The 72,089-nt window shown below is 35.9% G+C and overlaps 1 protein-coding gene across 1 annotated transcript; it reads left to right on the forward strand.

Annotated features, from left to right (window-relative positions):
- The first annotated feature begins 1,220 nt into the window (after positions 1 to 1,220).
- On the forward strand, positions 1,221 to 50,011 carry TMEM114 (transmembrane protein 114). Its single transcript, XM_051988086.1, has 4 exons — positions 1,221 to 1,529; positions 2,228 to 2,308; positions 42,815 to 42,952; positions 49,100 to 50,011. The coding sequence occupies exons 1-4, from the start codon at positions 1,280 to 1,282 to the stop codon at positions 49,330 to 49,332; spliced, it is 702 nt and encodes a 233-aa protein (XP_051844046.1). The 5' UTR covers positions 1,221 to 1,279; the 3' UTR covers positions 49,333 to 50,011.
- Positions 50,012 to 72,089: the final 22,078 nt, after the last annotated feature.

Below are 72,089 nucleotides of genomic sequence, written 5' to 3' on the forward strand. Positions count from 1 at the left end.
GCAATCTATGATTTTATTGTTAATATGGAACTCTAGGTGAGGAAATTCTGCTTACAAATTGACATTTGGCCTGCACGTCTTACCAAAATACAAGACAGGGTTCTTAGAAATTTTAAGTGTTTTACCAAGGCTCAAATATGTGTCAAAGTATGTCAGTGGCAAAAATTGAATACAGGTCTTTTTGATGATGGAGGCCACTCCATGTTCACTATTGCTTGCTGCTTCTCTGAGTTCTATTTAAGATTGTCTTTATCTCAGTTTTTGTGCAAGACCTCTTCTCTGTCCTTCAGTTTCATTGTCAATGGACTTAATGACCTTTAAAGTCTTTCTGTTCTAAAATTCTTTGATTTTCTGAAATTGTTTGATTCTTAAATAAGAAAGATAGTCTTCTAAACTCTGAACTTTAACTGTTGATTTAGACATAGACCCTATTAGGATTTTCAGAAGCTGAGGAAAATGGGGATGAGAAGGAAATTCTTTGTCATTCAGATTAATTGGGGATGGAAAAAAAAACACCCTCTATGATACTGATTAGGCTTCTAACTTGGGGCATTTTGGTCTTTTAATGCCACATTTGAAGGTTCTCTTTTTCAGGAGGTGATACTGAAGTTGAGGATTTTGTAGGGGGAATACTGATCTGGATCAGACGAACAGTTCTTCCTATCACTTTGATTCTATGCAGTAGAGAGGTGTTTCTGCATGTGGAAGGAAGGGATGATCGAGATCTAGTCCTTTCATTCCAAAGGACTAGAATCCTCTTGATTTTTTTTTTTTTTTTAAACTAGGAAAGCCCAGAAGATTTTAGGACCTGCGATTTGTGCTTTGCCCGGACTTTTCTCCCGCTCCAAGCCCTCTCAGGTTCTCTTCAGGCAGATTGTGGGACGATTCCCACCTCTGCAAGTGGTCCTACATTGGGCCACATGGTCTGAGAATGAAACGAAGGAAAAGGAGGAGGAGTCAGGCAGCCTGGAGAGAAGACCTGTAGGGTGAATGAAATAAAAGATAGGACCTAAATTCAGGACCAAGGAGAGAAGTAAGGAAAGGGAGAGGGCTCTAGAGGAGAAGGGCTGGGAAGGAGGTGTGGAGAGTAGGGTGGAGCTAAGAGCAGAGGGTGGAGAGAAGGAGCTAGAGTGAGAGGGTGGAGGAAGGAGGAGTGCAGGGGTTAGTTCGCACTGGACTAAGGCTCTCCTTGGGTGAGCGTGACTTCTCCCGCTCCTACTGCTGCTGCTCGGGCTTTCGAATACTGTCTGGCAGGAGGTGGACTTGGGTCCGGTGCAGGATGCGGGTGCGCTTAGGTGTCCTAGCCGGGATTGCGGCGCTATCGGGGGCGCTTAGCTTTGTCCTCTTGGCGGCTGCCATCGGCACAGACTTTTGGTACATCATCGACACTGCCCGGCTGGAGCAGCGAGGCCCGGGGGGCCCGGGTGCTGGCGGAGCCCAATATCCAGGTGGTGGCAATGCTGGCGGCCTCAATCAAAGCCAACCCGAACCTCTCAGCTCGCACTCTGGTCTTTGGAGGACCTGCCGGGGTAAGGGAGGTGTGTGTGTGTGTGTGTGTGTGTGTGTGTGTGTGTGTGTGTGTAACAAGTTTGGGGAAATATTGTCCTTGTGATCCCTGCTCTCCACCCACTTTCCCTCTGCTCCGGAGACAGCTTTCCACCCTCTCTCCCCCTTCCCCCCATCTCTCCTGCAGGGTCCTGGCATCCCCTTCCCTATTTATCTTTGCACTGCCATCTCCGGGCCCCTTTTCATTTCTTTCCCGGAGGTGGGTAGATTCCTACCTCCATCTATATCTTCTTGTCTCTATTCTACCCAGTCCTCCAGCCAGATGCTCAGGTTTTTCCTAGAGCTCTGATTTAAAAACTTCCCAGAGCTGTTAGTTCAAAGATTTCACAGCAAAAATCCAAACTCAGAACTCCTAAAGGAATTTGCCGATGAGAGTAAATTTGCGGGAGGGAAAGCTCTGGGGGGCTGTTGATAGGGAAAAGTGAGAGTTTAGGGAAGAGAGTCCCAGGCAGGAAATTCCAGAGTCTCTGTCTTCTGATTTAAGGGAACTTTCTGCTGAAGAGCACGTGTGTGTATGTCTGTATAAATGCATGCAATTGGGAGATTCCTGTTGCTCCTCTCCCTCTTTAATTAGTTGGTTGAAACTCCCAGTTTGCACATGCACTGAACAGTTTGACTTCTCTTGTTGTTTACATTCTTTCTACCTTCCCTCCACCAATAGTCCAAAGCAAGTGCATACCCTTGATGAACCCCTTCTGGCAGGAGAACGTGACAGTCTCGGACTCAGACCGCCAGCTTCTCAGTGAGTGTATTACTCTAGGGATTGTGGTTTGGATGGGAAGTTCTACAAGCATCTTGGAGGTGGTTTGGTGGGTGAAACAATTTTTCGAGTTAGAGATACAAGTACTTTAGGGCCTTCTCTAGTCCCCACTAACTTATACTTGCTCCCACTGATGGAAGCAAGTAGGTTTCTGTGTGTAGTGGGAGAAAGATCCTAACCTTGCCATGGGGTCCTTTAAAATATGAGTCAAAATTTCCACAAATCACACCTTTGATCTATTTAAAGTATTATAAATACACACTGTCCCTCACACCTTCTTCTTTCTAGCTGAAATGGGTATAAAATACTAGAGACGAATGGGGGATTAAGTGGCAGAGGAGCCTAGGTAATCTCCAAACTCAAAATCTGTGTGCCAGTCTTGGAGAAAAAGTTTGTACCATCAAAGAAAAATGATTTGTCTACTAAAAATGCTGTAGGATCCACACTAGAAATTCAGACTTTTAGAGTTGAAAAGATTTTATACTAAACCCCTTATAAGGTAGTGAACTTGCTTATGGTTATACTACAAGTTACAGGGAAATGATAGGATTCAGTTCTATTCATTAATAATAATAATAGTTAACATTTGTGTGGTGGTATTTGCCAAGTACTTTACCATTATTATTTCATTGAATCCCCATAACAATCCTGGAGATAGGTGCTATTATTATCTCCATTTTACAGATGAGGAAACTGAGACAAACATGTTAAGTCACTTGCCCAGGGTCACATGGAAGTAAGCATCTGAGGCTAGATTTGAACTCAGGTCTTTTTGACTTTAGGCCTGGTATTCTATCTTCTGCCCTATCTAGACTTCAGGGGTCCTCAAACTTTTTAAATAGGGGACCAGTTCACTGTCCCTCAGACTATGGGAGGGCCGGACTATAGTAAAAACAAAAACTTTGTTTTGTGGGTCTTTAAATAAAGAAACTTCATAGCCCTGGGGGAGGGGGATAATAGTCCTCAGCTGCCACATTTGGCTGAGGGCCGTAGTTTGAGGACCCCTGATTCTAGTTGTCTTACACTTGCCCTACCAGTCTACAGTATTTTCAACTACTACCTTGTTGCTTTTCTTTTTAATTTATGTTGATATTATGCCTACAGGGTAGGACCATGGAGAAGTCTCCCTACCATTATATAATTAAGAACATATTATTTCACAAAAGAGGAAACTGGGGCACTGAAAGGGTTTGCTTCATGCAACCCACTGCACGCTTTTAGTCACAGAATAACTGAAGTCAAGGGCTGTCACACAGGGGAGTGAACTGTCAAGCATCCTGGGATAAAATGAATACAATAAGTGTGATGTTCTACAAGGATAAGAAAGATACTCATCTGCTTGGGGCTAGATAGAGAAGAAATGATTGTACATAATAGAAAGGAAGGGGCTGTTAGCTCCCCTGAGAATGATGATAGCACATGAGTTCAGTCCTAGAACTTGAGGACCCTTATTATTACTTTTTTTTTCTTGAACTTATACACCTTGCTCAAGGAACATTTCCATATATATAGTGGAACACAAAAAAGGATGGTCTATGATACCACAAATCTGTTTCATATTGTTTTTAATAAGAAGCATATTAGAAATTCCACATGTTACTTTTAATTCTGTCTTCTTTATCTGTGCTTCCTTATGAATTTCCTTCTATTTTCTTATGTGTATTTAAAATTTTGGGACATCAATATCACTAATCTGTTCTACCCCCCTTTAAAAAGCTGAGAATAATTTAAAAGAAATTCTTATGAAAAAAGCATTGTCAAGCAAAACAAATTTGAACAGTGATCATGTCCAAAAAATGTATGTCTCTTTCAAACCATGAGTCTGTCATCTCTATGAGGATGTAGGTAAAATGTTTCATTCTAAGTCCTCTGGAAATGATTGGTCATTGCATTGATACTATTCTTAAATCTTTCAAAGGCTTCTCCCTCCCCTACTATATTGCTGTCCTTGTTTTAATTATTTTCTTCTTTTTTACTCATTTCATTCTGTATTTGTTCATACTACTTAGGGTTCTCTGAATTTTTCTCTTTCATCATTTTCCACTGGACAATCATATTCCATTATATCCATATACCAGAGTTTGTTCAGCCATTTCTCAATTGATGGATATCCCCTTAATTCTTGTTCTTTGATTCCCTCTTTTTTAGTTTCCTTTCAAGGACTAAGAAACTTGTTTTGCTTGTGACCATTCTCTCCCTGATAATATCCTCTTTCTTTACATCTTCCCATCTCTCTTATTTTCCTACTCAGTTTGATGTATTTCTATATCAAATTTTTGTGTGTGTATGATCAGTTCTCCTTTTTTCATTTCATATAAGAGTAAAGTTCATGTAATGTCTCCTCTCTTCTTACTTTCTTCATGTTTGTATAACTTTTCTCATTTTTGTTATGAGAAATAGCAAGTTTTGCCCCTTTCTTCCTTCCTTCCACCCAGTGCTTTCCTTTTGCTTATTGATCTTCTCTTAAACCATCAGTAGAGGAAGAATTCACTCTACGAGTTCTTCTTTTTTTTTTTTTTTATTTAGCTTCCTCAAAAGTCCTTGGTAAAAAAGGTTATGAAATGATACTTTATTAGTAGTATAATATAACAATATTAATTAACTTTATTACTAATTAATAATGATAATATTAGAATGTTAGCACTGTATCATTATATAGCCCCTTCCACTTCAAATTTATTTGGCTTCCTAAATTTATTTGAATTCTTCTGTTTGTATTTTAAAATTCGTACTCAGCTTCATATATACCAGTCTCTATTAAAAGTTCTATATTCCATAAAAATCCATTTCCTGTCTTCCCCTACCCCCAAATAAACTCAGCTTTGTAGAATCTTATTATTGGTTGCAAATCTATATAGTTTGTATTTTGTAAGATTGTATTCCAAGATTTCTTCTTGTGTGTGTGTGTGTGTGTGTGTGGTTTTTTTCCCCCCTTCCCTACGCAACTGGAATTAAGTGACTTGCTCAGGATCACACTAATAAGTATTAAGTATCTGATACTGGATTTGAATTCAGGTCCTTCTGACTCCAGAGTGGGTGCGCTATCCATTGCACTACCTAGCTGCCCTTTCTCTTGTTTTGAATAGAAGTTTTCAGATCTTGTGTGATCCTCATTGTGGTTTCATGGAACCTGAACAGTTGTTTCTATATATTTGACTTTTTTTTTCTTTACTGTGAAAGCTCTATATTTTGACTACAGCTTTTATTTTAGTAGTGAGCATTAAATCACACCTGTTTTCAACTTGCCCTCTGAATTCTAATAGATTTAGACAGTTTTCATTTATGATTTCTTGAAGTATAGTGTCTAGATTTTTCTAATCTTTTGCTTTCAGGAAATCTTGACTAAAAGTCCATATGGCAACATTGGAAGTTTTGTACAAATAATTGTTGATTGCTTACTTTATTTCTGGCATTATGCCAGATACTTTCTGTGATGACATAGTTCCTGCCTTTGAAAAGCAACATTATTATCTTTACAAACTTCATGCTATCTCTGTAGCCTCCTAGAATTTAAGTGAATACTATGTAAGAGGTACTGGAGAGACAATGATAATGAATAAAACAATTTCTATTCACAAGAAACTTCAGTTTGAATGAGATGAGACTAATGTTGATTTCACTAGTATAAGGAACTCCTGATAAAGAAACTCCATCTGCTAATGCAAATCAACATTTTTCTTGGGGACACTGAGAAATTATATTATTTGTCCAGGTTTACACAATCAGGATTATGTTAGAGGCAGTCTGAACTTGTTTTTCTGACTCTGAGGCCAGTTCCTTATCTTTTGTGCCATGCTGTCTCTGCTTTGTACAGAGTAGGCACATTAAATATTTGTAAAATTGAATTAAGGAAAATAATATATTCATCTAGTTGGTTGTTGTCCTTTGTTCTTGAGAAGGACTAAACTGACACCACTATGTTGATTCAAGTATCTGATCAAATCAATACCAACCTAAAGGCATACCCCAGGGTAGGTATAATAGTCCATATGAACATTTGGAGTAGAGATGTCTCTAAACTTGTATATCTCACATTTTTGAGCTATTGCAATTCTGTTTTGATCATAGAGCACAGCCCCTTTTGATGCAGGTACATCATGCTGGATGGTCCTGTGCCATTGTCTCCCATGTCTCACACCAATACCAAGTTTTTCAGCGAGAACATGAGAGTTTCCATGTATTGCTTCTTCTGTCCTCCATGTGAATGCTTGCCTTGTGTGAGTTCTCTGTAAAATAGTCTTTTAGGCAAATGTACATTGACATTTGAACAATTTGGCCAGATCACCAGAGTTGCATTTTCTGCAGTAGAGCTTGAAAAATCTTGGCAATTCAGCTAGAGAAAGGACTTTAGTGTCTGGTGCCTTATCTTACCATGTAACCTTAAGAATCTAAAGAAATTCAAATGAAAATGGTTTAATTTTCTGGCATGGTGCTGATAGACTGTTCAGCTTTCACAGACATATAACAATAAGGTCAACATACTGACTCTGTAGACCTTCAGTTTGGTAGACAGTCTAATATCTCTTCTTTCCCACATTTTTTCTCAAAGCCTCCTAAACACGGTACATTAATCTCATTATCTGTGTGTAAATACCCAGAAAGTATACTACCAAGGTAAGTGAACTTATTCACAGTATTCAAAATTTCTCATTTGCTGTAATTGATGATTCCACATATGTATGTGCTTGTTTTCTTAGTATCATGAGGCCAAAATTAGCATACACAGCAGAGAATCATTCATACTTTATTGCATCTCAGTCTCAGAGATTTCACTGAATGCACATTCATCAGAAAATAAAAAATTATGCATTGGTTCTCCCTTTACTTTATTCTTGGCTTATAATTTTTTCAAGTTAAAATAATTTATAATTAAGCTGACCTTGATGCTGTTTTTGTCCTTGATGAAGGCATCTAACAACATTGCTGAAAACTGAGGTAGGATGAAATGCCTGACAATAAATGCTTGTTGGTTGATTGATAGGGGTTATCCTCTGCAGTTCAGTGAGATCTGGTATAGAGAACAATTTTTACATAGTTAGGTGATGAGAGGGAACTACTCTGCTTGGGCTTTGCCCTTGTCAATACAGGCTTGTCAGTTCATTATTACTTTCTTGACATCTTGGTTAAAGAATAATAAGGTTGAGGGTCAGCATTTTTTCAGAAAGGAGAATATATCAAAATTTCACATACTGTTCTATATTTTTGAAAAATGAGACTCAGTCAAGAGGTTTCTTTAAGATTAGCTAAAAATTTTATGACTTATCTGAGGGTAGGAGCAGATTGTTTCTTCAAATCTATTCTATTTCTCATCTCAGAGAACGCTTTCCTACAATTTCATTTCTCAAAAGGAAAGTTATAAAATTTGACTTAAAACTCTTTCACTATTTCAGAGTGGTCTCTTTTGAATACTAGGAATATTTTTAGGTCCCTGACTTTTCCATGAAGCTAAACAAATCAGAAAGAAGAAGAATAGACATTACTAGAAATTATCATCACTTTTCAGCCTTCTAATGTCATTGTGAGGAGAGAGAAGCTCTATGAACAATCCTTCCTCTTTTCACTTTAAAGAATACATCAGTAAGTAATCTATTGATGTGCAATGTACAAGTAAGCTACTGAAATGTAATGGCAAATAATGAGTTGCTATACCTTATCTTGTCTATCTTAATAACCTAATTTTATTAAAACAGCCTGTTTATTAAAACAGTAATCAATAGGAATGGGGAAGGTATTCACTATACCATCTTCATTTAAGTTATGACTGGAGAGAGAGGTGAAGTTTTTTGTCTTGATTTAAGAAGAAGTTTCTGTGTGGAAAAATGGCTATCTAGAGTTAACATTTGTCTTTTGATCATCTTTCAAATTAGCCTTGAGCACTTATAGTAGGTGGAGTGGAAGATGGAATTACTGCTGACTGGGAAAGATGAAAGAATTCACTGAATGCTCATCCAATTGTCTTGGGATATAAGAGTGAAATTTTGATATGATATGTTGAGAGGTAGAAACTCCAAGCAAACGTGATAACATATGAAATCCTTCATTAACTTTTAATCACTATAGAAAATATCTCAAAACTTTTAAGCTGCCAATGTTTCTAAGACTTTTGGAACAGCCTATTAAAATGCCAATTAGCTATTATTATGATTATTTTTATTATTGCCAAGAAAGATTTTTAATCTCTTTCTGTAGAGTCAATAGTCAACCAATAAATACTTTGACAAACATTTATTAAATACCTACTATGCTCCAGATGCTTTACTAGGATCTGATGATGCTAAAATAAAAATGAAAGAGTTTCTGCCCTCAAAGAGTTTACATTCTTTGGCAGAAAAATCACACACACACATACACATAAAATATATGCATAAAATAAGTGCATTGGTAGGCAGTTAGGGGGCTCAGGACACAGAGTACTGGATTGGGGTTCAGGATGGCCTGAGTTTGAATCCTATCCTCAGACACTTACTAGCTATGTGACTGTGGGCAAAGAATTTAGCTTATAAACTCAGTTTCCTCATCTTCATAATGGAGATAATAATAATCAAAGAAGCTTCCCCTTAGGATTGTTGTCAAGCTCCTTGTAAACTTTAAGATGCTATATAAACATTACCTGTGATTGAATATATGCAAAATATATGTAAAGTAAATATAAAACATGTACTTGAGTGGAACCTTTGCTTTAAAAAGAGCACCATTTGGGAAGACATGTATATACACTCTCAGGCAGAACTTACTCAGTGTTTTAGATCCAATTGATAGATTGTCTACTATCTGCATTCATAGCAGCATTATAGGAGACTTAGAGAAAAGCTGAGAGGCCACATGATATGGTAGAAAGCATGTTGTCTTCTGAATCAGAGGAATTGATTCATATTCCAACTTAGCTACTTGTTACCTTTTGGTAGGACTTTTTTTTGGTAAGTGACTTGATCTCTTTGGGACCTCATTTTTTTTTTTAACTGTAAAATAATATGGAGGTGATTATATTAAACGGTCTCTTCTAAGGCCTCTTCTAGCTTTAATTTTATAATGCTATTACTTTTGTTTTTTTTTATGTCCCCAAATTACTAATGATTAGTGACTTTATTTGCCTCTAAGTAATTGGCTGGCCCTGGTCAATTAATGAACTAGACAATGTCTCTTCCAGGCACGTTACCCCTTTATGCCATTTTTTGAATCCCATATGCTTTTCCTTCCAAATATGTTTGCAGAGGAAGAATTAAGAAGCTTCTTGATTAAAAGAAAGAGGCTAATCTAAAAACTGGCTTGAAGCTTAACATAAAAAACTAAGATATTGATAACTGTTTCCATCACTTCCCAGCAAATTGAAGAAGAAATAGAAACAATGTCAGATTTTATATTCTTGGGCTCAAAAATTATAGTAGGTGGCAACTGAATCCATGAAATTAAAACATACTTGCTTCTTGAAAGGAAAAATGGCAAACCTGGACAGCATACTAAAAAGCTGAAGCATCACCTTGCTGACAAAGTTCTGTATAGTGAAAGCTATGGTTTTTTGAACAGCAATGTTTAGCTATGAGAATTAGACAATAAGGAAATCTAAGTATTACAGAATCAACAATTTTGAATTATAGTACTGGAGAAAACTTCTGAGAGTCTCTTGAGCGGCAAAGAGATCATCCGCCAGTACCTAAAGAAATTAATTCAGACTATTCACTGGAAGGTCAAATAATAAAGCTAATGCTTAAATACTTTGGCCATATTATGAATAAGTGGGACTCATTGGAAAAGATCCTGAGGTTGGTTAAGATTGAAGGCAAAAGGAAAATAATATAGTAGATGGTAGAACTTGGACAGATTTCGAGAGATAATGGAGAAAATAGAAGGGCCTCGTTTACTATGGTCCATGTAGTCATGAAGAGTCAGATATGACTAAACAACATGTTTGCAAACCAACACTTCTGTGTAATCTTGAGAATTAGATTTATATTCAGAACAATGGTTTTTAACATTTTAAATCCATGGTGAAACCTATGAACTCCTTTACAATGATTCTTTAATGTGTTTAAAATGAAATTTAAAAATATGAAATATATATTATAAAGGAAACTATATTGAAATTGTTATAACATATTTTATATCTCTTTATAATACACACATATATGTGTGTGTGTCTGTCTCTCTCTATATATATGTATACATATTTAAATCAGGTTCCTGGGACCCAAATTAAGACCATTTGAATTCTGGATGATTATCATAGCAATATGGGACAGTTAGGTAATACAGTGGATAGAGCACCAAACTTGAAGTTAGGAAGATTCATCTTTCTGAGCTCAAATATGGCCTCAGACCCTGGCCATGTGATCCTATGCAAGTCATTTAACCCTATTTGCCTCAGTTTCCTCATCCATACAATTAGCTGGAAAAGGAAATGGCAAACTACTCATTTTCTTTGCCATAAAAACTCCAAATAGCATCACAAAGCATCATACATGACTGAAATGACTGAACAATAACAAAATCATAGTGAAATATATAGTGATATTTCTTTCTAGATAAGAAAAAAAATTGTGGTATGGATGAAGATCTGCATTTAAATCCTGCTTTTGATGAACTCTAGACCATTTAACTTCTTAGTGCCCCAAACAACTCTTTAAGACTTTAAGTTGCAGAACAGTTGCAAATCTGCTTTACAATGAAGCTTTCTCTACAACAAAGAAATCACCAATCCGGAACATTTAAAAAACTATTTTACATTTAATAATACTTAATACTTTAAACATTTGTTTTCATATTTGATCCTATTAATAATCCTATGAAGTAGGCAGGGTAGTTCTTATTGTTTTTGTTTTATTGATGAAACAACATCTAATGGAGATCAGACTTAAGTTTTGTTCTGGCTCCAGAGAGAGATGACACTGACTGAGTGAAATTGTTTAAGTCTTTATGTCACAATTCACTGATGAAGAGTTGCCAGTTTTTAAATAGGCAAATTTACAAACTTCCCCTAGAAAAACTTACACTTTTTCAGGTGGGGATAGGGAAGGACAATAAAGGATAAAATTTGTTTATTTGGGTTATTTGTAATAGATGGTAGATTTGACTGATAGGTAGTAGATTTTACTCTAACAGAAGGAAGTGTGATAGAGTTGAAAAAAATCATGCTATTAGGAATAAAGAAAACTAAATTCTAGACCTAGCTCCGCCACTAACTAGCTGTATGATCTTTATCAAGTCACTTTCTAAGTCTGTTTCCTCACCTGTAAAATAAATGACTTCAGATAGATAATTTAATAGAAATATGAGATTAAACTTTTGAGTTGGAAAGCACCTTAGAGATCATCCAATCCCCCTACTTTATTTGAGAGATGAGGAAATTGAGGCTTAAAAAAATGAAATGATTTTACATAATCTCATAGAGGTAGAAAATAACAGAGCCAGAATTCTGAGGTCCCTTTCAGCTCTGATATTTTGTTGTTGCCAAGCAATTTGTCCAAGCTCTCACAACAAGTTAGGATCAGAGATGGCTGAGCTATAACTCCAATCTATTTAATTAAATATAGGTAGATGATGTAGCAGTAAGAGATGAGATTGACTTTAGATATGCCCAAAGAAAAAGTCTTACTGCCTTATAGATCTACTGTTCACTGTCCTAGCAATGGCAGAGACTATGATTAAGTAGTTTGCTTTGATTCAGAAAATAAAAATATGTTCACTAAATTGCCTCAAAATGGCATCTTAAATAGTAGTGTGGTAGTTGCCATGAATGGAAATGGGATTTTGATATATAATTGTATAAGTCTCAAAGTTCAGAAGAGAGTCTAAATATCACATATGCATAAGAAGTAGGTTACTTTGTGGAGAGGGAATATGTCCTCTTTGTATTTATTTTTTTTCCCTCTAGAAGTAATACAAAGGATAGCATCTAAAAAACAATAATTGTTTTAAATAATTAATAATAATACCTGACATTTGCATAGTGCTTTATATTTATAAAAACATTTTGGGATCAAATATTTGATTCTCAATGATTGATTGATAACCATTCCAATCAATAACAATAAGAGTTAGCATTAATACATTGCTCTAAGATTTGAAAAACACTTAAAATATTATTTTATCCTAACAACAACAGTGGCAGGCAGCTGATATTATTATCCATATTTTACAGATGGAAAAATGGAGGGTATGAGACTAAATAAATTGTCTAGTCACAAAGCTAGTAAGTTTCTGAGGCTGGATTTGAATTCCTCTGCTTTACTTGCTTTGCTGTTACTTAACACACTCCTCTACCCCAACCAAGAATTCCTCTTTCTTCTCTCACTCTTTTCCTCCTTCTTTATCCCAATCTCATTAATCTATACTAACTTTTATACCCCATCCATCCTATCTCTGTCTCCCTCATATTTCATATAAATTTAGAAGAATTTTATACATACATACATACACACATATCTACACACACATACACACACTTTTCCCTCTTTAATCCTTTCCTGATGTGAGTAGGATTCCAGAACTACTAGTCCTCCTCCCCCATCTAATTCCTCTGTGTCAGTTCTTGCTCTCACGCCTAATTTGTACAACATAATTATCCTTTTCACATTTTTCTATATGGCTATGCTCTTTTAGAATCACATTGTACTCAACTCTTATCCGATCTTTCTTTTGTACTACCCAATTACTAATAACAGTCACAATTATATGGTTTATACTTCCATGTATAAAACATGAAGTTTCTCCTTTTTTAGTCCCTTGAAATTAGTCTTTGATGTTTACCTTTCTCTTGGTAATTTTTCTATTAAGTTCATGTTTTTTTGGCAACAAAATTCTGAAAATCTGGCAATTCATGAAATGTCTATTTTTTTCCATTTAGGATTATGCTTAATTTTACTAGGTATGCTATTTCTGGCTGTAACCCTAATTCTTTTGATTGTCATTATATAGTGTTCAAAGACTTGTATTCTTTTAATGTAGCTGTTGCTAGGTCTTATGTGCTCCTTTGTATTTGAATTTTTTTCTTGTTGCTCATAATATTTTTTCTTTGATCGGGGGATCTGGGATTTGGCAATGATTTTCCCTTACATTTTCCTCACTGGATCTCTTTCAGGTTGAACTTGATAGATTTTTCCTGTTTCTACTTTCCCCTCTTGTTCTAACACTTCAGGGTATTTTTTTCTTTAGTTGTTTTTTTTTTTTTTTTTTGTATTATTGTATTTAAATTTTCAAGGATTCATTTTCTTTCTTAAAACTGGATTTCTCAACCAACTAGAAAAGGAGATCCAGAATCTTAAAGAAGAAAATCATTCTTTGAAAATTAGAACTGAGCAAAGGGTAGCCAATGAAACTATAAGAGACTAAGAAATAACAGAAAAAAATAGAAGAGAATGTGGAACATTAAGAAAAACAATACAACTAGAGAATAGATCAAGAAGATAAAACATAAGAATATTGGACTATTTGAAAGTTGTGATAAAAAAGAACATTGATATAATTACAAGAAATAATCAAAGAAAATTGACCTGAAGTGATAGAACAAGAGGGCAAAGTAAAATAGGAAAATTCCATCAATCATCATCTCAAAGAGATATTATGAGGAAAACATATAGGAACATTATTGTTAAATTTTGAAACCTCCTGATCAAAGATAAAATTTTACAAGAAGCAAACAAAAAATAAAACAATTCAAATATGTTGGACTTACAATTAGAGGTCTACAGGATTTATCAGCAGCTACAATAAAAGATTGCAAGTTCTGGAATATTATATCTTGACAATCAGAAGAACTAAATTTGTGGCCAAAAAATTATATCCAGCAAAATTAAGTATAATGTTGAATGAAAAAAATGAACATTCAGTGAACTCTCAGATTTTCAGGATTTTGTCTCAATCAAAACTAAACTCAATAGAAAATTTAGCATATAAGATCGAACATCAAAAACTAATTTCAAGGGACTTAAAAAAGACAAACTGTTTATGTTTTATTCTCAGAAATGCAAACCATATGTTTAAAACTGACATTAGTAATTGGGTAGTCCAAAAGAAAGATTCGAGTAGAGATGAGTATGATGTTGCTCTATAAAGCAAAACTATTTATGAAAAGGCAAAATAGTAATGATGCTTTTTGAATGAGGAAGAGGAAGAGGTAGAGGAAGAACTGACACAGAAGAATTAGATGGCGAAAGAAAGTTGGCAATTCTGAAAACTTACATCAGGAATGGGTTAAATAGGAAACAATACATCCATCTATATATATATACATATATGTCACATATACATATATATATATATATATATATATGTCACAAGAAAGGAGGGAGTGAATAGGATGAGGTGGGATTTAGAAGGGTGTACGGATTTTTGTCAGGAGGTAGATTAATGGGAAAGGGATGAAGAGAGAAGAGAAGGGTGTGGAGAGCAGATAAGAAAGGGAACCATGGTTGGGGAGATTAGGTAATAGAACGGTAAATTAAGGATTAGAAGTAGAAGAGTTAGCAGAAATAGGAAATAAGAGGTATACAGAAACATAATAATAATGATCAGAAGTATAATTTATTAGAAAAAAAGTTGGAGTAGTAATCAATGATCTCAAAGTCAAACTTAAAGGTTCAATCAAGAGAGAACTATATGACATTATGTCAGCCATGTTAATATGTATATAAATGTGTAAATATGTATATGTATGTGTTTATATATATTTGTATGTATGTATGTGTATATGTATATTCATATATGTATGTATATGTGTATTTGTACACACACATATAACATATATATATCTATATATCTATATATATATCCTCTGCTTGGAGGAGATGGAAGGGGGTAGGAAATGAAAAGATAAAATAAAAAGTATATAGCAGAGAATGAAAGAAAACTTATAAGGAGGCAAGGCAAAGATGGGCAGTCATCAAAATAATGTCTTCTATTTTAATATATGCTTTTTTGAAATGGAAATTTATTGTTGCATATTTTGAAGCCTCCCTGATGTTCTGCTGGGCACATGACAATGTTTTCTTTTTCTTTTTTCTAATTCCATATTTAAGTTTTAAATAAATAAATAAAGACTTGATCTCCTTTTCTAGCTAGTTGACTTTCTTTTCATAATCTTATTTTTCTTGGATTCTTCTTTTTTATGTTTTAGTTTTTCCTCAATCTCTCTCATTTGATTTTTAAAGTCTTTTTTGGGTTCTTCTAGGAATTCTATTTTGGCCAGGTTACTATTTAACATTACTCTTTGGGGCAGGAGAATTTTTTTTTCTTCAGTATCCCTTTTTGAGATGAACCCTAGTCTCACCTATTCCCATACAGCTTTCTGTGGTTGGGTTGTTTCTCCTTTGCCTGTTCATTTAAAAAAAAATAAGATCTTATGAGCACAATTATTTTTAGTTCTGGTATGGGAGGTAGGATGCCCCTGTACTCAGGCAAGTGTGTGATCACATCTTATCTCTCAGGGCTGCACACACCTGGGTTTGATGTTCCTTATCATCAGAGGTTTCCTTCATCTTTGCTGACCCAGACATCTTATTCCCTACTCTGTGTTGGAAGTGAAAGTTCCTTTGGCTGGGGCTGAGACTATCTCTGAATCCAGGTAGTCCCAGGGCTCTCTGGGTTGCTTTTTTTTTTTTTTTTTTTTTTAGTGGAACTAGCTTGAAGGTGTTTACACTTCTTGGAGATCATTCTACTGAATTCTTATTTGTTTTTAACTGCTCTAATTGCTTTGCTCTGAGATGCAATTTTTTTTTTTCTTTGTGGGGGAATTCTGGAGAGTATGGGATTGTTTGACCTCTGCTATCTTCCCAGAATTCTCTCTGCCTATAGAAATTTTCTGTGATCAGTTTCTTTTTTATTACTGTTTCCTCACTTTTCTAGCCTATTTCTCTCCCCCCCCCAATAATGTTTTATTTTTCCAAAAACATGAGGAAGATAGTTTTCAACATACATCTCTGCAAAACCTTGTGGTCTATTTTTTCTCCCTTCCTTCTCCTCTCTCCCCTCCTCAAGATAGCAAGAAATCATATATAGGTTAAACATGTGCAAGTCTTTAAACATATTTCCATATTTGTCATGTTGTGAAAGAAAAATCAAGTCAAAACTGAAAAAAAACTATGAGAAAGAAAAAAATACTAAGCAAATAAAAACAAAAATGGTGAAAATAAATACTTTGATCCAGATTTAGTCTCCATAGTCCTTTCTCTGGGTGAAGATGACTTTCTTCATCCCAAGTCTATTGGAATTGTCCTGAATCATGTCATTGTTAAAAAGAGCACATCCATCACATAATCTTGTTTCTGTGTACAATGTTTTCTTGATTCTGCTCCCTTCACTCAATATCAGTTTATGTAAGTTTTTCCAAACTTTCCTGAAATCAGCCTGCTTATCATTTCTTATACAAAATAATATTCCATTATATTCATATACCATATCCTATTCAGCCATTCCCCAACTGAGGGATCTCCACATAATTTCCAGTTCCTTGCCACTTTAAAAAGAGTTGCTACAAACATTTTAGCCCATGTAAGTCCCTTTCCCTCTTTTATGATCTCTTTGAGATATAGACTCAGTAGAGACACTTATTATCTTATTATCTGACTTTTTGGGTTAAAATTGTGATCTGTTCCTGGAGTGGATGGGGTACTGTTCTAAGTTTCAGATTTTTTTTTTTTGTTTAATTGTTTTCAGAGTTAGTTCTGAGGGGTTTATAAGTTTTTAGTTTTTCCAAGGTGGAATGATCTATAGAGAGGTATGTTTACCATTCTCTTGACCTGTGCTCTAGTTTAGGAGTGACCACAAGCACTCTTTTCTGTCCTGTACAGTGACCAAGAGCCTTACTCCTCTGTGATTGCAAGCTCTGGTGTGCTGGTGCTTCTCCTTTACCTAGAACTACAGTGGCATATGGGCAATGCATCAGAGCCTTCCATCAAGTTCCAGCAAAGGGACTCTTGTATTCCCTTCTGAACAGTTCTCTGACTCCTTTACAATTTGTAGGCTGAGAGAGCAGGAAGCCATTATTACAGCTGATTCAATTGTCTCCAAGGCCTGCTGCTGGATTATGCTTTACTCTTACCCCTATTTGACAGACCTTTATTGCGACTTTCTAAGTTATCTTGAACTGGAATATTGTTTCACTTCATTCTTTTGTGTGTTCTGTCACTTTGTAATTTTTTTTTTGAGGCATTATTTAAAGTTGCTTGGAAGGGAATTTGGGAGAGCACAGGTAAATCTCTGCCTTTTTTCTGCCATTTTCATTTCTGCCCTTTACCACCCAATTTTGTGCTTACTACAATGTTAGTCATTGTTAGAAATGGAAAAAACCCCCTAACAACATATAGTTTAATATACTGTAAAATACAGTTGGTTTTGTTAAAATATCATATAAGGTGAAATGACAGTATAGGTGTCAGTATGTTTCATGGAAGGAATACTAAAAATAAAAGATTGGCTAAGATAAATTATCATTGTTGGTAAGGATATAAAATTATTATAAAACAACTTTAGAAAGATTTAATTATCATGATTTAGCACTTGTGGTTCTCCTTATATGCAAGATCCCCTGAAGGCTATCCTAGTCTTGGGGCAAATTGTAGATATGAGTCAGTCTCAACTCAAAAACTTAGATTATGAATCCCCATTGATACATTTCTTTTACTATATATTCAGAAGACACATGGCTTCAAAGCAAGCCATGGAAGTGAGAAGAAAGGATTATTTTCTATATTTAGGAGTATACTCTTTTAAGGGAACCATATTATCTGTGGAGAAGGGGGCATAAACAGAGAAAAATATGGGGGGGGGACATATGTGGACTGAAGACTTGCTCAGGACAATCATTCCTCTGATGCGGCAGTCTTCAGTGTCCTGTGATGATGTCATTTGCGTGAGCTGCTTTTTTTTGCTCAGATGGAAGGCTTTGGGTTTATTGTTCTTTCTGACACACTTATCTCTGCTGATAAATTGCTGAAATTTACTTCCCTGTTGCTGGACTTGTGAATATCTTCCTTCCGTCATCTGCAGATTTTTTGCTTTTCTGAAGAGCCTACCACCTCCTTAGATTTATAATTCTAGGTTTATCTTTAATGCTTTCATGATACACATCCTATCTTGCCACATAAATCCTGTTAGGAAAAAATCTTTAGGAATTTTAAAGTTTGTTTTTAAAACTTCTTTTCTTGTTGGAATCACATTACATGCTCAAATACTCTATATAACTAATCTTAGAAAATTTCTTTCAATTTATCATATTTCTGATTATTAGATTTAGATTATTAGATTTCATTATTATTAGATTTAAAATATCTTAGGGACTCCATATTAATAAGACTTCAAAAGAGTTGTGTTGAGTAGAGGTAATGAGAAACTTTTAATCTGACCCACACTCTATCCCTATCCTATATGGTAATCATAGAAATATGGCTGGGCCAGATCTGATGGTTCCAGATGGCCATCTCTACTGTAAAGTAGATTGTTTTGTTTTAAATTCCTGCCAGCAACCAAATCACTACTTTTTGTATGATGAGTCCATAAATTTATTGAGAAATAATATTAGGGGAGGCTTTAGGGTATGCCTATATGAAGAAAAATACTTATCCTTGATTAGCTTACCTTCTATATATAGACACAGCTCATACAAAGATTTAAATGATTAACAGTACAAAACAGCATATTGCTTATTTTGATACATAAGTAGATTTTTTATTTCATTATGGAAGGTTCTACCCAGTTATGTGCAGGATCCAGCTGGCTTTCAAGTTGAACTAAATTTTCAAGTGTGAATATTTATGCAGAAATCAATAAACAATGCAAACGATGGCTTGCTTTTGTTTTGTTTCCTTTATAGTCTAGTCTTAAAAAAGTAATAGAGAAAGTGTTAATAATACAGGTTAAACCTGAAAGTATTTGTTCATATCATTTTTTCCTCTCCTGGAAAATTGTTAAATATTTACTTGTAGAATCCTGGTAAATACTTCAATGGTGCAGATTGAAATCCATCCTTGAATTTTGATCTCATATATCTCTTGTTGAAGACATAGAATAAATTCTCCACAGGGGTCAACTCATTGTGCTAGAGGCCTTTCTCTAGATCTCTTGACATTAAGTGGGTACTACTAGAGCAGGAGGACTGTCCTGAGGTCAATCACGTAGAGAGAACAAACAAAAACCAATGTTGGTCAAACAGCAATCTTATCCTTTATACTGCTTTTTCTGTATATTTTTCCCTAAGCAATATGTCACAGCTTACACAGTTCCACTATGTATCTTTCCATTATCCTTTTACTCTTAGCTTTAACTCTTCAGAGATTGATAATTTATGATTTAAAATTATGTAGGATCACAGGGTAAATATTAATGTTAAAAGATAGACCTTTATTTTAGCATATGATTAGGAGTCAAAAATGGAGATTGTTATGGGAGCACAGAGAATGGAGAGTTGCCAAGAAAGACCCTGTGCAGAAGGTAGGATAACCTGGGCTTTGAAGAATGGATGATGTGTTCTAGGAACACTGAGATTAGTCTTGCTGAAGTAAAAATGTAGTGTCAGGCTGGTTTTTGGTGAAAATGGGCACAAAACACTTAATTTCTTGCTATCTTCTATTTATATGCTTCTGTGGTAAAATGGAAAAGTGTCTTGGTGACCCAAGAAGATGTGGGTCTACAGTATATTAGCTGTGTTATCTTTAAGATCACACATAGCATGGAGGTAGTTGATTGGTAGTCATGATGACCTGGCTTCATATTCTCCTTTTGACACTTATTAGCTCTGTGATCTTGGGCAAGTTTAACTTTTATTCCTCACATATCTCCCTAAATCTTATCTACTAAGTCACTGACCATTTGCCATATATATGGTAGAGGGATTTTCCTGTACTGGCAGTTCACCATACTTAGGAAATCACAGATACTTGGTTTATTTACATGTGACCTTGAGTATTTAAATCATTTAACATCTTTTAGACTCAGTTTCCTAAGTGGATAACATTATTTTTAATGCTTTCCTTACAGGGTTCTTGTGAGAATCAAAAGTGGAAAGCACTGTCTGAATGCAAGCTATTATTTTTATTCAGTGTGAAAGCTACTAGCCACAAGCAGGAGTGAGTGAGGCATTTTGGAAGGCATATTAACTTTGCTAGGCCACTTGGGGCATAATTTAATTCATTACATTGCAGGAGGTGTAACTAAAACAGATGGTATTATATATCCAAGCTGAAGTGTACTTGTTTAAATGATTGCCCCAGAATAAAATCAAAGGAAATTCAGATGGACCATGAGCTCCAACATCTGGAAATGAGCTGTACCCTGCAGAAGTCAAGTCTGCCAGGATATGGTTATCCCATGGGGGAGAACAACATTCTGGAATATCTGAGGGACCTCTGTATTGGTGGTCAGGGAACTGGAGGGAAGACAATTTCTAATACGAGTAGGTTTATTCCTAGATGGCAGATAAGTTACTGGAAAGGTGAGTGGAAATAGCTGTACTAGAGGCAACTATATCTCTTTGTGTCTCCATTCCCTCAAGTGAGATTTTTTTTCTGGGTCAAATTCAGGGAAAATGAGTAAGGGTAGCCTTGCAAGAGAAATGAAATTGCTGTCTTCTAGTTGGAAGGAAACACAGGTTATCTACCATTTATATAAAATTTTAAGGTTTGCAAAACACATTATCAACCCACAACATAAGGTGGGGATTATTATTATTTCCATTTTACAGACACAGAAACTGAGGGTGAGAGAGGTTAAAAATCAATCTCCAGGGTCATATAACTAGGAAGTGTTTTCAGGAATGATTTGAAATCATTTCTTTCTGACTTCAAGCCTGGTCCTCTACTCACTATTCCTCTCAGCTACTTTAACCACATCAATATCTCTGGGACTTAATTTGTCTTTTTTCTTTTTTGGGTGGGGTAGGGAAGGGAACTTGATATAAATTTTTAAATTTATTTTGAAATTTTGATAGTATGTTATTTTTTAATATACAAGCAAAGATAATTTTCAGCAGTTACCTTTGCAAAATCTTATGTCCCAAATTTTGTTCTGTCACTTCCTCCCTCCCATCTCCCCAAGATAGCAAACAATCAGATATAAGTTAAACATGTGCAATTCTTCTAAACACATTTGTCATGCTGTAGAAGAAGAATCTGATCAAAATGGAAAAACAAGAAAACAAACAACAGCAACAACAAAAAGGTGAAAATACTATGCTTTGATCCACATTCAGTCTTCATAAGTCTCTCTCTGGACGACACTTTTCATTCCAAGTTTATTGGAATTGTGGGACTTAAATTTATCACCTGTAAAATGAGATTGGGCTTAATGATTTTCTAGCTCTTGCATTTACAACAGAATATTAAAAATAAATACTCTCTGTACATAGTTCTTTAATCTAAGGCGCAGTGAGCTTTCTTTAAGAAATTTCAGAATCAGACTAAAGAACTTTTAAGTATGAAATTGATATTTTTCATCCTAAGGAGATGCCAGATACTCTTTCTTTATCTAGCTCAATCTTAGTAGGCATGCATTAAAGCTCTTTGTACAAATATCTGCATTACTCAGCTAATAATCTTAGGTCTCACTGACCTTGCAGAGATTACAGAAGTCAGATTTCCACATTGAAGGACTCTTTAAATATATTTGATAATGGAATAAACAAAACACACATTTCCTCTCAGCAGTAAGTATTATATCTTTCTGAATTTTCTTTCTTTTTTAAAAATTCATCTTTTCTTTTCTATAAACATTTTTAGTAGGTATTGCCAAGATGAAGGTACAGGGTTGGAAATTTGTTTGTTTTCTTTCAGAGAAGCACATGAATCTTGGATTCTTCAATGAGAAAACTAAAAAGCAGCTCATGGTTTATGTATAATGTAGGTCACATCAATTTTGTGTGTTTCTGTGTGTCTGTGTGCACTTCTAAATAGGCCCATATGAGCAATCCTAGGCACCATGTGCCTTTGATTTACTCCTAAGCAGAATCCCTGGGGTACAACTCCTGCTATGTATGCTTTCTCTTGTCCAAAATTATATGGTATAATGGAAAGAAGAATCATTATCTTTATAGTTGGAAGACTTTGAATTCTAATCCTAACTTAGTCACTTACAATCTACTTAAACTTGGGCAAATACTTTTCCTTCTCTTGCCCTCGATAATAACAATAGTTAGCATCCATATAGCATCACAATATTTACAAAGTACTTTACAAATATTATCTCATTTAATCCTTAAAACAGTTCCAGGAAGTAAGTGATATTATTAATTTCCTTTTACAGATGGGGAAACAGAAGTTAAATGATTTGTCCAGGATCACACAGCTAATAAATACCTTAGGCAGAATTTGAGTTCAGGCCTTCTGGACTCCAAATGGAGCATTCTTTTTATTGTATCATGTTTGCATGTATGTGTGTGTGTGTGTGTGTGTGTGTGTGTGTGTGTGTATGTGATCAATATTACCGATTATGTGTAAAGCACCATGCTAGGCACTAGTTAGGAAAAGACCTGAAATCAGAATCCAAATTTTAGGGACCATCTTGTTTTTACTATATTATGCTGAATCTTTCTCTTCAAGAGTGGGTGACCTTACTTTTAATTTTCTAGGGAGATAAAAGCATTCATTCAGCCCCACTAAAATAATCATAATAAAATTGTACTTGAAAACTCTGTGTTGGTTTAGATAATGTATGTAAAAAGGTTTTGAGATTTCTGAAGCCCTATGTAATTGCAAGGGATGATTATACCAGGCACTCCATTTTCCATGTCTGACTTGCAAGAGAGGATGGTTAATAATTCTGTCTAGAGGGGCCAGAATCTAGGATCTAAATATTCAGCACTTTACCAAACTCAGAGTTCCAAAGGATAAGCCTTGTCTGAAACATTAGCACATTCTGTAGCCTTGTAAAGGATGAATTAGTTTCAAAAGGGAGTAGAATTAAGAATCAATATTCATGTTCCAGAAGCCTAGTCCTGAAAATCTTAGAATAAAAAGAAAAAACCCAGCTTTTACCCCCTCAAAACTGGAGCTTTTACAACTATTCCACAGGGAGCCTGCTCTTATCCAGACATTTAATTGAACATGCACAGTCAGTCAGCTTGCAATGTGTCTGGAAAAAAATATACAAAGTCAACTAGGGCTTAGCCAACACCAGGAAACCTAATTAATTTCTAAATGAGAAATGATTTTATTTTCTCAGCCTGTAATTTGGAGTTGAATGCCATGTAGCTTACAAATCTAGGTATCCAGGGTTTCTCAGCACCACCTGCCATAATGCCCTTTGCTTTAGAAAAGTTTTCTCGTCTCTCTTCCTAACAAAAATTATAGACATTAGACTCTTACGATTGGTTATTACCCTTTAAGGCACATGTTCCCAATCATCAATTTAGAATCATAAGAGCCCTTCACATTTCTAGGACACCTTAAGATTTCTAAAATGTCTTCTTCAGAAGGAACCCGTGAGGTACTCAATGCAAATGTTTTTATTTCCAATTTACAGAAGGTGAAGCTAGGGTCGATTGAATTTTTGAATAGGAAGGAATCTTAGAAATCATTTAACTAAGTTTTCTTTTGTTCTTGAAGATATGGGAACTAAGGCTTAGGGAATGGAAAGATTTACCCAGCAAGTGGCAGAAGTGTATGTTAATTCTGGCACCTTGTTCTATAGCATCATACTATCTCCCCACTGTACTCCAATGTCTCCTTTGTGGCTTGACCACATCAAGAGGGTTGTGTTCAGTTCTGGGCACCATGATATTGATAAGCTTGAGGATGTTCCAAGAGGACAGAAAGCAGATGACAAAGGACCTTGAGTGATCTAGAGAAGAAAAGACTAGGTGATGATGGTGAGAGGAGGATGATTATAACTATCCTTAAATATTTGAAAGAACCTGGAAGAGAGGATAAGTTTGTTTTTTTGGGGCAGCGTGATTACAGTGCTGAGCATGGAGTCAAGAAGACCTGAATTCAAAGCCTCCCTCAGTTATTTATTAATTATGTGATCCTAGGCAGGTCCCTTAACTTATCTCATCCTCAGGGTTGTTTTGAGGATCAAATGAGATGATAGACAACATATTTTGTAACTCTTAAAGTGCTATAGAAATGCTCTAATTGTTGTGCTGTTTGGCTGCAGTGAGAAGAATCCAAAGCAGAGGTAGAGGTTACAAAGATTAAAGTTTTATGTCAGAAAATACTCTCTTATAGTTGGAACTATCCAGAGTATAATGGCCTCTGAGGTGGAGAGTTTTTCTTCTTTCTTCTTCCTTGAAAGTCTTCAAATTGATGTTGAGTGAAGACTTATCCAGGTTTGTTAAAGTGGGTATTTCTTTCATGTATGTTTTGTATTATATGGCTGCTTCTTTGTATTAAATGGAAGCTTTCCTTCCAACTTTTAAATTATGCCATTCTTATTTTTTGTTCTTTTAGACTGTCTCCCTTTTTTTAACCTAAACTGAAAGTACATTGGCCATCCATTGAGCTAACGCTTCTGCTTATCAGCATAGACATTTAATCTGTTCGATTTTTCTCTCCTTGGTTGGTTGGCCCTTCTTAGATAGCTCAGTGGTCCTCCACCCCTGGGTATCCAACCATATTAGTGGCAGACGGTGTAGATATTCTATTGACTTTAGCCCTTATAACTTGTGTCAAGTTCGGATAAAATAGCTTTTTTCTATCTTCTAGTTATCATTGAAATTTAACTTCCCCCTGATGACAATCAACTCTCTGGCCTCCTTTTTAAGTATTGGTTGCACTCTTCACTCATTCCCCTCAGCTCACTGAGAGGGAGGGGGGAGTTGGGATAGTCTTTGCTCCTCATTACTCTTCCATATTTTCCCCTTGCTCCACCACTCAGTAATCTCTTCATCTTTGAGATTTATACAATTCATATTTACCATCCAATTGAAATCCTAGTAGCTGTTATTTATAGACCTTTTGGTCACTCCCTTTATTTAAGCTTCTTTCAATTAATATCTACCACCTAATCACTGTTAGTTGTCATCTAAAGACATCCTTGCCACTCTCCTTCCTTCCTCAAAGAGTTTGATACCTAGCTCACAATTTTTCTGTGTTCTCCAACACATATATACAATATATATATACATGATAATACAAACATATACATATACAATGCAATATATAACATACACAGATGTCTATATACACACTTTCCCTAAAATATCCTAACCACTCAGTTCCTCGATCCACTCATTTTCTCATGATACTACCTCAGCTATACACAAAGATGGTCATACCCTTGATCTTGCCATCATCTACAAATGTATCACCACTATGTTCAAGAATTCTAAAATCTCTGTATATGACCATAATTTATTTGCTTTTACTTTGTCTTCCCTTACCAAACCCTACTCTTTAGCCATACTGTGTCCTTCAGTACTTCAATGTCTCATATCATCTCCCCTGTACTTGACACTTTTTTCAATTTTCCTCATCTTGACCCCTTGATGAATCTGTTCAATTCTATAGTGTCCTCTGCTCTTAATCCCTACCTCTCTTATATTGCTGATTATATCCTTCCAAAGCTCAGTCTTTACTATCTTCTACCTTTTTCTTACACATTCTTGTTGAATTCACTACAAATTTATATTACATAATCTCAAATGGACACTCATGGTTGCTAGGCAAACTTACTATTTTTCCCTTATTGACTTTATTATCTCACTCTTCACAGTAGTTCTTCTAAACCTTTTCATTTCTTCTCGGTGTACAACAGGTGACTCTTACTTTGTCTTTGGTTCCTCTTATACTTTGCTTTCACTAATCTACTGAAACTGCTCTTTTCAAAGTCACCGATGACCTCTTAGTTGCCTACTTCAATGGTGTTTTCTCAATCATTTTTCTCAATTTCTTGATAGCTTTTGACACTGTTGATCACTCTTTCCTCTTTGATACTTTGTTCTCTCTAGATTTCTGAGAAAACATTCTTTTGGATCTCTTTCTATCTATCTGACTTCTCTTTTTTAGCCTCCTTTTCTGGATCCTCATCCAGATCATGCCCTCTAACTGTAGGGTTCTGTCCCATAGCACCTTTTTTTCCTCCCTCTACACAACTTCACTTGATGATCTCATTAGCATCATCTCTGTTAATGATTCTCAAATCTACTCATCCACCTCTTGGCTGACCTTACATATTGCATTTCCAACTACCTTTTAGGCATCTTGAACTGACAGTCCTATAGACATCTTAAACTCATCATGTCAAAATTGAATTTCATTGTCTTTTCTTCCAAATTCTCTCCTTTCACTTCCCTATTTCTGTTGAGGGCAACACCATCTTCCCAGTTCCTTATTAAGTGTTCACTTAAGTGTTATCTTCATTGTCTTTCACACCCCCACATCTAATCTATTGCTAAAGTCTATCAATTTCATCTTTGCCATAGCTCTCAAATATGTCCCCTTTTCTCCTCTGTCACTATTCTAGTGCATCCCTTTATCACTTCATGCCCACATTATTGCACTAGCTTGCTAGTGTGTCTGCCCGCCTCAGGTCTCTCCTGACTCCAATTTATTTATCTATCAAAATGGTTTTCTTAGAGCTCAGATCAGACCATGTCACTCTATCTTCCCACTAAATAGACTTCAGTGACTTCTGATTGCCTTTAGAATTAAGGAGAAAACCTTCTGGTTGTCTCCAAAGCCCCTTATAACATAGCCTCTTCCTACTTTCCCAGTGTCCTTAAATTTAACTCTCTACCATATAGTCTTCTATCCAGTGACACTGATCTTGCTCTTCTGCCTTTTTTTCCTTCTGTGTGTCTCACATGCTTAGAATGCTTTCTTTCCTCATCTCCACCTAAAGGCTTCCCTGGCTTTCTTTAAGTCCTAACTCTCTTCTCTAATTTCATCTTCTATAGGAAACCTTTCCCAATCCTTCTCAATTTTAGTGCTTTCCATCTTAATTATTTCTCATTTATTCTGTGTTAGCATGTTTGTGTATATTTATTTGCTTATTTTCTCCTTTGTTAGATTATTAGTTCCTTGAGGACAGGTACTATCATTTGCTTCTTTTTGTATCTCCATTGCTTAACTCAGTGTCTGCCACATATTAGGTGTTTAATAAATGTTTATTGATAATCTGATTAATTGTGGCCTAGAGTCCCTGAACTTGAGAGAACCACCAGTCTCTTCCAGTAGCGGGAATTACAGACATTTGTCATCAAATCTGGCTCTGATTCTGATTTTAAAATCATTGACAGATCTCCAGAATGGAGATACCCACATGCTGTTGTCCATATCAGCCTTCCTTCCTTGTTTTTTCCAGACTTCAGAGCTGAGAATGGAAAACAACTGATACTTGTATTCCTTTTTCTCACTCTACTTAGCTACTTCTCTTTTCTTATGTCATTCACTTCTTTATTGCTGTCAAAGCCTTAGGGAGATGACAAATATCTACTCTATATGAAAAAAAAAAACCTTTTGGAATTCAAAGACTTTGGAGAACTACACAATTCCATATCCATTTCCCTAATAATGCAGATTCCCCTTCTGAGGCAATCCTTTTTTTTTTTTTTTGGTGCTAGTCCATACAAAATTAATGTTGATTATATTTTTCTTTTTCTTTCTTTTTTTTTTTTATTATAACTTTTTATTGACAAAGCCTATGCCTGGGTAATTTTTTTAAATAACATTATCCCTTGCCCTCACTTCTGTTCCAACTTTTCCTCTCCCTGCCTTCGCCCCTTCGCCCAGATGGCAAGCAGTCCTATACAAGTTAAATATGTCACAGTGTATTCTAGATACAATATATGTGTGCAGAACCGAACAGTTCTCTTGTTGCACAAGAAGAATTGGATTCAGAAGGTAAAAATAACCTGGGAAGAAAAACAAAAATGCAAGCAGTTTACATTCATTTCCCAGTGTTCTTTCTTTGGGTGTAGCTGCTTCTGTCCATCCTTGATCATTTGAAACTGAGTTAGATCTTCTCTTTGTCGAAGAGATCCACTTCCATCAGAATACATCCTCATACAGTATTGTTGTTGAGGTATATAATGATCTTCTGCTCATTTCATTTAGCATCAGCTCATATAAGTCTCGTGAAACAATCCTTTTAATTAATTTCTTAAAGGACATGCCCAGAGTTCAAACTTTCTGAGGACTATTGTGAATCTGACTTCCTTTTAGTTACTTGAATTAAGGGTTTTGTATCTCTGAGATGTCTCCTATTTGTCAATATTGAGAAGATATCTACTTTGAAACTGTTGTGGAATACTTAACATTTTTTAAGTCACCTTCAGAAACAGTTTTCTGTTTTCATCTTCTTAGTATTCTATTCAGGGAAGTAGGGAAGGTACTATTATCACCATTTAAGAGATTGTAAAATTGGGATGTGACAGAATTGTGGTGGGCTCCATTGAGATCATAGTCTAAAAGAGGGCTTTGAATGGTCATTAAAAAAGGTGATGGCCTCGAAACATCAGGACAAGTTTTAAATAACATCATATCTACCATTCATTATGCTAAAAATTCCACCTCTAAAGCACTCTGATGCCAAGTTGTTTTGAAATAAATCTCAGTTTTCTTCTCTTTGTGAGGGAAATAATCCCTCTCTTCTTTCATGTGCTATTACCAGAATTATATGAAATTATGGATATGAAAGTGCTTTGAAAACTGCTCAAATGTAAAGTGATTGTTATACATCCCCCATTTAAATGAATTTTGTTATATTTATTTCATTTCAACAAACATTTATCTTTTCTTTGTACAAGGCACTGAAGATACAAAGATTAAAATGATACATGCCTTTATGGAGATCATCTTTTACAGAGGAGAGCTGAGGGTGGGGTTAAGACATATAAGTATAACATGAAATAGAATGTGATGAGATCAAAGAAGGTAAAAAGATAAAGTGCTTTGGAAACACTGGAGAAGAGAGAGAACTAGAATGTCTAGCTTTCCCCCTAACTTTGTCCTCACATTTGTGACTATATAATATCGATCACTTTTACAATTCAGCATATGAATGCTGCCTGATATAGGATTCAAAGGATTTGGGGCAGGAAGGGGTGGATTGTAGGGATCATCAAATTGAATCAAACTCAGTAATTTAATACATGTGAAAACTAACATGTTTGCATTTTTCTTAAGATAGCCTCAAGCTTTCTTCAGTTGATTTGAAAACATTTAGATTAACTCTGAAAATCAGTTTAAATGCAATTGTTCCTCTCTTGGTGCTTTCTACCAGAAAGAAAAAAAAAGTGAATAGTGTTTGATAGAAAGATAATCTAGTTTTTCAAGGTTTGGAGGGAGGAACTCTTTGGAACAGATCATTTATAATTCACTCTAACAGATAAATATCATAACATCTCAAGTTTTACTTCAATATTGTGATAGTAACTTAAGGCAAAGACTACCAAATTAAATCTCTCTCTCTCTCTCTTTTTATTTTTCTCTCTCTCTCTACACACACACACACACACACACACACACACACACACACACACACACACACACTTTCTTACGTCTGTTTACTACCTATATGGCCTTTCACAAATAATTTCACTGCCTCTCCCTTCCTGTGCCTTCTTTCCCTACTTACCATAGGGCTATTGGGTAGCATGTTTTGGTTCAACAAACAAGGGATATGAAATCAGAAGACCTGGCTTTGCAGCCTGACTTTTCCCCTTATTTTTGTTGTGCAGTTCTGGGCAAGTCACTGAGACTATATTTCATTTTCATTAAACTTTAAAGAAGAAGTTTGGACTTGGAGATCTCTAAGGCACCTTTTAAGTTCTAAAGCATACAAGGGAGATGAGAATGGGCTGGCTGTAGAACCAAAAAATTATCTGGGTTATCAGTGACCTTGTTAATTTCATTGTTGAATCTATGAAATAGGTTTTGTTCTAGCCTTACATTATTTTTACTACAATGGCATTTATTTGTTCATTCAGAAAATATTTATTTATTTACTAAAAGTCACAGTAATTTTTTATTATATGCATTTACAATTATCCCCATTCTGAGATCTCTTGCAATAGTAAAAAAAAATTAAGCAAAACTAACAATTACAGTGATCTCATCTCAAAGCACACATAACATTTTACATTGGCAGCCCTCCCACCCTTCCTCTCTATTAAAAAAAATGCACAGAAATCTGTTTTCTTTTTTTCCTCACCTTATTGAAAAAAACCCCAACAAAAAACAAGAACAACAAATAACTTATAACAATTATGCATAGTCAAGCAAAGTGAATTTCCTCATTGGTTGTATACAGAAATGTACACATTTACACATTTACAGCTTAACTTGGTCATTTCTCTATCAGGAGGTAGACAGCATGTTTCGTCATAGACCTTACTTTTTAACAGCCTTCAAAATGTGTTTTAAAATGTATAGTTTTATTGTTATTGTATAAATTATTCTCTTGGCTCTACTAATTTAATTCTTCTTTAGTTTATTTAAGTCTGCATATTCGTTTTTGTAATATTGTGTTATGATAATACAAATTATTCTTCCAGTTCTGTTCACTTCACTCTTTATCAGTTCACAAAGAGAAGATAAAATAAAATTCTTAGTTTCCAAAAAAGATTTGATATGTCTGGGTAGAGATATTTAGAAAGATATTTATCTAGGAAGAGAATATTACAAACTAGAAGGGGAGAATGAAAGGAGATAGTAAATGACCTGATCTTTCAAAGAGACTAGGAATTCTTTTTTTTTTTTTTCCAATCGTATTTTATTTTTTCAAATACATGCAAAGATAACTTTCAACATTCACTTTTGTAAAATCCTATGTTCCAAAATTTTCTCCCTCCCTCCTCTTTCCCTCTTCCCCAAGACAGCAAGCAATTTTCATATTCATCATGCAATGCAAGAAAAATCAGATCAAAAAGGAAAAGATCATGAGAGGAAAAAACCAAGCCAAACAACAACAAAAAGGTGAAAATATTATGCTTCAGTCCACATTCAGTTTTCATAGTTCTCTTTCTGGATACAGATGGCACCTTCTATCACAAGTCTACTTGAATCACCACATTGTTGAAAAGAGCCAAGTCCATCACAATGGATCATCACATGATCTTGTTGTTGCTGTATATAATGCTATCTTAATTCTGGTCATTTTACTCAGCATCAATTCATGTTAAGTCTTCCCAGGCTTTTCTAAAATCATCCTGCTGATCATTTCTTATAGAACAATAATATTCCATTTCATTCATACATCATAACTTATTCTCAGCTATTCCCCAATTGAAAGGCATCCTCTTAATTTCCAGTTTCTTGCCATTACAAAAAGGGTGAACATTTTTGTACATAGGCTTTCTTTTCCCTCTTTTACAATCTCTTTGGGATACAGACTCAATAGAGACACTGAAGCCATGTGAAGGGTGTTTTATTTCAAGCATGGAAACAGGTTGTGCAAAGATATAGGTGAAAAGAGATAATTGGTTCAGGGAGCTTCAAGTGGAACTGTTTGAGTGGATCATAGCATTCAAGGAGGGGGGCAGTGAACAAAAAGTTTAGAAGGGAAGGTGGAAGCCAGAGGTTTTTAAATATCAAGAGGAATATGGAGAAAACATTCTTATCTCTGTCTTAAAGATATAGAAAACTACTCTCCTAGGTTGTAACCTGCTTAGGTTTGTGGTGATAAAGTCAGAATCTTTTTTGTACCCTTTCTCTAGTGGCTTAGGAATATGAGAATATTTTCATTTTAAAAAATCTTTTAAAAAATTTTTATTGATAACTTTTTGTTTTAATTTCATTTTAATTTAATTTCATCTACAAAAGCTTACTCTCCTTAGTTTTCTAGGATTCAAAATTAAGAATTGAATCCAATTTTGAATCCTTCTCCCTCATCCATTGAGCCATCCATTGCAGCAAAAATTTTAAAAAAGAAAGGTGTGGGGAGGGAAAGTAATTCAATGAAATCAATGAACTCACCAATTGTTTTTGGTAGTATATCCCCACCTCTGAAAACTGGAGAGGTACACTCAGGAGGATTTCATTATAACATGATTCTCCAGTATATATCCTTCTTGCAGAAAAGACTAGTAGTGTCTTATAAAGTTAAAATATTTGAGAGGAGATTTATTTGTTTCTTGGAAAGAATAGTAAATCATTTCCAATAAGGTGCACGGAGGCCAGGATTTTGGTTGTTTCTGAGCTTTCTCCCAAACCATAGCATAACTTTAAGAGAAACAGATATGTGGCACCAGGATACATGGTAAATTTTCTCTTTTCAGGCTGCTGACCTTGGACTCCAATTATTAGACTAGGAAGCCTTTCCTCTCAAAGTACTTTCTTTCTTCATTTGAAGCTTTTTGCTGATCAGTAAAACTATCTCCTTGGCAATGGGAAAGGAGTTTTGTTCAGAAAGTCTGGATGAAAATGCCCTTTCTACATCAAGTGCTTGGCACAGAGGGAGAGAACAGCCAAAGCAGGCATCAGGTGTCCCCAGAGACAGCTCCATGAAAGATGGCAATGGTGACTTTCAATTACTATGGCATGTGGCAGTGCCACTTACCAAACACTGGCTTATACCTCCTATCTTCTCCTACCCCTCCCAAACCCAGTTCTAGAAGAATAAACATTCTTATAAGACTCTGGGAGGAATAGGACTTCATTAGCATTAATAGGATTCTTAGTTGCTTATTACTGCAACTAAATCACTTTTATGGGTAAATGCCTTTGAATACAACACAATCTGTTTCTTTAATTGCACAGACCTTTCACAGCATTTAATTTGGTTTGAAAAAGAAAAGAAGAAAAAGAAGGAAGGGATTGATGTAGCACTTTACAATTCACAAAATGTTTCTTTTACAGCAACCTTGTGAAGTGAGTAATGAAATTATTATTTTCCCCATTTTTAGTTGAGGAAACTGAGTTTCAGAGATATTAACTTTGCTATGGTCAGATATTTAGTAATTGGAGATAGTGAAATTGAGATCCAGGTTTCTGATTCCAAGTTAAGAAAGAGAGAAGGAACAAAGAAAAAAGGCAAAATAGGAAGGACTAGAAAGAGAAAGAAAGAATAAAAATGTTTAGTGTTTTACATTTAAAAAAGATATTTTCTTTTTTGTCGGTTCTGGGGGAGGCAGGGCAGAGGTACCCATTTTACAGATGAGGGAATGAAAGTTCAGAAGTGATTTGTTAAAACTCACAGAGCTAGTACATGGTTCAAGTGTAAATCTTTTGACTTTCAATTCCATTTTATAACTTTATTTTTTTGATGTATTAATTTAATTTGATTTTCCAATTTTAAAAACTTTTTATTTAAAGTTTTGAGTTCCAAATTTTTTTCCTCTCTCCTCATTCTCCAAGAGGTCAAGCAATGGGATTCAGGTTATACATGTGCATTTATGTAAAACATTTCCATATTAGTTATTTTGTATGAAAAGGCTCAAATAAAACAACAATATTGCTGTTACTATGTACAATATTCCCCTGGTTCTGTTCTGTTTGCTTCACTATGCAACAGCTTTATGTAAGTCTTTTCAGGTTTTTAATGAAATCATCTTGCTTGTCATTTCTTATAGTCTTATAATATCTCATTATAATCATATACCACAGCTTGTCTAACCATTTTCCAATTAATAGGCATCCTTTTGATTTCTAATTCTTAGCCACCACTATAGCTGCTATAAATATTTTTCTACAAATAGATTCTTGCTCTCTCCCCCTTTTTGATGTCTTTGGGATATAGATTTAGCAGTAATATTCCTGAATCAAAGGGTATACACAGATTTATAGCCCTTTACGCATAGTTTGAAATGGCTCTCCAAAACTCCACCAACAGTGTATGTGTCTCACTTTTCCCATAATCCCTTCAACATTCAACATTTCCCTTTTTTTTTTGTCCTATTAACCACTCTGATAGTGAGATGGTTTTAATTTGTTGTTTTAATTTGCATTTCTCTGATCAATAGTGATTTAGAACATTTTTTATATGACTACAGATAACTTTGATTTTTTTTGTCTTAAACCTGCCTGCTCATATCTTTTGGCCATCCATCAATATGAGAATGACTTATATTTTTATATATTTGATTCAATTCTGTATATATTTGAGACATGAAGCCTTTATCAGAAATACTTGTTGCAAAAATTTCCCCCTAGTTCTCTGCTATCCTTATAATTTTGGTTGAATGTGGGGTTTTTTTTTGTGCAAAAACTTTTTAATTTTATGTAACCAAAATTATCTATTTTACATTTTATAATCCTCTCTGTATCTCCTTTGGTCCTAAATTCTTCCTTTACCCATAAATCTGACAAATAAAGTATTCCATGCTCTCTTCATTTGTTTAGGATATCACCCTTTATGTGACTATACCTATTTTTTGATCTTATTTTGATATAAGGTGTGAGGTGTTAGTTAATTTCTAGTTTTTGCTAAACAGTTTTCCAGTTTTCCTAGCAGTTTTTGTCAAATAATGAATTTTTTCTCCAAAAACTTGGATCTTTGAGTTTGTCAAATATTAGATTACCATAGTCATCTATTATAATGTAGTTTGGACTCAAAATATTTCACTAATCCACTACTCTATTTCTTAGCCATACTAGATTGTTTCAATTATTACCATTTTATAATATAGCATGAGATCTGGTACAGGTGGCTATCTTTCTTTGCATTTTTTCATTGATTTTTTTGATAGACTTGAGCTTTTATTCTTCCAGATGAATTGTGTCATTATTTTTTCTGCTTTAAAAATTAATTTTTGATAGTTTGGTAGGATGCTAAATAGATTAATTTAGATAGATTTGTAATTTTTATTATATTGACTTGATCTACATGAGCAATTAATATTTTCCCACTTAGATATGACTTCATTTGTGTGAAAAGTATTCTATAATTATGTACATTTGATTTGTGGGTTTATCTTAGCAAGTGTGAATTCCAAGTATTTTATATAGTCTACAGTTATTTTAAATGGAATTTCTCTCTCTCTTGCTATTGGATTTTGTAATATATAGTAATACTAATGATTTATATGGGATTATTTTGTATTTTCCAAGTTGTTATATGATAGATAAAGTTGTTAATAATTTCAAGTTATTTTTTAAGATGATTCTCTAGGATTTTCTAAGTATAACATCATACCATCTACAAAGAATGATAGTTTTGTTCCTTCATTGCCTATTCTAATTCCTTCAACTTCTTTTTCTACTCTTATTGCTATAGCTAACCCATCTAGTACAATATTAAATAATAGAGTTGCTAATGGACATCTTTGTTTTACCCCAATACAATGTTTGCTGATAGTTTTAGATAAATATAAATTTAAGATTAAGCTCCATTTATTCCTTTGTCTATAGTGTTTTTTTAGCAGGAATCAGTGCTGCATTTTGTCAAAGACTTTTTCTGTATTAAGATAATTTTATGTTTTCTGTTGTTCATATGGTCAATTATCTTTTTTTTTTTCCATCAAGTACAATTCTTTATTCATATCTCATGTTAATTCTGAATCAGACCTAGGATACAGAAGAACAAGGGAACATTTATAAGAATGATGATTCTTTTAGATTCTATATTTCCTATATGGAAACTTCAATACTGTGTTTCATCAACCAGGTAAACTTTCTTTCTTTTTTTTTTTTTTTAAACTTTTTATTGACAGAACTCATGCCAGGGTAATTTTTTACAGCATTATCCCTTGCACTCATTTCTGTTCCTATTTGTCCCCTCCCTCCCTTTACCCCCTCCCCCAGATGGCAAGCAGTCCTTTATATGTTAAATAGGTTACAGTATATCCTAGATACAATATATGTGTGCAGAACCGAACAGTTCTCTTGTTGCACAGGGAGAATTGGATTCAGAAGGTATAAATAACCCGAGAAGAAAAACAGAAATTCAAGTAGTCTATATTCATTTCCCAGTGTTCTTTCTTTGGGTCTAGCTGCTTCTGTCCATCTTTGATCAATTGAAACTGAATTAGCTCTCTTTATCGAAGAGATCCACTTCCATCAGAATACATCCTCATACAGTATTGTTGTTGAGGTATATAATGATCTCCTGGTTGTGCTCATTTCACTTAGCACATATGGTCAATTATCTTGATAGTTTTCCTAATATTGAACCAGCCTACATTCCAGTATAAAATTTTTGCACCAATATTATTAAGGATGTCGGTCTGTGACTTTCTTTCTCTGTTTTGGCTCTTCCTGGTTTGGATATCATCATCATATTTGTGTCTTAATAGGAATTTGGTAGGATTCCTTCTTTGCCTATTTCCTCAAATAGTTTATATAGTATTGGAATCAATTATTCTTTAAATGTTTGGTAGACTTTGCTTGTGAATCCAACTACATTAATAGCTTGTTCAATTTCTTTTTCTAAGATTGGGTTATTTAAATATTTTATTTCTTCTGTCAGTTCAGGTAATTTATATTTTTGTAGATATTCATCCATTTCATTTAGATTGTCAAATTTATTGACATTATTTTGGGCAAAATAACCGCTAACAATTGTCTTAATTTCCTCTTGGCACTGGAATTGTCACATCTCCTTTAAAATGATAACGGAGTAAAATTTCTATATTTATTTTTGTAAATCCTTTGGCTTCCCTTGATTTTCTTTCATTTTAATCATGACATGTGATTTAATCATTCTAAATAGTTTCCTAGTGAGGAAACTCCCTTTGCTGATATAGATATGTACTAGCTTGGCAACTTTTAGTCTTAGAGAGTTGCCTGGCATAAAGGACCAGTTTAGGGATTTGCTCAAGGTCACATAACTGACATATGTCTTTAACCTAGATCATCCTGACCTTGAGGGAAGATCTGTGCTGACCAAATCACTCTACCTTTCTTGTTTTCCTCTTGATGTTGTTCTAAAGCAATCTCTAAACCTCCCAGGGGTTCAGTGTCCTCTTCTTACTTCCTAGATACACAATCTCCATCCTCTTCCATCCCCACAGTGTGTTTATATTTAGAGCTTCTCAAAACTAGCCTATATCTGTTGTTCCTAACACTCCAAATGCTGGCAATGATCTTTCTAATCTTCTGAAGAATGGTTTGAAAAATAAGGTTTTACCTATTTTCTAGCCCTGACTTTTCTAATCTAAACTGTATCATCTTGTATAAGTTATTTTACCTCTATTTCTAAATTTTCTCATTTGTAAGATAAGAGATTTGGAATATGATCTCCAGTGTCCCAGATCAAATTACACAACTATTAAGGAATAGAGCCAGAATCTGAATTGGTGTTTTCTCACAAGGGTGAGAGTGATGTAGTAGAGGGGCCGAAGACCTGGATTTGAATCCTACTTCAGACACTGTGTGACCCTCTTAATTTAATCTTTTTTGATTTCAATTTTCTTATCTATAAAATGAAAGCATTGGATTTTATGATGTGTAATTACCTCCTAGCTTTAAATATATAATCTTATGGCTCCAAATATAGGGTCCTTCTACTGTATTACAGGATCTCTCATATTGCATTTATAATTCCAAATTTATTACTAACTCTGTGATCTAGTTAGTGCCTCGGTTTCCCCATTTTTCAAATGATCTAATTGTCTCATCTACCTCACCAGGACATTATGAGTCTAAAATGAGAATCTCAATAAGGTGTTTTCAAAATTGAAAAGAACTGTCCAAAGGCAAGAATTAGCGTGATGATTTTTATGATTTCATTTGTGTGTGAACAATTAGAGCAGGAACAATTAGAACGTGAACTCCTTGAGAGCAGGGGCTGTCTAGCTTAAAATTTTTATATAAATTCTTCTTATTAGCAAAAAACAGCTACAATGATTTTTCAACCTCCACATTATAAGTTCTGATCTTTTGTCATTTATTTCAAACTAATAGGATTGTAATCTTCTTTTACACTCATTCCCTCCTATGAAGAGAGTGAAAAAATATGTATCTTCTCATCAATATTATTAAAAAAAATACCACCTCATTTTCAATAATTCAATGAAATAGAGTCATATCAGTCTTGGATTTGGAACTGATGGGAATGGAATAATTTCATGGTTTCCTTAATGATTTTATAACCACCTCAGGCGCTCAACAGGAAACATGACTGACAGCCAAGCTCACCTGGTCTTACAGCCTTTGTGCAGGTAGGGGGTAGCTTTTGTGAAACCAAATTTTCTGTTTGCTGTGAATACTTCCTTCTCCTCCTCCATAGAGCCGTTAGTCATTGTGCTGCACAGACAGAGCCTTCTTACCAGAAGGGATGGTTTGGGGCCCACATCAGGGCAGAAAGATAGGATTTATATGTAAGAAAGGGAGAGTGAAGTAATGGACAGAATGGATTCAAAGCCAGGGAGATCCAGGTTCAAGGCCCACCTCTGATACATAAGGGCATGTAACTTGGAGCAAGTCATACGACCTCTTAAAATTTCTAGTTAGCTCTTTCTGACTTTATGTCATAGAAATTGCAACTTAAGAAAGTTTCCTCACTAATGGAATTAAAAATTCAATTTGTATATGCATATGTATGTATACACACATATGTATGTGCATTTATAAACATGCACTTATATATGTGGACATGTACCACAAAGATTAAATGATAACTTATTGACTTCAAAGTTTCTCTCTTTGTTAAGCTTACTTTTCACATTTGCCTGTATAAATTTCCTGATCTTTTAGTCCTGGCTCTGACTTAATTCCTTTATGTGTTTTCCATCTTCTTGTCAAAGGCTACTCTTTGTCATCTAATGATATTCATTCCCTGTGATCTGCTGAACTCATCCTCAGTAAGAGATTCATAACTTAATGTGTCTGCTCTCTCCATAGGTGTGATATTTCCAAAGGATGATGTGAATCCAAGGATCAAAATTAAACCTAGAGAATTGGAACTAGAATAAGATAATTTTAGGCACCAGACAGTGATCCATGAGGGGAGAATTTTTTTTTTGGGTGAGGGCCACATAAGGAAAACTTTCTTTAATCTCGAATCACACCAATGGGTCCACTCTGCTTACCCAAAAGATTATTACTGAAAACAATATAGGAAGTCATGGAATCATGAAATATAAGCAGTGGAAAGACTCATAAAGATCATTTAGTCCAGACCCAGATAAGGAAACAGGGCCCTAGAGAGCAAAGATCATATAGTTAGGAAAAAAGAACCCATACTCTGGACTCCAATTCAATGAGGTCTTTCTGTTCAGAGGACTTTTGGGCATCTGCCTTTTGGAGCAATTTGAAATTTTTGTGCATTCAGTGAGGGAGGAAGTAGCTGTATGCAGGACTTTCAGCAACTTTGGTCTGGCTTTTTGGAGATTTGCTTTCTAAACTTTAAGGATGTACCCTTACCCTCTTTTCCCCCAAAGTACCTTTTCAATAAAAAAAAAAAAAACAGGAAGGGGGAGCTCAGTTAGAAGCATTTATACAAGGCTACTATGTCACTACAAAGAAAGAATATGGCACAGAAATCAAGTAATTTTCAATGGTCAGGAAATAAAATTACAGAATCTCCAAGCTGGAGGAGACCTGAGGGGTCCTTACTTCATATATGGGCTTAAACAATCTCTCTTTTGTGACACTATCCCATGAAGTGGTTATCTATTCAGCTTCTTTCTGTTTAAAGATTTTTAATAAAGGGGAAGCCCCTTCATTACTTCCTGAAGCAACCTATTTTTCTTCGGCATAGTTTTAAGCATTGTTCACTTTATTGGGTTCAGTACTGGTTTTCCTGAAATCAGACTTCAGTTTGCCTCTTTGTACCTACCTTGTAACTCCCATAATTCCCTCCTCTTCCCCAACCCCCTCCCGCCATGTCCCATTACTCTTGGTTCTGCTCTTTGGAACATAATTGTATTTGAGAGAGTTGAAGATAGTTCTAATGTCTCCCTCTCTTAGAAGCTGCTAGGTAGTACAGGGGATAGAGAATTGGGTCTGGAATCAGGAAGACCTAAATTCAAATTTGGCCTTAATACGTACTAGTTGGGTGACTGGGCAAATTACTTAGTTTCTGTCTGTCTCCATTTTCCCATCTATAAAATGGGGAAAATAAGAGTACTTGTTTCTCAAAGTTGTTGGAGCATTTGTAGAAGCATTGAAGAAACATTTATATAAGGCTGTTTTATCATCAGGGAGACAATAAAACAAGATAATATTTGTAAAGTACTTAATACCATGTCTGGCAGGTTTCCTTCATTCCTCTTGCAAGTCTTTTTCCCCTCAGATTAAACGTCTCCAATTTCTTCAACAAATCTTGGTTTAACTTGAATTTGAGGTCCTTCACCATTCTAGTGGCTTTCCTCTGGGCAATCTCCAAGTTAACGATATCCTACCTAGACTGTGGCCTGTGGAACTCAACACAATACCCCAGATGTAGTCTGAGTGGGTCAGGATATTCATCTCCCTACTCCTGGATACTGTCTCTTGAATGCAGCTCAAGTCTGCTTTAGTCTTCTTGAAAAATTTCCTTCTTCCTAAAGCTTTTCCTGAAACTCTCAATTGCTAGGATCTTGTGTTTATCTATTATTATACATGCTGGTTCTGTTACAATATTGATGTATGCTGATCCAGGTAAACTGGCTGTGCCTCTTTTCATTTTATATTTATGATGTTGATTTTTGAAACCAAATTCATCTCTATGAAATTTTATATGATTAGATTTGTCTTATTATCTAACTTGTGAAAAAAAATCATGACTCTGTTATTCAGTATTAGCATTCTCCCTAGTGTGAATTAGTAATCTCTCCAGCTTTGCACCATTTACAAATTTTCTAAGTGTGCCAAATCTATGCCAAATCTGGGCCAAATTTTTAAAAATGTTAAACTGCAGAGATCACTGAGACACTCTATCAAACACTCCTTCCAAGTCGATATTAAGCTGTTAATTTCTACTTTTTGGGCTAGGTCCTCTTTGGGACAGGCAGGATTCCAGGTGAAGACTTGCCTAGCTTAATCTCTAGAAACTAGTGGATCTTTCTGTCTTTTATGAGGTATCCTAAGGGTAAAGATGCACAGTCTGCCTTTCCCTTCCTTGCTTTAGTGGTGGGGAAAAGTATTTGTTGGTATTTTGTTAAGTATCATGTTTTCCAGCAAAAAAGTATTTGGATATTTGCATTAAAGGAAGAGGAAGCTGGATCTGGGGTTAAGGTGAATTGCTCTCTTACAGGAGGAAGAGAAAGGAGAAGAGGAACATTTTTGAATGAGTCAGGAAAACATTGGCTTCCTCTGATTTGGAATTAGGAATGTTCATTTAATATTCAATAGTATTATTTTGTTTCTTTGCCCATGGACAGAGTTGTTATTTAATAAGACGTGGTTTCCTTTAATAAGACATGGATCCACATCTGTTTCATCTCAACTTCACCTCTGGCACTGTGGTCAACTAGAAATCTTCCTCTCAAACTAAGTCAAAAAGTGTCGGGGAGAGGGGGTGGGATTGGTGCCTATGGTTTCATGGGGTTGATGGTGGCAGGGGAAGAGGACCTGCATCAAGGTGCTTTACAATGGCAGGAGCAACAGTGGTCTGAGACCTTCGGACTCTTTGGGTCTCAGATTGGGGCAGTGGAAAGAGCATTAAACTAGTTATCAGTCCTAGTCCTGCCACTGACTAATTGTGTGATGTCAGGCAAGTAACTTTCCCACTCTAGACCTTATCTGTAAAGTGAGATTTTTAATTTAATGATATGATTCCAGGGACCTAATGTCTTGATGAATGGAAGGAAACATCCCTTTATTAAGCACTTGTCAGACACAGTGCTAAGTCTTTACATATACTATCTCACTTGGGCTTTACTATAACCCATAGAAGTAGATGCTCTTATTATTCTCTCTCTCTCTCTTTTGCTGAAGCAATTGGAGTTAAGTGACTTGTCCAGGGTCACATAGCTAGACAGTGTTAAGTGTCTGAGGTCACATTTGAACTCAGGTCCTCCTGACTTCAGGGCTAGTGCTCTAAACAGTATGCCATCTAGCTGCCCCTGATGCTCTTATTATTATATATTTTATAATTGATGAAAATGAGGAAGATAGAGGTTGGTTGACTTATACACAATCACATAGCTAAGTGCCTGAGGTCATATTTGTTTTTTTTTTTAATTTTATTCTATTTTATTTAATAATAACTTTATATTGACAGAATCCATGCCAGGGTAATTTTTTTACAACATTATCCCTTGCATTCACTTCTGTTCCGATTTTTCCCCTCCCTCCCTCCATCCCCTCCCCTAGATGGCAAGCAGTCTTATATATGTTAGATATGTTGCAGTATATCCTAGATACAATATATATTTGCAGAACCGAACAGTTCTCTGGTTGCACAGGGAGAATTGGATTCAGAAGGTAAAAATAACCCGGGAAGAAAAACAAAAATGCAAATAGTTCACATTCGTTTCCCAGTGTTCTTTCTTTGGGTGTAGCTGCTTCTGTCCATCATTTATCAATTGAAACTGAATTAGGTCTCTTTGTCAAAGAAATCCACTTCCATCAGAATACATCCTCATACATATCGTTGTCGAAGTGTATAATGATTGCTGAGGTCATATTTGAACTCAGATCTTCCTAACTATGTCCAGCACTCTAGCTACTGTACCCTATAACCTGATCTGGCATTCTTATTAGCATAATATCTCAGCAGATCCAATTCACATTTCTGTTTTATTTTTGTCTTTGTGTTTCTCCTAAGCTATGCATGGGACATTTGTGATTCTTTTGCCGCTCAGCCTGATCCTGATGGTCTTTGGAGGAATGACGGGATTTATAAGCATCCTCGCCAGAGCCTATCTCCTTCTCCTCATGACTGGGATGCTTTTCCTTTTTGGAGGTATTATACTAGACCTGTTTTGGGGTTCAAAGATAGGCTTAAATACACCCTCCTATACTAGGCCTTTCCTAATTCCCATTCTCTTGCAGTTGCTAGTGACCTCTCAGCCTAGAATTATATTTTAATGCATTTTATATAATTATATAAATTCATATTGTGCCCCTCAAGAGAATGTAAAACCCTTGAAGGAAGGAATTCTAGTTTTTTTTTTTTGTTTGTTTGTTTGTTTTTTTGGTCTCAGTTCCTTTCATTTTGTCTTTGCACTAAGGTGTCTGGTACATTGTAAGTTTTTAATAAATGCTTGTTGAATGAATAACCATTTTGTTCTTCAAATCGATAAATGGCAATTCTTGCATTTTTCAAGTTTTCCTATTGTAAGCAGCAAATGAAATTTAGCTATTCCTGGTGTGATCCAAATATCTTTGCAATATATTTTCCTTCCTTAAGCTCATCAGGAAATTGAAGATCGGTATAATGGGGCCACTCCAGCTCCCATTAACTGGGGAGAATCAGTTGTGGAGATGAGAAGATCATCATTTTTATGAGCCTTGCTTGAACCACTTGATAGTGACAATCACTTTATGCTAAATCTTGTCAAATTAGAAGAAAATTTAAGTTGGCAAACCAAATCAATTCTTATTAAACAGGAAATCAATTTTCATATGTCCACTGCATCATCTGTGGACAATTTTTGGGAATTATGAATCAGAGGGGAAGAGTTGAAGGTAAGAGAAATGGCAGAGGGACCCTAAATGACTTCATCTCAAGGAAATGGCTTGAAAGGAGGCTATTATTATTATTATTATTATTATTATTTTTGAGAAGTTCACTTATGAATTGTTTCCCTTAGGAAACAATTAAAAATGTGTTTTTCTGAAACAAAAAAAGCACAAATATTCACCACACCAATGAAACAGATGGCTTTAATGTACTCTATTTCCATGGGTTTTTTTTTTGGTGGTAAATCAGCCTTTGCATGCACACTTCCAAATTGCATGTGATAAGGCAGTAAGCCAAACCTTTTCTAAGAAGAATCTAGAGAAGGGGTTGTTTATTTGTGGATGACTCTTTTTCATTACTCAGCCTCAGATCTAGGGGAAAATTCATGACTGTTTAATAGCCATCATATCCCCACAGGGAGAGACTCTGTGTGTGTGTGTGTGTGTGTGTGTTGTGTGTGTGTGTGTGTGTATGTGTGTGTGTGTTTGTGTGTAGATGGAGTCAGGGAATAAGTTAATAGTCAGCAAACATTTATTAAGCACCTACTACTATGTACACTAGGCAAAGTCCAGAAAGGGGCACGTACAATCTCTTTTTGGAGTGAAGGTGGACCTTTTGAAGATAGAGAACACGATGTGAATTCTACCCAATTGAAGCAAGACTTCTTGGTTTTTCTTGTTTTGTTTTATTTTTTAAGAAACTGTGTACCATTTCGCAACTACATTAGAAACATTTTTTTTAAAGGTACCAGCTGTATTTGAGATGCTGGCGGGGGAGGAGGGAAGAGACAAAGTTACTTCAAAAAGTATGAATATTTAGTTAAAATGTAATCTTTATCCGTGATATACAATATAACTTTTATATCCATGTATAAATCCTCTGGATGGAAAAAAATAAAGGAACTTTCTCCCTCAACTACAAAGAGAAATGAAATAGTATCTGATAACATGTTCTGTTTTTCTTTCTTTCTTTTTCTGTTTTCTTCTTCAACTTCCTCCTACATTCCATAAGCATGAGGGGATCTGTAGGTAGGTGATTGTGGAAATATCATATATACATATGTAAGTATGGAGCTAATTTGGTTAATTGGTGAGAAACATCTAGAAAATTTGACATTTCCTGGACTTCTAGGAATAAGATATTTAAGGGCTCAACAGAGAAGCAGTAGCATAAACAGAATGATTTAAAAGAATTTTGATAGCTAGTTCAGGCTAAGTTCTATTATTATTATCATTTTTTGGTGAGGCAACTGGAGTTAAGTGACTTGCTCAGGGTCCCACAGCTAGTAAGTGTTAAGTGTCTGAGGCCAGATTTGAATTCTAGGGCTGGTGCTCTATCCACTCAATCATCTAGCTGCTCCTCAGGCTAAGTTCTAAAGTACAGTAGCCTGAAATTAGCCCAAGTAGGGCTACAGAATCATTTGTGGACAGGCAACACCTAGCTTATAAAAGCTTTTAAAAAAGTAAAAACAAACCAAAATTGTTATGATTATTTTTACAAAATGATTATTTTTCAATGAACAAGAATTTACTTTTTTCTCTCCCTAAGTGAAGAAAATAATAACAAAAAATATTATAACAAATATTCAATAGTAAAGCAAAACAAATTTCCACATTGCCTACATCCAAAAATAAATCTCTTTCTTTATTTTGAGTTTTTTACCTCTCTGTCAGGAGGTGGGTGTCTTGGTTCCTCATTAGTTCTCTGGAATCATGGTTGGTTATTAATCATAATTCTCAAATCTTTCAAAATTGTTTGTCTTTAAAAGATTGTATACAGGGTACAAATTAAGTTATTTTGAGGGTAGAAAAGAAAGCCAAATTTAAACAAGTATCAAAACAACTATGTGTGGTGGTTGACAATATTTAAATTGTAAGATGTTTTTATTTATTTAATTCTTGTTTCATAAAATCTCTCATCTTATGTATTAATAATCTGTTGTTACTCTAAAGAAAAGCTTTTTCCAAAATAAAAGTTGAGTAGAAAAATGTGTTCTTAAAAAAATAAAAAATGTGTTCTTTTCCTTTTTCTTTCAGTTAGTTGACTGAAGAGAACCTATTCAGTACGACTCTATAACCACAGAGGGTTTCTAGCACATACCAATTATTTATTTTCTGTTGGCTGGCATTGCAGTTCTAATGCCCAGGAAGTATTAAGCTTAACATGCACACAACTGATATCATTAAGATCCACAATATCCCCTACTCCAAGGATCAACTGAGACTAGTCTAATTTGTTGTGTTCAGTGTGATTCTCATTTCCCAACTTCTGCTCCTTCCACTGTACTCTGTTCTTATGGGATTATCTGACCTCTATAACTTGCTCTTGCAAATCGGCTGATTAAATTAGACTGTACCTGTTATCAGTTTTCATTTTATATATATATAATCTGACCTCTATAACTTGCTCTTGCAAATCGGCTGATTAAATTAGACTGTACCTGTTAAAAGTTTTTATGATATATATATATATATATATATGTGTGTGTATATGTATATATATATGTATATATATACATATATACATATACACACACACATATATATATATATATAAAAAATCCCATAAGAACAGACTACAGTGGAAGGAGCAGAAGTTGGGATATATATATATTTCTCACAGATCGCAAATAATCTCAAATTAAATCTCAGTTTCAAGTCTTAAATAATTTCAAATCTCAAAATTTCTCAAATAAATTTCAAATAAAAAGGACACAATTGGAATTCTCCAAGTAGCAGAAAAGGGGGAAACATGAAGCTTTTGTATAACAATTAGGAGTTTCTGAGTGTAGGACATCTCACCCTTCACTCCTATTTCTGACCAAGGTACTTATTCCTACACAGAGTAGGAGATCTGAATTTACCATATTCTCTACTCCCCATATTTAAAATTTTCAGAGTGATCCACTCTTTCTCCCCTACAGGTGAGCCCTTTTTTACATTTTCCTTTTGGAAAATAAATATTACTGTGAAGGGTAAGACTGTGTGTGTGTGTGTGTGTGTGTGTGTGTCTAATATAATTAGGAAAGTAGAAAAAAGGACCTATTAAAATAGTACTAACACCAATAGATACCTCAAATAATTGGTATAGCTCTGAGGGGTTTGGATAGTTTTGCCTATAAAATTTCATAACAGGAGAAGATAATCTCTCTTTAAAGTTTGGTGAATATCATAGGAATCCCAGTAGAGAATTTCAAGGTTGTAAGGATGATCAACTAACTCCATACCCCTCCTCATTTTAGAGTGGAGGAAACTGAGGACCCATGATGGGAACTAATTTTTCTGAGGTCACTTAACTACCTACTGGCAAAAGTTCAAGTCTAGAATCCAGGTGTCCAGTCTCCTACTCCAGTATAATTTCTACTACATAGAAGTACTTTTGTACTAGCCTCTGGAGCCAAGAAGTGAGTCCTCTCCTATCCCTTAATTTTAATTACCCAAAATGAATGACTCAGGATACTGTACATGTATGAGTTAGACTAGTGCACCACTAGAGTGCCTTCTAGCTCTTGGATTCTGTAATTACACACACACACACACACACACACACACACACACACACAGGTGTGTATATGCATTCAGAGACACACATCCATCCATCCATCCATCCATTCATACATCCATCCGTAACACACATACAGAAAGAGGGAGAGAGAGAGAGAGAGAGAGAGAGAGAGAGAGAGAGAGAGGAGGATGGGTGACCGGGAGAGGAGTTAATAGTCTACAATAGTCTAACAATTGACTAAAAACCTTCCAGGGCAGCAAAATTATCTGTAGAAGTAGTGTATTTAACATTTTGCAGATAATGCACATGTCTCTTTGAAGGTGGTATGTGTATATGCTTGTGTATATATGTATTAGACATAATTTGACAAAAAAGCTAATGCTATTTTGGGCTGCGTTAAAATTGACAAAACTTCCAAGAATAAGGAATTGATAGTCTCACGATACTCTGCTCCAGTCAGATAATATCTCAGTATCACATTCAATTTTCTGTACTATAGTTTAGAAAGGAAATTCATAAACTGGAGATTGTTCAGAGGAAAGAAAACCAAATACTGCAAGTCCTTGAGTCCATGTCATATGAATGTTAAAGAAAGAAATATTCATAATATATTTTGCATTTTAGGTAAAAATGTTCCAGAAATAATTTAATTAAACATTCTTGTTTATATCTAAGTATTTCTAGCTGTGAAAGAGAAATCACCAACTGGAATAGTTCTGTACTACTTCTTCCCTGAAAGCCCTTGATTGTCTCCCTACTTTGAGACAATTTAAAAGGATTTCAAAGAGAAAAATGGCAGATATTACAATTTTGAGTTGACATTCCAGAACAAATCATTAAAAACTGTCATGTAATCTTGATCTAGAACTACTTAATTACTTCTTCTCAAGGACTAAAAAGGTTTCTGCCCTAGGATCAATATATCTCAACATCTATCTATCTATCTATCTATCTATCTATCTATCTATCTATCTATCTATCTAGCATACCAGAGCACACATGCAAAATTCTTTTGGGTGGATTACAAAAAATCCCCTTAGGGGGCTGGGAAAGCAATGAGAGAAGATTTTTTGTTCAAAGTTGAGTTTTCATCAATGGTAGGCTGAAGCTAGGTCATCCTGGCTCACAAAAGCTGACTATTAAATGTTCATTGTGAACTTATAGAATTTGGAAATCAGTGAAAGCTACAAATCAGGACTTAATTTATTGTTTTATTTATTGACTAGATTTAATGATAGATGAAATATTAATGAATTGGATTAATCTTAAAGGTGTCATGAATACTTTTTTTTTCCTGAGCCAGTTATTTAATATTTACCAATACACTGTTAGTTTCTATCCAAATTTCCTTAAAAATAAAACCCTTTGTTTTTAAACATATCCACCTTCCTTAGAGGACAAGCTCAGAGAAGGTATTTTAAAGAAGAAAATATTTATTTTTAACATTTCTAGAGAAGATAGAAAATAGAATTTTAATATGCACCTGTGTGAAGATCATTTAAAAGAACTAGGGATTTTTAGTTTGGAGAAGAGAAGATTCATGGGGACATGATGCTGCTTTTGAATATTTGAAAGGCTATATTTGTAGGAAGGATTAGACTTGTTCTGTTAGGTCCTGGAGGTAGGCTTAGAAGCAAAGGATGTAAATTTCAAAGAAGCATTAATATAATTTTTTTTTCATAACTACAACTATCTGTAAGTAGATTAAGTTTTCTTGAGAGGTAATAGGTTTCCCTTCATTGGAGATATTTGGATAGAGGTTGGATGATAAATTGTTATAGAAGGCATTGTTTCAGAAGGAATTTTCTTTTTTTTGGAAGAGTATGGGTTAGACAACATTGCAGCTCATGTTTCATTCAACCCTGAGACTTTGAAGCTGTAATTCTGTGACTTGACTTTTAATTTCTTTTGATTTGTCTTTAGCCTTGGTGACTCTCGCTGGAATCAGTGTTTACATTGCCTACTCAGCAGCAGCTTTCCAAGAAGCAGTCTGCCTCTTGGAAGAGAAGGACCTCTTGGACCAGGTGGATATCAGGTTCGGATGGTCCCTAGCTCTCGGCTGGATCTCCTTCATCTCTGAACTCCTCACTGGGGCAGCATTCCTACTGGCAGCAAGGATGGTTGGCTTGAAACGGAGACAGGACCAAGCAATTTGAAAGGATCAATGCAGGGAGTCTTGGCCCTGGGGAGAATGGGAGTTGGTGGGAGGTACTTTCGTAAAACAAAGGCCAAAGCTATGTATTGGCTTTTGAATCCAAAGATGTGCTGTACTGTTGTTACCTATTCCTAAAAAATAGCCAGGAAGCAAAGAAGCTTGCCCTCCATACCTCCAATGGACTTATATTATGACTTGACCACGGTCTCATTGTCATTAGAGTGGTAGTATGAGCCACTTTTGCTATTGTATTTATTAGTCTGTGTATGTGTGTATTTGTGTAGGCTGGAGTGGAGATATTTTCTTGTGTATAAAACAGTTAAGTTTGATGAAATATAATTTAGCTTAGCTGTAGGTTTTGGTACTCTTTTCTTTTTCTTAAAATTCTAAAAATTCCTTGCCTACCAATTGTAATCATAGCTTTTGTCTGAAGTAGAGATTTATTGAATTTTTAAGTATATCCCATTTTTAGTATACCCAATATGCAAATATCAGAACTTAAAAGGATGATGCATCCAAGGGTTTTTATTCAGATTAAAAAAAACATTTTTCACTTTGCATAAATATCTGTTACTGTGTTTCAGGTAGTTACCCTGCCTACCATGTTTAGGACAGAATTCAATTCACATATTTTTGACTTTATAGATTATTTTTTAGCACCACATCCAGTGTGCAAAAGTGAGGGACACCTGTGACTCAGAGAGGCTTTAAAGACAGTAGCAAGTATTATGGTTTCTATGCTCCAGAGAAGAAACATGTTTCCATCTACACTGCTTTTGGTTGGGTGCTGCTGTTTTTATTGGTGTTATTATTATTGATGTCTGGATTGAAGTCTCTGTCTCTAAAATGCTGTTTGTCAAGTCTCTTTTCAAAAGATATTTCTCCTTACAGCATTTCTAGGCAATGGGTTTCTGACAAAAAAATAGCACTACCCAGGTTCTTTGGAAGTTTTCTATTTTTTTTTTTTTTTGGTGGGGGGTGGGGGGAAGGAATAGGAAATACATCATGGAATCCTGTTTAATACAGATTTACTCAATCCTTTAGTTTAGGGATTCTTAACTTTTATTTTATCATGGACTCCTTTGGCAACCTGGTGAAGACTTTAGATCTCTTTGCAGACTGATGTTTTTAGATTTATAAAACAAGATACATAAGTTCCCCCCCCCAAAAAAAAACAATTAAAATAAAGATATAATTTTTTCCTATCTAGTTCATGAGAACTGGGAAATCTAAATAGTCTATAGACTTCAGGTTAAGAACATGGAAAGATTATAGAAAATTGAATAGTACATCTCCCTGTATTTAGACAGGTGCCATCAGATGAATGTGCTCCTAACTTGAAAGGACATCTGGTAAGTAGATTACATAACTCTGATATCTGCTAATCAAATATTGTAGCCTGGAAGAGTTTTCTTTTGTCTGATCTAGATCCTTTCTATTGCAATTCAAGTCCATTTCTTCATGCCTTAGTTTTTTCTTTTTCTTTCTTTCTTTCTTTCTTTCTTTCTTTCTTTCTTTCTTTCTTTCTTTCTTTCTTTCTTTCTTTCTTTCTTTCTTTCTTTCTTTCTTTCTTTCTTTCTTTCTTCTTTGTTTTTTTTTTTTTTAAAGAATAGAGGTGTTCTAGATTATTACAAGTAAATTGTGGAAAATTATTTTCAGTAGTAGTGTGGTTATCAAATAATACAAAATGTCATAACCTTGGAGATAAGTTAGAACAGAAATATATAAATACAATTGAAGATGATATATAGATCCCTTGTTTTGTTTGCCACCTGAGAAGCCTGGATCAAATTAATGTTGATAATCTGAAAAAAGAAATCCCACAACTTTCTGCACTTTCTTTAAATTCATCCTTGGAAGCTGAGTACTCTGTAATCTAAATCTGTATTTTCTAAAAGTTTCATCTCATAATTATTCTTCAAATTTGTGTCTCAATTCCAGCAAAGAACAGAATAGTGACCAATATTTGGAGCAGAAAAGAATGATCAGCAATTTTGCAATGAACAGGGTAGAAAAATCAGCAAACACAAGTAGAAAGGAAGAACAATGAGTAAATAGCAAGGATAACATTTGGTAAAACAGCAAGGGAAAATTAGCAGCAAATTCCTAATTAGAAAGGGAAAGATATTGAGATATTGAGGAAAGAGAGATAAATTTGAAATTAGAGGACATATCTTAAATTATGACTATCCTACTTGCTACCTGTATTATTTTGGGGAAATTGCTAAAGTTCTTTAAATTTCAGTGTCCTCATTTAGAAAAAGAAGGAATTGTATTAGATGTCCTTTACTGACCTTTTTAATTCTAGATCCATGATGCTATGACCCACAGAGTCCCTTTTATTTAATTCTAAGTTTGTGATCCTTTGATTAGAAGAACAATAATCAAAACATAACCAATTAAAACTGTCCTAATTGCTTTTCAATTCAAATGTGAAGTGTTACCTTATATCATGCATTATGTGTAGGTCAGATTGCTGCCCTATGAAAGTACCCATTGATCTTGGCTAGTGGGCAGCTAGATGACACTACAGTGAATAGAGTTCCAGGCCTCCAGTCAGAAAGATTTATTTTTCTGAGTTCAAATCTAGCCTCAGAGACTTAGAACTGTGTGATCCTGAGCAAGTCACTTATACCTATTTACTTCAGTTTACTCATTTATCAAATGAGCTGGAAAAGGAAATGGCAAACCACTTTAGTAATTTTGACAAGATAATTCCAAATGGGGTCATAAAAGACTGGACATGATTTGAAATGACTAAATAAAGAGAACAACTACTTTGTTAGTTTTACTAGTGGTCCTGAACATATTTTCATGTTTTCTAATCAAGACAGAGGCTATTATATTAATACACAATCATCCTGTGTGAAGCACAAAAAGAACATTTTTAATTGATCAATAAATTTGTAGTTCTTCTCTTCTCATGTGCATGTTAGTTTACTTTGCTACAAGCCCCCAAGAAAGAGGGTTGTTGAGTATTATGATTTTTAGCTATAATTTGGTCTAAAATTCCTCTTCTTTGAAATGAGGATTTATAGATCATTTGAAATCTCTTCCAGCTCTAACATTTTGATATCAAGCTGATTTACATGGTAATGTAGCTAGCTGTATTTATATCTAGAGCTATGGGTCTAAACTTCATAAAGGAAGATGACATATCTAGCCCATTTTTCAGTAGAGACATGCATTTCAAGTTGTTTCTACAGAAGTAGCAACAGAACTCATTGAGCCATCTTTATTCTTGCTTAGACTTCTTTGTGGCTAATGGGACCATCTGCCATGCTGTAGTCAGCCAGAAACAGCTTTTCTTGGCTCAAGTCCGTTGGTCTCTATGGGATATGACTTGGGCTTCATTAACATCTTGTTCTATCCAACTTGGCTTCAGACATTTTGACATTTATTAAACTCTCAGATATGTAAATGAGTCTGTTTTCTTCATTAGCTTTTTTCTATAGTCTCTCACCCTGGGGTAGTGATTGAAAGGTTGGAATCAAATCAGATTTGGTTCAGAGAAATCTCACTGTGTGAGACTGATATGCAGGCTTTACTAAGAATAGCCTGAGACTACCAATATTCTACTCAATACCTGATGACATGAAAAATAAATATCTTCCCTTGTCCTCTTATGGCAAATGGAAGTAATTTTGACACCTACTTATGGTTTAGATGTTCAGAAAGTCATAAGGTTTAGGATCTTAGTTATCATTTTACAATCTTCCCATTTTAATGATAGAGAAACTGTGATGACTGCGCTAGCATCCCAGATACCCCAGAATCAGCCAGAGTCAGGATAAGCAAAAGTCCTTAGTCTTTATTCTTGGTCTTTAGATGCAGGATTGAACAGGATGGAAGCAGAATCTCCGTGACCACCTTCTTCCTCATCCACCACAAAGAGTGATTCTGGCTCATCTTACTCCACCCCCAGTCTCTCCTACAATCCTCTGTATACACCAGTCATTGAGCCAGCACAGGACAGTGGGAAGGACCATTTTCCAAGCTTATGCCATAGAGTACTGTCCAATCAGTAATTAGCCTTAAGTGCTTGAACTGACCTCAGTGCAACGACTCAAGAATTTCAGCCCTCTACAAGAAACAGGCCCAGGAATTGAAAGGAACCTGTCCAAGTTCATATAATTAAATTGGTTCCGGATTTAGGATATGAATAGTGAACCTCATGGGGAATTCAGATAGCCCTTCAAAATCCCTCACACATCTATGTTTCTATTAGCTAAACTTATTTCAGTTCATCCCAGAGGGACTGAGATGGATGAATTGAGTTTTCCAATTCCATGACTCAATGAGTTATTAAGGTGTCTTATTCCTTCTATTTCCTTGAAAGTGAAGTTTCCTTATTTTTATGTCCTTCTGCCAAAAGAGAAGTTTCCATTTTGTCACATTTCTAGTAGATCCCTGAGATTGTTCCTTTTCTTCTTTATGACATATTCCATGAAAACTGGAGGCAGGATGAAGGGAGTGGTCTCAGAAAGATTATCCAAAGTAGTCCCAAAGTTAGCAAGACATAACTTATATTTGCTTACCAACCTCCCTCCCCCTCCCTCCGCTCTCCTCTTCCCCCCCCCAGCTTCTGCCCAAATCCATCAGCTTCATTTCAAAGCCAATGGAGACCTATATAGAAAATGGAGAATGGATTTGGGAATAGGGACCCAGTCTCTAAAAAGTCATTATTTAATTTCTAGGGCTTGGTGGGAATTTAAATAGGAGAAAGGAAACTAGCATTTATTAAGTACCTAATATGTACCAGGTACTGTGCTAAATGCTCCTATAAATATCATCTCATTTAATCTTCACAATGATTACTTATGAAGTAAGTGCTGTTATCCCCATTTTACAATTGAGGAAACAGAGGCAGATAGAAATTAAGGCTGGATTTAAATGCAAGTCTTCCTGATTCTAGACCTAGGACTTTATCACTTAGCTGCCCCTATGAGATTTTTCCCCCTTACCTGTGAGATTGCATGCATGTTCTCATAGTCCAAATCTATACAGTGTCAGTTGAATAGACATATTTCTGTAAGATATGACTGTGCTTGATGATTGTGTCCTTAGTCAATTTTAATAAACTTCTCATGACAATGCTTTCAGCCTTAGGGGAAGGATTTTAATTTTTTTCAGTTCTAGTTGCCCTTTCCCCACTGGTGACTTTTATAATAGTAAATTTATTTTAAGGATAGGACCCTCATTCCAGATCTCCCTTAGGTTGATCCTAGAGGAGACTAGGACTAAGCAAGGACTGCTGTTCTCCTTTGCCACCCAGATCCAACCTACAGTCACTTGGGGTCTTTGATGACACATGGATAATTTGAAAGACAAAATACAGGATCCAGATGTTTAGGGTCATCATAGCAGAGATGGAGGAGGGAGAGGAACAAGTGAGAAAACAATGAGGGGAATATCTATTGATCATGGAGCCCCTTTATATTTATTAGTTTCCTTGAAGACTTTATAAGAGACTGTCGTGTTATGGCACTGAACATATACATGTACATACACCCAAGGGGCTCACCCTTAGAGCAATTTGTATTTCTGTTCCAAAAAAAAAAGTCAGTGGATCAGAAGCTAACCAACTTAGGCCAGATAGCATTGGGGCAGGACCTTAGAAGTAGTCATTGAATCAGACTTGTAGAATTTGGAACTAGAAAGGGACACAATAATCTTGCCAGGCCACTTATTGACTTAGAATGCCACAAATTAACATTATTTATGTTCTATTGTATTTTTATTTATTTTGTTACATATTTCCCAATCACATTTTAATCTGGTTCAGACTATACTCAGACGTATACCCAGAAATCAGCTCTGGGTAGGATTGTGTCTGGCATATTTGATCCAGTTCAGTGTTCTCATTTTATAGATAAGGAATTCCAAGGAGATTGAATGACTTGCCTCAAATAACAGAAATAAAAGAAGGTGGTAGAGGGAAGATTTGAATCCAGGATCAATGACTCCAAATTCAGTGTGTATATATGTTTAAAAACTGTATTACAATAAGTTTTGAAGGAAGGTAGTAATCCTAGGAGGTGGAGGCGAAATGGAAATGTATTTTAGTAATGTATCCGGGAATGTATTTGAAAAATAGCCTGGGCAAAGCCATATTATTTCCTATACCCTGCTTTCTCCCTTCCCCAAACATCAGAATCCTTATTGCTTCCGGCAATCAAATATAAAGTCCTCTGACATTTAAAGCCTTTTACATTCTGGCCCCTCCCTGACTTTTGAGTCTGTTTACACTTAACTGACCTTCAGACATTTTTATGATCTAGCAACATTAGTCTAGTTTCTGGTCCTTAGAGACAATATTCAGTCTCCTGATGGTATGTTTGCACTGACCTATACATGTAATGCTCTCTTCCCCTCACCTCCAACTCCATGACTTCTCTGGATTCGATACTATAACTTCATAGTACGTTTTTGACCCCAATTAGAATGAAAGCCATTGAGAGCTGTGATTGTTTTTGCCTTTGTAGTCCCAGCACTTGGCCCAGTGCCTGGCATATGAGAACCATTTAATAAATACTTGTTGACTGGCTGTCATGGAGATTTGTAGTAGGGGGGAAACATGCACATAAATAACTGAAATACATAATAAAATATAATTTAGGCAGTATATAGAATCAAAGAATGTACAACTAGAAGAACTCATTTTTTAGAGATATAAGGGGTGTGTCTTAGGCATTCTATGTGCACATTTCAATCAGCCATTAGTTGGGAAACAGCCTTAGCTCTGAAATCTAAGGATGTAAGGAGGTCAGAGAAATTGGGGTTTCAGAAATGGTGAAGCTTGCATAGAGGCAGTGATAAGAAAGAAAAATAAATAGCATCACCCTTTGTCTTCAATAACATCTAAAGAGGCAGCCAGTACTAGATAAAGCTCTATAGATTTAGAGTCTTGATTTAGAATCTGCCCTATTTACTAGCAATGTGATTTTGGGCAAATTATTTAACCTCAGTTTCCTCATCTGTAAAATACTAGCAGCCACCTCTCAGGACTCTTCTGAAGATCAGTTGAGGCAATATTTGCATAGTACTTAGCACAGTACCTAGCACATAGTAGACATTAGATGTTAATTTTTAAATTAAAATTTAATTTTTTTGGGGGAGGCAGGGACAATTGGGGTTAAGTGACTTGCCCAGGATCAAGTCACTAGGAAGTGTTAAGCATCTTAAGGCCAGATTTGAACTCAGGTCCTCCTGACTTTAGGGACTGATGCTTTCTCATTGCACCAACTAGCTGACCCCCTAAAATTTTAAAAATTAAAAAAAGGTCTGTGCTTTAAATAAAGTTATCAAAGGAAAGGAGGTACATTTTCAAGAAGCTGAACCACCACTCAAGTGTCTGGAGACTTGGGTCATTGGTCTTTCCTTCTCCTACTTTCTTGAGAAGCACAAACAGCATAGCTCACTCCCAAGATCCTAAGGGAGTCCAACCCTATTGATAGGCCAATGTCAATATTGAGATTATGGAATGAAAATAATGAAATAGTGTGCTAGGCAGTTGAATCATGGAATGACTGGTCTTTGCTGCCACCAAATGGTCATGATGTGTAACTAGAGCAATAAAACTAACTATTTATTTAGTCCATTGACTTGCCTGTTAGACCAGGTGCTGTGTGAACAAAGTTTAATTTACAATTCCCATCTTCAAAGAGCTTTATAAGCTAATTAAAGAGTGAAGATGGGCACATGAGCAAAGTAGGGACAATAAATACTGTTATCCGGCCAGAGGAAAGAGAATTAATAATCTATGAAAGATGGGTAGAATTTGGGCAGCTCTGGAGAAACAGTCTAGGCCAGAGGAATGATATGAACAAAAACAAAGAATTTATGGAAATTGTTCAGGGCTTTTGGACTTTTTTCAGTGGCCTTAAGTTTTTGAGACTTTACTACCTTTGTGTTGTGTTTGTATATGGGAGTAGTGGGAGAGAGTTTTGGGGGGTTGGTTGGGATATGCGGATGCTGATAGCCTGAAAGTCTCTTACTGATTGCATGTTTAAGAGAGAGGGTTAATTTTATGGGTAAGAAATGATGTGCAACTATATAATAATGACCTAATGAGTCTGATATTTAAAGATGCTAGATTGTACTTTTTAGAACATGGTCCTCAAAGCTAGTCTCCTTCCTTTTCACATTCCCACTGTGATCACCCCAGTTCAGATCTTTATTGTTTCTTGTCTAGCTTTGTAATAATCTCCTAATGGGGCTTCTAATTTTTATTTCTCAACCCCTCAAAACACCAGAAAACACTAATGTCAAGTTAATCTTTCCTACCTTCAACTTGGACAGTCACTTTTCGGCTCAAAATCCATCAGTAATTGGCCATTGTTTATATTTTCTTTTCTTTTCTTTTTTGTTGAGGCAATTGGGGTTAAATGATTTGCCCAGGAATTTGCTAGGAAGTGTTAAGTGTCTGAGACCAGATTTGAACTCAGGTCCTGCTGACTTCAGGGCTGGTACTTTATCCACTGTGCCACCTAGCTGCCCACCCCCAGCACCCTGCCCTTAACTTTTTTAGCCTTAGTTCACATCATTTACTACTACACATATTAAAGTGCAGCAAAACTGAGAATTCTTCCTGTCTTCCATAGACATCCTATTCTTTTTTGCTTCTTTATCTTTATCTTTATCTTTATCAGGGTTCTTATCTATCCTGAATAATGGCAGAACAGAGGACCAGGATTCTGAGTGGGGGAGAAGAATGAGGCATGGGAATTTGAACAGAGATCATAGCAAGAAGAAGTAGTCAGTTTGACTAGCAGGATGAGAAGCTTAGGTTAAGAGAAGAAGATGAAATTTGGGAAAATATGAGGTGGTGAATGGCAGCTGGGAATTTGTAGGCTTGGAAAGCAGAGCTGTTTGAAATATACTTGATGACTCCAACACTGTCTCTATGTAATTTATCTAGCATATATTTCTTTTAAAATTACCCTCTTCTTTCTCTACCACATAATGCATACATCATTTCGTCTCTTATTTTTTTTACTGTAGAAGAGCTTTGTTTTATATTCTGGGACAAAACATATAATGGGAAGAGGGTGTGTGTGTGTGTGTGTATGTGTGTAAAAGTCAGAAGCAGTATGGCAGGATTTTTCCATAGAAAAATACTGGCTTGGGGTCCAAAAAATACTGGCCTGGATTCAGATCCTGTTTCTAACATTTACTACCTGTGTGACCTTGGAAAAGATTTTTTAACTTTGTTGGACCTTTGTTTCCTCATTTATAAACTGAGGGGATTGGACTAGATGGCTTGTGAGGTCCCTTTAAACTCTGAAAAAGAAATCCTAGAAAAAGAGAGAAGTCCTTATTTTCCTGAACTACTGGAAGTCTTCTCCATTGTCATGGCCTATATTGTTACCTTGCCTCCCATTTCCCCCCTTCCTCTTGCCATACCCCTTCTCCTGCCTTGTGCTTTGCTAAAAATAGTTAGCATTTTATAGAGACTTTAAGGTTGGCAAAGCATGTTAGCTTCAGCCCCTACAGAACAAGAGAGGAATCCAGAGACTTTGCATTTTTCCAATAATTTCTGCACATCATATCCTCTGCCCATGACACTCCACAGCTGGATTTCTGTGAGTACTCGGTCTCGGTGAACATTTCCAGAGGATTCATAATTCTCGCCTTATTCCAACAACAATCTGCTCTTTTTCAAATATTTACAAGTGAGTCTCCTCTCTCAGACATATGGCAGAGAGAGAGAGAGAAAGATGGTGAGAGAGGAGAGGGTGGACTCTCCCACACAGAGGAGTCATTTAATTTCCAAAACACTTTGGGATCTAATGAATCAGGAGCAGAAAAAAATCTTTGGGTCATAAAATTTTTTCCTATGATAGATGCTCCCCATTTGGAGAAGTAGGTGTGAGGGTAAAAGTAATCAGGCACTGTGCAATCCAACACTGTGAGACCTATACAAAAAAATGAGGAGTTTAGTGGGAAAGGGGGTAGATTTCTTGACAAACTCAACCCCCCAGAGGCAGTTGAAGCCACTTTTCCTTTAGGAGCAGATGGCATAAATGACGTTTCCATTCTCAAACCTTCTGGTTTCCTACCTGAACATAACGAGTGGGAAGTTTTGAGGAAAAGGAAGGTAAGAAGTGAAGAATTTTATAAAGAATTAGTCTCAGATTCGTGGTCTCAGGGATATTAAACTTCATAGGAAATATGGAGTCTTTGTTTCTGTCTGTCTGTCTGTCTCTCTCTCTCTCTCTCTGTTTCTCTATTTCTGTCTTTCTCTTTCCCCATCCCTCTCTTTCTTTCTCAGTCTCCCTCTTTGTCTCTGATTCTGTGTATATCTCTCTTCCTCTCCCTCTCTGTTCCTCTCTCTCTTTCTATATATGTATGTCTCTCCCTCCCTTTTTCTCTCTGTTTCTATCTTTGTCTCTGTGTCTCAGTGTCTCTGCCTCTGTCTCTCTGTATGTCTCTGTCTCTATTTTTTGTCTGTCTCTGTCTCTCTGTTTCTCTTCCCCCCCTCCCTCTCTCTCCCTCTCTCTCTTTCTCTCTTCCTCTCTCTTCTTCTCTCTCTCTCTTCTCTTTCTTTTTTCTCTCTTTTCTTTCTCCCCCCCCACCCCTTTCTCTCTCTCTCTCTCTCTCTCTTTCTCTCCCTCTCTCTTTCTCTCTCTTCCTCTCTCTCTCTCCTCTCTCTCTCTTTCTCTCTCCTCTCTCTCTCTCCTCTCTCTCTTTCTCTCTCTTCCTCTCTTTCTCTCTCTCTCTCTCTCCTCTCTCTCTCTCTCTCTCTCTCTCTCTCTCCCCCTCTCTCTTTCTCTTTCTTTTTTCTCTCTTTTCTTTCTCTCCCCCCCCCACCCCTTTCTCTCTCTCTCTCTCTCTCTCCTTCTCTCTGTCTCTGTTTTTCAATCTCCTAAGTTCTCTTCAGGCTCTGTTCTCCTTTTCCATTGTGCCTTTTGGAGTATTCATTCCCTTATTAACAAACTTCTGGTTTTCTTAGGCCTTTTTCTTTTAAACTCTTTAGATATTCTTGAACTCACAGAAACTTAGCTTCCTTTCTCCCCTTTTCATACCCCACACTTCATATATTCTCTCTTCCTCCTTACTTTCTACTTGACTCCCTCACACACATTTTCCATTGCTTATTCTGATACACTGTGTAGGCCAAAGAATAGAAAAATTTGTTCCTCTCTACCTAGATCTAGTTGGTATAATAGATAGAATGCTGGACCTAGAGTCAGAAAGATATGAGTTCAAATCCAGCCAGAGACTTAGTAGATGTGAGATCCTAAGCAGATTATTTGACTTCAAATGCAAAATGGAGATAATAATACTCATTTTACTTCTCAGTTATTGTGAGCATCAGTTGAGATAATATTTCTTTCTTTCTTTCTTTCTTTTTTTTTCCTGAGGCATTTGAAGTTAAGTGATTTGTCCAGGGTCATACAGCTAGAAAATGTCAAGTATCTGAGGTCAAATTTAAACTCAGATCTTCCTGACTTTAGGGCTGGTGCTCTAGCCATTACATAAACTAGCTGCCTCATGAGATAATATTTCTTAAGTATCTGGTAAATACAAGGCATGTCAATGCTTGTTTCTTTCCTTCCTTCTTTACTCACTGCTACTTCCAAACTCTTTATTCTATCAATCATTCCTCTTTGAACATTGAGAGTGCAACTGTAATGAACTGGCCTATGTCGATCCTGATAGAAATTATCTGTTGTGCCCTAAGTCATTCTCCCTCATTTCTAAAGGTTTCAGTATCTGCTTCTCATTATCTTCCTCACTCTTTTAGTACATTACACTTGAGGACTTCAGTATACATGTCGATGTATCCCACAGTTTCCCAATTCCTTTGTTTCTTGAAGTCCTATGAATTCTTGTATCTTCATTATGCTTCAGTCACACACAGGGATAGATTGTCTGGCCCTTCATCTCGAGATCTACAGATATTTTACCTCCATGGTCTAGAACCCTAACATTTGTCCATTTAACCATGTTCTTTTATCTTTCCTTGTGCCCCAACTCTCTGAAATCGATCCTTTGTTCTCACTTTGATCATCATTCATTCCACTTCTCTTTGCTCTTTCAGGCCATCTCTCTTATCCTGGACTTACTTTCTTGGGTTCTTAATATTGACTCTATATTTAACTAGTTCAATTGAGTATTGTATTTAACATTCAAATCCCTTGTCTTGCTCAGTTGCCTTATCACATCTCGAGCCTTACCAAATTTCAACCCTGGTATTCACTACCATTTGCCTTCTTCAAGTTCTTTAAACAGTGTTGGGGGAAACACTAACAATGGTGCTTACTAGTTTCTCTATAAATTTGTTATCTACTCTCAACTGTATTCTTAATGCTCAGCAAAAATCCTTTTATTCTTCTCCAGTTGATTCTCTATTAAAATAAATCCCCACAGCAGCTGTTTTAAACTTTCCTTTCTTTTCAAACTTTTTAGATTACGCATCCCCTCCCTGTTAGCAGAGGACTTTGCCTTCTATTCTGTTGAGAAAGTAGAAACCATCTGTTCCCTTTTTCTTTTTTATTCTGCTTTCTTTCTTTCTTTCTTTCTTTCTTTCTTTCTTCTTTTTTTTTTTTAGGATAGGTCATCCCATCTTGCCTAGATTGGAAGATCAGGGGTACTCATGCCTGATTCCATCACCCATTTGGAACTCTGGCTAGGATTACTGATCTGGGTTGTTTTTGCTTCTTCTTAGCACCTGATTGGTCCTCCTTTTCTTAGGTGGTTCTCCAAAATGATGTTGAATTTCATCTGGATATCTTATATGCACACTTCATTAGAGCCCAGAGTGCTTGAATTCAAGAAATCTCCAGTATTATTCTGTTAGGTGGTTGAGGATTATATGTGTGCATCGTCATGCCCTCTTCTCCTTTATTCAGTATTTTAAAATCACTCACTATCATTCTGATTTTCTCCCTCTTGTCCCCAGTCCTTGATGAAGAAGTGGTCCTTCTCTTAGTCAATGTCATTCCATCTATTTATTCCTAGCATCACATTCCTTTCTATCTCCTCTGATAGGTTGCTCATTCATCCTTCCCTCTAATCTCCAATCTCTACCTTTCTACTAGCTCCTTCCTTCCTGTGTACAAACTTGTCCACGTTTCTGTTCTACAGAAAGCAAACAAGCAAACAAACAAAAAACCCTTCACTTCATTTTGTTGTCCCCTCAAGATATCATGCTGTGTGTCTCCTTTAACAGACAAACTCTTAGGAAAAGTAATCTACATCTGTTGCATCTATTTTATCTATTGCCAATTAATAACTCTCTGCAACCTGGCTTTTAGACTTAATATTAAAAAAAAAGTCCTGATATAGTTTCTTTTTTACTCAACTGACACTTTCCCCCCAAACATTCAAAGTAATCTCTCCTCCCATAATGTATATTTCCATTAAATGACTTACTGATTGTTAATAGAAAAGAAAGACGTATCTTGCAACTTTGGTATTGTGGAACTGGGATTGAGTTATTTTTGACTAAAATTTTGCTTCATCTCCAATTAACTTTACTTAATTGTTGTAGTCATTGTCACATTTCCCTCACAGCCTTCACTATACTTCCAGATAAAGAATTACTCAGTGTGGGACCCCATTTTAGAAGTAACTAAGCTAAATTGTGAATCAAAACACAATGGCACACTAATGGAGTATTAAACTGAAATAAAACATTGTTTTTTTTCTGAACAGAAAACTGTGCCCCATATTTTATTTTATTTTATTTGTAAAGATTTATTGGTACCTTTAATTTCCCAATTTACTTTTTCTCCAATAAAATAATTTGCTTTAAACAAACAAACAAAAAAACCCCATCACTTTTAACTGAGCAGTATGAGGCAGCTATGTGGCACAGTGGGTAGAACACTGATCTTGGAATCAGGAGAACCTGACTTCAAATATGGCCTTACCCAGGGCAAGTGACTTAACCCTGATTTCCGAAGAAGAAGAAGAAGAAGAAGAAGAAGAAGAAGAAGAAGAAGAAGAAGAAGAAGAAGAAGAAGAAGAAGAAGAAGAAGAAGAAGAAGAAGAAGAAGAAGAAGAAGAAGAAGAAGAAGAAGAAGAAGAAGAAGAAGAAGAAGAAGAAGAAGAAGAAGAAGAAGAAGAAGAAGAAGAAGAAGAAGAAGAAGAAGAAGAAGAAGAAGAAGAAGAAGAAGAAGAAGAAGAAGAAAGAACAAAGCATTATGGTACCATAAAGAACATACTAGGTTTGGAGTTGAGGACTTGGGGTCATATTCTGACTTTGCCACTTAATTCCTCTGTGACTTTAGGTAAATCACTAAATTTCTTGGGCTTCATCTGTCAAAATGAGGGGACTCAGATCTAGACAATCTTTCCAATGATGAAAAATAGATAAGTAAAATGAAAAATAGTATGACAACATCAGACAGCATGTAAGCTCTTCTGTACCTCCAATTCTCTACCAAGAAAAGAGAAATATGTCCCATTTGTATTTTCTAGTCAAAGATTGTGCAAACTGTCTTGAAACAACATAAACAAAATTGTGTCTGTGTTTTTTCTAAAACCATTGCCTTACATTGCTGCCTCCCATTGAGATATGGAAGTGAATAAGAATAATAATTCCTAATAAGAATAATGGAATGTTTGTCAATTTAGTATAACTAACTCCATTTTGTCCCAACCCTCCATTTTCTGATTGTATTGGTCAGAGTAAGTTTTTTCAATAACAACATAAAGCACTTGTGTGGTGTGATATAATAAACAACATATGTATGCTATTAAAAAAGTGATAAGTATAAGTAGATCCTCTGATAAGTCAAACCACCAAGAGAAAATTATTAAAACAATTTTATTGGTAATTTATATAATAAATTCCCAAACTATATAGTAATCAAATTAGGATTGACTGTAGCTAAAACCTATACGGAATTCAGTAAGTGCCTCATCCTTCAGAGTGCTCCTGGAATAAGGTAGAATTTGGATTCTGGGTTTCCTAAATTTGGGGCTTAATTGTTCCCATGTTCATTTTAGGGGAGTGCTGATTGGCAGACTTGATGGATGATCCCAGGAGATACATGGTCTTGGCTGGGCAGAGAGGGAACTGAATGGAATTGATTGGATAAAATATTTCTCAGTATTGAGACTAAGTCACATGATCCCTATTCCCAGGTTTTAGAAATCCCAGGGATTCCATCCAATCATGTCCTTTTAATCTATCCAATGAAAAGGCTTGGAGTCTTCTATTTAATTGCGTATTCTACTTCTGGTTGGCTGGGTTCAGGAGCACATGGTGGGAGTTGTGTCTGGGCTTCTACCTTCAGGGAACTAAATAAATGCTTTCTCTTTGTACCTGAAGATGTCTCTGATTAGTTAATTTGGGAAGGGGGTCTAGCACCTGTCCCCCCACCCAGAACCTTATTGTGAATTCTAATTTGAAAGAAGCTTACCAGACTAACCTCTAAGTCTCAGGTTAGTGGCTTATTCTTAAAAGGCAATATTTGTATTGTTTACACATTTTGGCTAGTGCAATGAGAAATTATGTCTAGTTAATATTTCTAATGTGGCTGATATAGCAAATTAAGTAGTACCAGGTGATGTGCTTTAGGATAAGCACCAAATGTTGGAATTCAGTCATGTGAAGAATTCACAATGGCCTTTCTCTTTGGCAAAAAGTAGGTTTATTTAGGGGAAAAAGGACAGAAAAAGTGAAAGCATACAGGAGACACCAGAAGTAGTAAATATGAAATAGAGGGGGAGAGCATTTAAAAGGCAGGTTCCTTAGTGGAACTCACAATTACCCAGTAGAAAGGGAGCACTTCATGAGGTTGGCAGATAATTAAAAAGGCAAAACCTTTAGATTGCCAGATAATTAGTCAAGAAACAGTTATTAAGCAGTTACTATGTGGCAGGCATATTTTCAGTGCTAAATGTTAAAATATGAATACAAGCAGAAACAAAAATAGTCCTGACCCTCAAAGAGCTTATATTATAATGGAGGAAAGCAACTCATAAAAGGAAGCTGAAAAGTGTAGGGTACCAGGAGGGGTTGTGGTGACAGAAATCCAAAAGGTACCTTGGGGGAATGAGACATGATTAGCCTGGACACTCTCCTTCTATGGAGGTTCTGGCAGCCATCAATTAGAGAGGGGTATGTGTGTGTGTGTGTGTGTGTGTGTGTGTGTGTGTGTGTGTGTATGTTTATGTATGTGTAGGGAAAGAGAGGCAAAGAGATCTAAGATAGTACTGCTGAAATCTAAATTCCATGGAAGGTGTGGGTCTCCAGGATGAAGACCTGAAGCAAGATACAAAAGTTCTGAAGATTACAGCTTGAAGAATGCCTCCCTTTTAAACTTATGAGCAGTGATGTTCAGAGTCAGATAAAGGTTATTAGTTGTGTGTCCAGAGACTTATTCTAGTGTCCTGGGGACTGGCAAAAAAAAAAAAAAAGTAGTATTAGATTTAGCAAATGGATTCTAGAGAGTGAAGTATGAATATGGTTATGTTGGTGAGATTCTAAGAGTTCTGTTAAATTGACTAATCTTTTCCTGTACCCAGAATAATTCCCTATCCCTGTCTTCCACAATCAAGCATCTTAAAATTTCTCTCCATGACCTCAGATGCCCTTATGTGACTAAGAAGGGAGTGAAAGAGACCTCACTGGGGTAGAAACTCCAGGATCTGAGCAAATTTCCAGCTAAGGTTTCCATGATTCAGTGTGACAGAGCCCTTAGGAAACTGAGAGGTGAGTTGGCAGGTAGAGTAGAAAGTGACAGAGGTTCTGGCATTCTTTATCCCTCTGCATAACAGGTGTCTGCAATCTCTGATAAAGAGGATGCCCTAGGGTGCCAGTGCCGGGGGCTGGGCTGAAAGGAAAAGATGTATTTGCAAAAGGGCATGTTCCCTTGGTGATGCATGTGTTGTTCGAAATGTCTTTCAGTCCCGCTGGTAATCCAGTCGCCTGTAACAATAAATAGCAAATGACTCAGGCGTCCTTTGGGATGTGAGCTCTCCAGCTCCCTAACAAGGAAAGGCTGGCACAGTTGGGAGGTGTAAAAGAAGGCAGGCATTTGGGAGTTTTTCTGGGACAATACCTTTGCTCATTTTTAATTGGGAAGCTAAGATTGTTTCCAGAAACCCAGGGGTTGGAGAGAAACAGCAACAATAAGCAACTGGAAAACAACTGCTACTGTTTGTTTTTTTTTAAGGGGGAAATTATAATAGAGGGAAGTGGTGTGTGTATACACACACACACACACACAAATACATACATATAAATATTCAGGGAATTTTAAATGTTTTTTTTTTTCATTTTTTGAGTGAGCTCTGTTCTATAGGACTGAGAGAAACACCTACCAATACCATTCTGGATTGCTACCCACTTTTGCCAATGACAAGATGATGAAATCATCAATGCTTGAATCCACTCCATTGAGTGAATGAACGGATGGATGGATGAAAGAATGAACAAATGAATGAATACATATAGTAATAAATGAATAAATGAGTCCTTCTCTAGGGACAGGTTTTTCACTTAGGGAACTGTCCAGGAGTGGAGTCAGGGCTACATAGCATCTGCTTGTACTACCCCAGATCTTCTATCAATAAATGGCTTAATTTTCATCGCTGCTCTGAAGTTCATTTTCCACTTTCCAAGAGTAAATGCACCATTGGTTATCTATCACCATTAAAGACTTTCCACCTCCAAGGACTTCTCCAAAAGTTCCTTTCTAATTCCTCTGGGCATTAATACTTGTATCTGGACCTTATTTCTTGGACCTCACAGTCACCTTTGGTGTTACTGGTCTGCAATGACTATTGATGAATCGACTAGTTCTATCCTAGGAACAGGCAAGGTTGAGGGTCATTGACTAGTTAGAATCTCAGGCCTTAATTGTTAGGCTAGTGAAGCTTTCACCTTCCTTTCCCCCACCCTCCTCATTTCTATTTCTTTTTCCCTCTGCCTCACTCCCAGAACCCAGGGTTCTTCTGCAGCCTTGTACTCTGTTCTAGGGAAAGCACCTGATAAAAATCATCCACCTTGGGGTTGAGGGATTTGTGTGGGTGTTATACTTGCAGCATCTAAGACTTCCTCTCTTTGCATTTTCCCCATGGGTCCTTGGAATGCTACTCTAGGTATTTTTAAAATTAGAATCTTCAACAAAGTCAGTGCAAGAGACCTTGCATGCTTTTAAGCCAGAGCATATACTTTGCTCAAGTCAAAGCCTTGGCTGATAAAATAAAAATAACAAGTGACTGGTTCTAACTCTATACTTCACCACATGCCACATTTGGAGGTTTCCCAGTTCCTGTGACCTCCAAGGTGGCAGCTACCCTCATTTTGACATAGCAGATAAAGCTTCACAAAATAAATAAGATAAAGAGTCACAAAGACCTGAGTTCCAGTCTGGTCTCAGACACCTACTAGCTGTGTGACCTGGACAAATCACTTAATCACTGTTTGCCTCAGTTTTCTTAACTATAGATTGGGGATAATCATAGCACCTATTTTCCTGGTTTGTTGCAATAATCAAACTAGATAATAATTTATAAAATGCTTAGTAGAGTACTTGGCACGTGATAATTGCTTAATAAATGCTAATTTCCTTACTTTTCCTTTCACCTTCTCATCTTGGAACATCCCATTACCTCTTCCTCTACCTTCTTCTCCATTGTTGGATTCTTCTTGGAATCTCCATTTTAAGTATTATCTCAGGTCAGCCATCCTTCATTCTGACTCTATCTAATTTCACCACATTACCTTCAGGTAGGTTCCTCCTCCAGCTATTTATGTTTCTGCTCCCTTTTAATGTGGTGTTTTTTTCAATTAGATTATAAATTCCTTGAGAGCAGAGAATTTCATTATTTTTGCTTGTATTTGTATTCCTCAGGGCTTAGCACAGTGTTTGGCATGTATGTAGTAAGTACTTAATAAATGCTAGTTGACTTGAAAATTTCTTCCCTATAAACCTCAAATTCACTCTCCCACAAAAACACCCTCAGTGAGAAGAGTGAACATACATGGAGGTTGTACATGGAACGCAACTACATGGAGAACATATGTGGCTATGACATATGAGTGGAGAGGGACACATATAAGGAACATCTATGATTAAGGGAAAAATGGAGAAAGATAAATCATATCCCTAATCTCATACAGCTATCCATGATTCCTAAAGACGTCATCCTGTTGTTCTCTGTTGGATCTGATCCTCCAGTCAGTTGTTCCCCTCTGGGTTTCTGTTCTACTTCCTTTCAGGTATCCCATCTCTGTTTCAGCTTATCTTTAGCTATCCAGCTATTCAGGGTTACCCAAAACTTTACACATATTGATGTTCTGGTGGCTAAGCCTATCACCTGCAGAGGAAGGCTTTGAGTCTGCTCTTTCACTGTCCTTCAGGTATAGTTTTCATATAAGTATTCTATCTTTGTAAAAAATTTTTTGCTTAAAACTTTTAATTGACAAAAAAAATCTATTTTTCTATTCTTCCTACTTTTCTAACCCATTGGAAAAAAAGAAAATTAAAACTTGCTGCAAATTAATTTTTTTTCCCAGTGAGTTAGGGAAGTAGGAGGGATAGAAAAATAGATTTTTTTTTGTCAATTAAAAAAAGTTTTAAGTAAAAAAAAATAGTTATTCAGCTATTCAGGATCACCCAATACTTTATCCAACATTGATTAAAGATGATCTGATTAATATGCCTATCACCTGTAGAGCTTCACCCAGTTGACACTTTGGAGAAAAAGAATTGACCAGACCAATCCATAACTTCAACAGTACACTGATATGCCTATCTTTTCCTGGACCATCCTATGTTTGTCACTTTTTGGGGGAGGGCAATTTTGCCTATCTGAAGAATGTGAGGTGGAGCCTTAGTGTTATTTTAATTTGCATTTTCCCATTATTAGTAATTGGACTTTTTCATATGCTATTTATAGGCTTAGATTTTTTCTTCAGATAATTGCTTGTTAATATGCCGAGTCACTATCTACTGGGTCACCTACTACCCTGTTCCATTATCTGGGAAGGAATACTGTAAAGAGTAAGCTTCTCCCTTGTTAGGACGGCTATCGTTTCCTTCAGTCCACTCCTTCAGCCAATAATACTCTCTTCTATCTCCTCTGAATCCCCATTTATTGTTACTGATGATTAGATAAAGTACTGGACACTGAGTTACTTTCTTGAGCTGCACTTCCAAGCATTCAAACTCTACTGCAGAGAGTGCATTTGGGCTGTCCATGTTGTTCAATGTCAAATGTATGTTGTCTAAAAAACTAAAAAACAAGGCAAGTATTCATGATATAAAGACACTTTCAAAATATCTCTGAAGAACTTTGGAATTAATTTTGTGATATAGGAGACACTGGCAAAGAACCACCCAGCGTGGTGCTCTGTGCATTATGAGTGAAGTAGAATCGCAGTAGTTCAAAGAAAACATGTAAATTTAGAGATCTCACCTCAACAAATGTTCATGTGGATCTACCTAGGGTAGATCCTTTCAAGATCATATGGGTTTGAATAGATAAACTCAGACACACTGTACCTTTGTCTCCAACATAGTGATGTCATTTTGATCTTCTCTGGGAATGCTGGACAACAATGAAGAGACAAAATAAGAGCACAGATGGTGTGTAGGTATCTTGTTAATGGCAGCTTTGAAGAGGAAAATAGTAGACCAGATGTATTTGCCCATGTGGCCTGGGCAATGTGAATTGCTAAACCCTAGATTTCTGAAGAAGTTCTTGAGGCTTATTTTTCTAGAAGAAATCTAGAATCTAGCCTTCTCATCAGATTATGGTGTTTTCCTAGGCAGATCCTATAAACTAAACATCTAGATAGAAAGGAAGTTTCCTTGAGAATGCTACTTTCAGGGCCTTCCTTGTGACAAGTCCAAGTGACAGAGTTCTAAGATTTAATCTGTTGAGGGAAAAGAAATTTTTTGAGCAGCATACCTCTTGGAAAGAGAAGATCACATATCTGTTTTCATTTTTGGAAGAATAGTAGCAAAAGGACCAAAACTATAATAGAAAAAAATAAGGGACTTTGAATCCTGTTATAAAGTGAATTATTCAGATTGTATGGGTAAAATGGGAAGGGGTATTATTTCTCAGCCCCAAGTGTATCTTCCTTTTGGGTGAGTCCAAACTCTTAAAATAGTACCACAAAACTAAATTTCTTTATGGGTTATCTATGAGGTTAAAGATCAATTCATCTGGATATCAGTGTATTGTTTACCTAGCAAGTCCAAGTTGAGTCTCCTCTGAGGGAATTCTAAACCATAGGGTGATGCTGTATGCAGAGGATTTAAGGACCCTGGGGAAAAATGGAAATGGAGGAGAATTATGTGGATTCTTTACAGTGAAGTGTTTTTTGTATTTTTTGTTTATGAACTTCTGGGAGTCCTTTGTATTTCCTGAATTTTCTGTGGGTTAAAATAAAGCTGTCCTATACCAACACAATACATACATTGCCTTAAATAGAAGCTGGAGTACCTATTATCCATACCTGTGTCACCATAAATGCAAGCTATATTTGGAGATTCTTCCAGTATAAACTCTGAGTGGAATTAACATGAGCTAAAAAAGGAATATTTTTAGAGAAGCCCCTAGGATTGAGGTTGGTTAATGCAGACCAAGAATTTGACAGACTCTGGAACAAGGGTAACATAAATGGCAAAGTGCAGTGCTCAGAGGCTTCTAACCTTGGTCTCACCTCACCTCCAGCAGTGCATTGCAATCTACCCTCATTTTGGCACCATATGACCCTCTCAGTGGAGTTTACATTTTAAGAACTGTACGTAGAGAGGGAGCAATTCTTAGCTCCTCGGGATGTTACTAATGGCAGCATTTCAGGTAACAGTGGGGAAGAGGCAAACTGAGTTTGATGGGAACTCTTGGTGCTCTGGGGCTTATGGGAGACTCCCACAGTTACAAACTTTCCTGCTTCCTGTTTTCTGTCATTTGTGTTGCTAGCCAGCCCAAACTATATGGCTTATTGTTTAGATTTTGATGATTTAGAATGAGCATATAATTATCAGTTTTGGCCAGAAACTCTGACTGTGTTCTCCTCCTAGATTGATATTTTTGTGATAATAAATTAGGTCATCTTTTGTCTCAATTCTTAGCTAGCCCTTAGTCATTGAATGAATCTTGCCTCAGATAAATTGAGGCCTGGGAAATGACCTGGATTTAGAAAGATCAGGGTCATCCACAGCTTCTCAGGCCATTGCCATTCATCTTGACTTTTGCCTTGTCACTGGACATCCATGACATTGGAAGAGAGAGAGAGAGAGAGAGAGAGAGAGAGAGAGAGAGAGAGAGAGAGAGAGACAGAGACAGAGAGAGACAGAGAGAGAGAGAGAGAGAGAGAGAAAGAGAGAGAGAGAGAGAGAGAGAGAGAGAGAGAGAGAGAGAGAGAGAAAGAGAGAGAAAGAGAGAGAGAGAGAGAGAGAGAGAGAGAGAGAGAGAGAGAGAGAGAGAGAGAGGCTGACTATTTTCCAACTCTGCCTCACTTACATCCAATTCACCCACAACTCAGGACACCACCCTCATGATATCATTGCTTTTTTTTTTTTTTTTTCAGAATAACAATGATCAGGAAGTTGGATGAAGAAGTATGGGTTATTAGAAAGAGCATTGGGCTCAGAGAGACAGGAGACAAGGGATCTGGCTCTACCACCGCCTCTTATGTTCTGTGTTATTTTGGATAAATCACTTAATCTCCATTTTTGAAGCAAGTGGGGCTAAGTGACTTCAGGACTGATGCTCGATCCACTGCATCACCTGGCTGCCTCCATTTCCCCTCTTCACTCTTCAGTTTCCTCCTTTGAA

This window comes from Antechinus flavipes, chromosome 1 (genome assembly GCF_016432865.1).
Source record: "Antechinus flavipes isolate AdamAnt ecotype Samford, QLD, Australia chromosome 1, AdamAnt_v2, whole genome shotgun sequence".
NCBI classification, from domain to species: Eukaryota; Metazoa; Chordata; class Mammalia; order Dasyuromorphia; family Dasyuridae; genus Antechinus; species Antechinus flavipes.

What these genes read in the sequence shown, in the direction of transcription:
- TMEM114 (XM_051988086.1), top strand. Translation starts at nt 1,280, where the DNA reads ATGCGGGTGCGCTTAGGTGTCCTAGCCGGGATTGCGGCGCTATCGGGG. An exon ending in TCTTTGGAGGACCTGCCGGG is followed by an intron (nt 1,530 to 2,227) that starts GTAAGGGAGGTG and finishes CTCCACCAATAG; the next exon opens with TCCAAAGCAAGTGCATACCC. An exon ending in GATGCTTTTCCTTTTTGGAG is followed by an intron (nt 42,953 to 49,099) that starts GTATTATACTAG and finishes ATTTGTCTTTAG; the next exon opens with CCTTGGTGACTCTCGCTGGA.